This window comes from Wolffia australiana, chromosome 2, assembly GCF_029677425.1.
Source record: "Wolffia australiana isolate 7733 chromosome 2, ASM2967742v1".
Taxonomy (NCBI): domain Eukaryota; kingdom Viridiplantae; phylum Streptophyta; class Magnoliopsida; order Alismatales; family Araceae; genus Wolffia; species Wolffia australiana.
In genome coordinates, this window is record NC_135836.1 from 2,575,587 (window position 1) to 2,647,675 (window position 72,089).

General features: G+C 37.5%; 3 protein-coding genes and 1 long non-coding RNA gene across 8 annotated transcripts; 3 read left to right on the forward strand and 1 right to left on the reverse strand.

Annotated features, from left to right (window-relative positions):
- The first annotated feature begins 1,854 nt into the window (after positions 1–1,854).
- On the forward strand, positions 1,855–3,544 carry LOC144716527 (uncharacterized). The gene is made up of 2 exons (XR_013584916.1): positions 1,855–2,443; positions 2,779–3,544. It is a non-coding gene; the product is annotated as an uncharacterized LOC144716527 (long non-coding RNA).
- Positions 3,545–27,327: 23,783 nt separating this feature from the next.
- LOC144716528 (protein NEN1-like) lies at positions 27,328–31,381 on the reverse strand. 2 transcript variants are annotated; one of them, XM_078591661.1, is made up of 7 exons: positions 30,962–31,381; positions 30,733–30,890; positions 30,610–30,656; positions 29,766–29,829; positions 28,550–28,846; positions 28,230–28,459; positions 27,328–27,696 (listed from the first exon to the last, which is right to left on the reverse strand). In XM_078591661.1, the coding sequence occupies exons 1-7, from the start codon at positions 31,362–31,364 to the stop codon at positions 27,462–27,464; spliced, it is 1,434 nt and encodes a 477-aa protein (XP_078447787.1). In that variant the 5' UTR covers positions 31,365–31,381; the 3' UTR covers positions 27,328–27,461. The 2 variants fall into 2 exon arrangements, with proteins under 2 accessions (XP_078447787.1, XP_078447785.1); XM_078591659.1 differs by having other exon boundaries at positions 28,230–28,846.
- Positions 31,382–52,199: 20,818 nt separating this feature from the next.
- On the forward strand, positions 52,200–55,663 carry LOC144716529 (uncharacterized). Of its 3 annotated transcripts, none has more exons than XR_013584918.1 (5): positions 52,200–52,417; positions 53,341–53,410; positions 54,733–54,814; positions 54,912–55,057; positions 55,132–55,663. XR_013584918.1 is itself a non-coding variant. In XM_078591662.1 (2 exons), the coding sequence occupies exon 2, from the start codon at positions 53,399–53,401 to the stop codon at positions 53,834–53,836; it is 438 nt and encodes a 145-aa protein (XP_078447788.1). In that variant the 5' UTR covers positions 52,214–52,417; positions 53,341–53,398; the 3' UTR covers positions 53,837–54,008. The 3 variants fall into 3 exon arrangements, 1 of the variants encoding a protein (XP_078447788.1); XR_013584917.1 differs by having other exon boundaries at positions 52,209–52,417; positions 55,149–55,663; XM_078591662.1 differs by lacking the exons at positions 54,733–54,814; positions 54,912–55,057; positions 55,132–55,663 and having other exon boundaries at positions 52,214–52,417; positions 53,341–54,008.
- Positions 55,664–59,874: 4,211 nt separating this feature from the next.
- On the forward strand, positions 59,875–62,486 carry LOC144716530 (Plastid-lipid associated protein PAP / fibrillin family protein). 2 transcript variants are annotated; one of them, XM_078591663.1, is made up of 9 exons: positions 59,875–60,110; positions 60,183–60,287; positions 60,356–60,490; positions 60,566–60,661; positions 60,736–60,816; positions 60,917–61,003; positions 61,619–61,674; positions 61,744–61,860; positions 62,295–62,486. In XM_078591663.1, the coding sequence occupies exons 1-8, from the start codon at positions 59,931–59,933 to the stop codon at positions 61,856–61,858; spliced, it is 855 nt and encodes a 284-aa protein (XP_078447789.1). In that variant the 5' UTR covers positions 59,875–59,930; the 3' UTR covers positions 61,859–61,860; positions 62,295–62,486. The 2 variants fall into 2 exon arrangements, with proteins under 2 accessions (XP_078447789.1, XP_078447790.1); XM_078591664.1 differs by having other exon boundaries at positions 62,301–62,486.
- The last annotated feature ends 9,603 nt before the right edge of the window (positions 62,487–72,089 follow it).

Genomic DNA, 72,089 nt, shown 5'->3' on the forward strand with positions numbered 1-72,089 from the left:
TATCTCCGCCAATTCTTTAAGTATTACTCAGTAAATATTGTAGTTGAACATGGATTAAAACAAAAAATAATAGGATAAGCCGTAATAAAAGGTTAGATTTACATATCATCGTCAAATTAAGATATCTGCTGCACTCATACGGCCAAGTTCACACAACAAACATCTGTTACTCAGGTTCATTCCCCTATAGACACAATCACACTGCCGCGTTAAGTAGAATCTAATGGAATGGTTATCATACGCAGCGCCACTTGTCACCTGCCAGGATAGTCGACTGGACTCCATCGTCATAAATAATTTCACGTGGGGTTTGTTAGTATCGCGGATAACCATGGGGAAAGACCAAGATCACCGCTTAACGCGCAAGGAAAGTTAAGTTGAGAGGAAGAAGTCAAATTTAGAAGTCTGCTGCATTTATTGAGACACGTTCCGCGGATTAAAATATTTGTCTGTTGACTGTCGGCAACATAATATGAGATGCGTCCGTTTTCTTCCAATGATTCTATCAACGCTTTGCCCCCATGTTTATCCCCATCTAAAACCCTACTGATTGTAGTTAGAATTTTTACAGAAGAAATCAAAATAAAATCTAGTATAAGTTATCAGGGAGACTTACTGATTGCGATGAATTCTCGTACTGCGCGTGCCAATCGCCAACACACGCTTCCACCACTTCCTTCTCGGATAGTCGAGGCTATCCACACAATTCTAAACAAAATAGGCAAGCGCGCTTTGTACGCAGACATGTAAAAGCAAAGAATTTGCCTAAAGGAAAGTGGTCAACTATTCCATCCCATTTAGATCAGCTTACGTCAGGCTGCATTTCCCATAGCAACCGTATCCCGACGCGGCCTGATAGGTTTTTCTCGATGTAAGTGGACATACATCGGATAAGTCCTTCCTTTAAGCCGAATATCATTGGCCCAGCACGCTGCCGTCGTAGCTAACTTTGTTATACGTGTTAGTACCGAAAGTCGCTCCGAAGGTCCACACCTTTTAGAGAAATGCCTGCCTTTCCGGAAACCTTGAGATTTTGAAGGATCTAATGTACGCAGAAGTTTCAACACATTATGTTTTTAGCTTTACATAAATGTCATTCTAGAAGCTTCGTACCTTGACACCTAATTTAGTTTGACAGTGCGAACAGACTTTAAAAATCACAAGAAACACAAACTAAGTTCATGTCGAACATAAAAAGGTTAAATGGTTTAAGTTCATGTAAAACATCGAGGAGTACAGCGTTGCGCGAACCATTGATTGATTCATAGATGGGGCCGATGCGGTTCAAGTTCTTCATTCCGAGTGGGTCATGTTCAACAGGTCTGACTCTTAGGGTGTTATTCAGCATGGGTAACCATAAAGACTCAACCCCAAACTGTTTCATTCGGTATCTTGTATTATCCGGGTCCTTCAAGATATTTCGCCCTATAGCTGGCTGCTAAGTAAAATACTTATATACATAACAACTACTCCAGAAGAAGTTAAAAAACGGACTTTGGCAGTTTGTCTATCCTTACCCCACAGCATTGTATTGAGTATAGATATGGCCTCCCCATCGCGAGTCACTTACCTCGCCTTAATGCAAATCTTCAAGCGTTTCTTACTTTAAATGATAGGTGGTGTGCCTGCCCAACATCCACCTCCGCCAGCTCTAGTGCCAGCCATCTCGCAAGTTAATTTTTACGTATTTATCAAATTCGCTCTGTAGATCTCTCGCTCAGGTTCATTCCCTTAGAGCAACAACCAAATTACCACACTGAGTTCCTAACCGGGTTTTTAACTTCTTTTTGGTTTACCAGAGTTCCTAAGTAAATTGTTCACATGTTGATCGGCACTTGTCATCAGCCAGGATAGTCGGCGGGTCTCTATCTCAATTAATCCTAGAATTTCAAGTCTGTAAATATTGCAGTCATTAGGTCAGACCCAAAATAATGAGATAAGAGCTATTCAAGGTTGTCAATTATTTCATCCTATTTGTACTCGTTGACTTCGCGTTGCACTTTCCATATGCCCTCGTAGCCCGACGTGTCCTGATAGGTTCTTCTGGATGTAACTGGACAGCCATCCGTTGAGTCGTCGCTTTAAGCCGAAGATGATAAACGCAGAGCGCTGTCGTAGTAGCCCCGCAAACCTGGTTGTTGAACAACCAACTACTAGCTACATTATACTACGATTTTAGGAGACTACATAACATGATCCATCGAACGTTTCCCTTCTCCATTCCCTTTGTCATCATCAATCTTCTTTAACCCATTCTCGCCGGGTTTTTAATTTCATTAATTCGCCGAAATTTTGACCAGCGGGTCTTCATTTTCTAAGGTTATCTTTGTATGTGTTTTCGAATCTAAAGTCTCTCGCAAGGTCCACAGCTTTGGGAGAAGTGTAAGGGCGCTTCCCCCCTGCCCTTCGGGGAGGATTGAGAATGTAAAGGATCCCATAAAGAGTAAGAATCCTAGAATATACGCATTCGTTCCGTTTACTTTCTATATTTGCCTTTGCATAGATTTTATAATGGATGCTTTGTATCTCGTTGCCTAATTTAATTTTCCCGCGTGAACGGTTAAGTACAAATCACAAAATACATCAATTTATGTCCCATCCTCCAACGGAAAGTAGCAAAGGCGAAGGCGTTAAATTCCATAAAATCGCGTAAACATCAAGAATAAATGCCGCTTGGCCGTAACCATGGAGACATTGAAACATGAGGCCCCAAGGGTTCTAGTTCTTTATTCCGTGTGGGTCATGTTCAACAGCGCTGACTTTTAGGTTTACGTACAGGATGGGCAAACATGAAGACTCGACGCCCAACTTTATGTTTATGTTGGTTCTACAGTCCTCTTCCCTAACCTGTACGCTACCTAAAATACGTCTATATATATCAACTACATCAGAGGAAGTTCACACAGCCGAGCTCCACCTTTGTCTTTCCTTAACATCCATCGACCGTGTGTTGAGTTAAGACATGGCCTCCAAATCCCGAGTCACTTACGTTGCCTTAATCCAACTCTTCAATCTTTTCTTATTTTCAATGATAGCTGGCGTGCCTGCGCAACCGCCCCCTCCGCTAGCCCCAGTCCCTGCGCCTCCACCTCCGCTCAACGTCTTTACATGTGTCATAAACATTGCAAACCTGGCTGTTTGCACTCCTTTCATTTTAGTCCGTAAATTGCTCGGCATCTCCCTCGATAGCTCCATATGCTGCAACATCGTCAAGCAGATTCCTAGCAACAATCTCCAGTCCTGCCTCTGCATCGCGGCGAAGGCGAGCGTTCTCGGGCTCACTGTTAGCATTCCCGGCGACATCAAGATTCTGCTCAACCTTTGCGGCATCCCGATTCCGATCGGACTGGGCTGTGCCTAGTTATCGAGAAGTCAATGCATAGAAGATTGGCGTTATGATACCAGATGTTATGCCTGCATAATTTGAGGATATAATAGCTTTTCTTCCTACTTCTGTTCCGACTGTTGTTCTCCTGATCCCATCACTCTTTGTCTGAACTATTATGTGATGGCCATGATTAATAAAATGTGTGACCTTGTTGCATATTCTAGCCCAACGAGTGTGACCATGGGGTTGGTTTTGTGAAATTTAAAGTTGAAGGTAAATATAATCTTGACTTTTCTAAAGACTTATAAGTCGGTTATTATGTTGGTTGGAACATAAGTCCCATATCTGTACCTAGTTTCAAAATAAATAAAACAATTTACGTTCCATTTTCTGTTTTTTTCCTGTGCCGCACATCCGAGTGAGAGTGAGTATTGTTCCCAAGGCCCAACAGATTGGTATCAGCGTTGGTGTTTCATAAGGATTGTGGAAGAGAATTAAAAGAAAAGCTCCAAGGATTCAGGCAACTGATTTACTACAACAGAAACCTAAATTTAAGTTTACCTTTTTTTTTGCTTTGGCGTTGTCTTTCTTTTAAATGGCTGGGAAATCACCCTGGGAAGGGTCTATGATTACTGAGACTCCTCCTAATGGAGAAAAAAAAATTATATAGAGTTCCAAGATGAGGTCCCTATTTGCAAGTCAAGATTTATGGGATATTGTTGAAAATGATTTTATACCAGATGAAACAAAGAAAACTGAATTTAGATACTTGAATAGAAAATATGCAAAGGCTTTGTTTATTATTCAAAAATCTGTTACTGAAAAAGTGTTTACAAAGATATCTGAGGCAACTACAGCACATGATGCTTGGTTTATTTTGAAGAAATATTTTCATGGAGGTAATAAAGTAGCAATGTTAAAATTACAAACATTGAGTAGCGAGCTTGAATATTTGTCTATGAAGGTAAAAGAATTTGTCCAAGACTATTTTACTAGAGTTTTCTTAATTGTGAATCAAATGAGCAGATACGGAGAAGATATTTTAGAGAGAAAAATAATAGAGTAGATCCTAAGAAGTTTGCCTATCTAAATTTGATCATTTTGTTACTGCTATGGAACAATGAAAATTTTTTGATACATATACTCATGAGGATTTAATGAGTTCTTTGATTGCTCATGAAGATAGAATGAACAGGTCAAAGGAAAATCAATTCAAGAAGCAGTTAAGGAAAATATTGATTCGTCTAAAAAACAAGATCAAGCTATGTTGTCATGCTCAAGTCAATTCTACAGAGGAAGAGGTAGAGGAAGATCGACAAGAGGAGACAGACAAGACAATCAACAAGGAGAGTATTTCAATCAAGCATGAGGATTTGGACGAGGATATGAAAGAAGTTTTAGAGACAAAGATTTAAGCCGAGGATAAGGTCAAGGTCGGGGAAGATATCAATGGAATAGAAGAGAGGATAATGCAAATTCAGAAGGAAGAAGAAGATTCCAATGCAACTATAGCAAGAGATCTGGGCATCTTGAAGGGTACTGCCATTCAAAACAAAATTACCAAGTCAATTATGTGGAAGTTGAAGAACATGACACATTTATGTCTAATATTACATCTTATTCTGATTTTAAAGATCTATCGTTTCATGACTCCGCTTGCAGCACTCACGCGGTTTTCAACAAAGATATGTTTGTTGAATTTGATGAGACACCAAGAGGATAAGTTAAAGTGGGTGATGGAAAGAAAGTAAAGATTGAAGGAAAAGGGACACTTTAGGAGGAAAGAAGAGACTGGAAGATGCATATTTTGTATCAAATTTTCATCATGACTTATTGACTTTGGGACAACTGATAGAGAAAGGTATGAAATTTTACTTTGAGCATGATACATGTGTTGTTAAGAACCAGAGGAAGGAGAAGCCAGTCATTTATATTAACAGCATTGTAAGAGGATGTTTCCTACAGAAATAGAAGAGTTTCTCCATCGTGGAGTGATTCCATAAAAGATGAATGATACATGGTTATGGCATAAAAGGTTTGGTCATTTGAATTTCAAGGCATTTATGTTTTTGAGTAAACGAAAGCTTGTATATGGCTTACTGTTTATTTCTGAAGAAAATGATATATGTGAGGGCTGCATCTATTGCAAGCACAAGAATACAAACTTTTCAAATGAACATCCATGGCGAGTGATGGCGCACACCCAGGCTTCCACCCAGGGGAGGCTATACTCGCTCGACAGTGATGAAGTGCCGTCGGTGGTTGTTTGGGTGCCCGGGCGGTGAGTTCTCCCGGTGACCGGACGCCGACCTGAGCCACGACCGGCCGATCGTTGGTCACGGTCGAGTGTTTGACCGACCAACCGACTCACCCAGCTCGCGGTTGCCCGACAGAATTGACCGACTCAGCCCGTTAGGGTCCTACGGTGGATCGATCGATTGGTTTGACCCGATCGGTGCGTCCGATCGCCCCGACCGACCGCGTTGAACTGAGTTGGCCGCTCGAATTGAACGGTCCGATCGCCTTGGTCGACTGAACTGGTTGACCCAGTCAACTATCGTGCCTTCATCTCACCGATACAAGCTGTGCCGCCAGCCCGTTTGTCGACTCGAGCCACGGGTGCCGCTGCCAGCATCTTCCTCTCCCTTGACCCCTTTACCAATGCTCCGGCGCCTTCCATCGACCATCAAGCAGCCGAGTCCACTCTAGCACCTCTCTGCCCCACCCGCTCTGATGCGCCATCGACGAAGACGAGATCCTGCACTACGAGCCACTGTCGACGATGTATGCTGTCCTCTCCCATCGCTCGTTTAATTATTCTCTTGCAGTACTCTTTCATCCCATCTCCACCGCGCTCGGGCTAGGTCGGTGAGAGAGGCTGAATGAGAGATAACTACGTCTCTGAGTGTCTTACCGGTACAGACAAGTATGTCTGTTACGTGCGAGCCCTGCGGATTGATTCCATTCGGTCTTTGACATCCTCGTCACTCCGACCAAGTTTGAGAGGCCACCGTCGGCGTCACCCGGCGACTTCCGTCCAAGTTTGGAGCTAAGGGCCTCCCTCGAGTCGGTGACCGCACGTACGACACGTAGGGCATTCCGCATCACGTAGTTACATACCCGTTAGGGTAACCGTCAGACGACGACACCACCGTAATCCGGTACATTGTCCCTTATCGGCACCGAACAATCATATTCGGTGTCAATCGAACAACGTCTTAGATGCCGTCAGACATCAAAGAGGAAGAGCACCCTTGGAATTAGTTCATGCAAGATGTATCCGGTACTATGAAATCCTCATATTTGGTGGAAGTATTTCTTACTATTTTTATGATTACTCTAAGAATGTACTGGGTTTATTTTTTGAAAGAGAAATTTGAGTTATTTGATAAATTTATTGAATTTATTACAATGGCTGAAAATATGTGTTGACATGCTTTGAAAATTCTACGTACAGATAGAGGAGGAGATTTTCTTTCAAAGCCATTTGAGTACTATTACAGAAAAGTTCAAATTTGTAGACAATTGATTGTGAGGAAGACTCCACAGCAGAATGGAGTTTCTAAGAGGAAGAACAGGATGCTTTTTGAAGGCGCTATGAGAATTATGCATGATAAACAATTTTCCTACTGAAATTTGGGCTGAAGCTGTAGCTGTTGCAGCTTATATTCAAAATTATTGTCCTACGAAAGCCATCAATAATATGACACATTTTGAAGACTAGTATGAGAAGAAACCAGTTGTTGATCATTTAAGAGTATTTGGATCCATTCTTATGCTTTAATTGATCAAACTGAAACTGGGAAGTTGGACAAGAAAACTGAGAAATGTATTTTTGTTGGATATAGTAATGAAAGCAAAGGTTACAGATTATATAATCCTTCAACAAAAAAGGTGATTCTTAGAAGAGATGTTATCTTTGATGAGGAAAACTTTTGGGAGTGGAATGAAAAGCCTAAATATCAAGATGGAGAAAGGAATACAGAAATAGAAAGAATGAAATGAATAGAATGTGGTTCTATCCCTGATTGAGATATAAATTCTGAATCAAGAGTGATTGGAGATAAATCCGCATCACCACAACGCAATATGAGGTCCGCAAAAGAGCCATATGAGACAAGTATTTTTTGCACTTTTGTAACATGACGAACTAGTATGTTTTGAAGAAGCTAAAATCAAGAAAGAGTGGAAAAATGCAATGGAAGATGAAATTAATTTTATAGATAAAAATGACACATGGGAGTTAATGGATTTTACATCTTCAATTAAACCTATTGGAGTAAATTGGGTTTACAAAATCAAGCATGCAGCAGATGGGAGTATACAGTGGTATAAGGCAAGGTTAGTAGCCAAAGATTTTGCACAAAAATATGGAATCAACTATTTTGAAACATTTTCACCTGTTGGAAGTCTTCAGACGAAAAGAATTTTGTTAGCCATTGTAGCTCAAAAAGTTTGATATTAAATCTGCATTCTTAGATGGTATTATGAATGAATCAGTTTATGTTATGCAACCTAAAGGATTTGTGGTTAAATGAGAAGAGGACAAAGCTTACCAGTCGAAGAAAGCTCTACATGGTTTAAAACAAGCACCAAGAGCATGGTATGGAAGGTTACATTCTTTTTTGATAAGTATGGTTTTCAAACAAGTGAAAAATGAACATACCTTATACATTAAGAGGAGCAACAGTGATGTTATGATTGTGAGTATTTATGTTGATGATATGATTTATATGGAATCGTCTGATTCTCTTATTCAAGAATTCAATAACCTAATGATGTCTGAATTTGAGATGACTGATCTTGGTTTAATTCATCATTTTCTTGGTCTTTAAATATTTCAAGATGAAAAGGAAATATTTATCACTCCAGAAAGGTATGAGACAAAAATGTTTAAAAAAAATTAATATGATATCATGCAATCCGTGCACTACTCCTATGAATTCAAATTAAAAGTTAACTTTGAATGGTGGTATGATTTTGGTGGATGAGCAATTTTAAAGAAGCATGGCGGGGAGTTTAATGTATTTGGCAAATACAAGACCAAATATTATGGTATCTGTGAGTTCGGTGTCAAGATTTTTGACTCATCCTTCTAATCATCATTTTGGAGCAGTGAAAAGAATTATGAGATATATAAGTGGAACCAAAGAGTATACATTACTATATGATCGATCATCTAATCTTTAGTTGACAGGATATGTGGATAGTGATTAGGCAGGAGATAGAGATGAAAGAAATTGTACAAGTGGACATGTTTTTCTCATCGGCTCAAGAGCCATTTCATGTAGTTCAAAGAAGCAACAGACAGTGGCATTATCTTCTTCAGAAGCTGAGTATGTAGCTATAGCAAGGGCAAGTCAACAAGGAATATGGTTCAAAATCATTTTGAAATATCTTGGTGTAGATCAATAAAAAGCTTTAATTTTATTATGTGATAACATGTAAACAATTGCTATGGCGAAGAATCCAGTATTTCATGGAAGAACCAAACACATAGTGGTCAAGCATCATTATATTATAGAACAATTCAATGCCACAGCAATTAGTATGAAACACTTTTCATCTCTTAATCAAGTTGCAGATGGATTTACCAAGGCTTTGACTCAAGGAGGATTTAAGAACTTTAGAGATCATCTAGAATTAAAACATTCAACATTAAGGAGGATATGTTATAATGTTGACTTTTCTAAAGACTTCTAAGTCGGTTAATATGTGGGTTGGAACATAAGTCCCTGTATATGTACCTAGTTTGAAAATAAAAATGTTTTTTACGTTCCATCTTTTTTGTTTACCCTGTGTTGCATATCTAAGTGAGAAGTAAGAGTTTTTTCTAAGCCCCAACATCTTTGTCTGAACTATTCTGGGATGGCCTTGATTAATAAAATGTGTGATCTTGTTGCATTCTCTAGCCTAATGAGCCTGACCCCTAGGGGTTGATTTTGTGAAATTTAAAGTTGAAGTTTGATGCAATCCAACACTACCAAGTTATGATATAAAATATCATCAATGGAAGCGTACCGGAATCTGTCTTCTTTGATGCCTTAGTGTGATTCTTCTGGATCACATCAGTTGAGAGGGATTCCTCTACTACAAATAGGGGCTTGAGTATCTATCGTCTAGAACCATTCTCCAATAGTCCTTAATGGGCATATCAGTTTACATAATCACCCATTATGGGTATGTAACTAACCTCTGCAACCATAGCAATATGAATGATGCATTTATCCCACATCTTATAAACCACATCAAACCAGACAAACACTTTCATTCATAACCATGGATATGCAGTACAAAATTTATCAGCCTACTTTAAGATCCAACAAGTTACTGTTGTAATGAGACCAAGATGACTAATTTAAGCTTCGAAAAGCATATTCGGGGGTTCTAAAAATGAGTTCGATAACTGATGATGCCTTGTGTAAGATGTCGTAAATGTATTTTTGCCAAAAAGGTAATACCCAACCCTAAATGATACAGATCCTAGACAATAGGATTCTCCATATATTCAATGATGGTGTCTATTTCTTACGGGGGGATTTTGTCCATTGGTTGTGCGGGAGCATGAGGCCCCGCTCCATCAAGGACAACGCCAAAGCCCGCATCGTCGTCGGCTCGAATCCCGCCAGATCGGCCCGCCAAGGTGAGGGCGAAGGTATCTAGATAGTTTTGATTTTCTGACCGTTATCCTCGCAAATGCCTTTTTCATTTTGTCATTCCCCCTTCGAACCGTCTTCCCAGTTGTTTTTTTTTAAGAAATCTGTATTAGTGATCTTAGGAGGGGGCCCCTTTCCGAATGGGCTCCACCCCTCTTTTGGTCCCTCCTTAGAGCTCATCACCCTCCTTACCTAAGGGAAGGAGAGGGCGCCCTAAAAAGATAGAAGACTTTGAATTTTTTGGAAAGAAGGGATAGCCCGACAACCTCTTAAGAGAGGAAAAAGAAGGAAGAAAAAAATGAGGATAAAGGAGAGGAGGACAGAAAGGGAATGGGGCTGATAGTTGTCTGCCAAGAAGTCGACGCCAGAACCCTAGGCAGCCGTCGCTCCGCCCCCAGAGCCCTATGCCGCATTCGGGCTCACATTCAGAGGCTGCCTCCTTACGCGACGTGGTTGCCGCCCAGCACCCCTCTTTCCCCTTCTTCTCCTTTCTCTCCACACTTCCTCTCCATTCCAAATGCAATCGGGACGGCGTAATGATGGCGATGGAGATTGAATGAGGCTCATCAATGAGAAGGAGGAGATCCGACGTGCCGACGACTGCATGGATATTTCTAGAGGCTGCACACTTGAGCAATTCAACCCATCTCGCTCCAAGACCCAAGAAGTCACTAATGCAATCCGTGCATAGGTAATTCGTTCAATAATTTTAATGATACTAATATGATTTTGTTACAAACAAGCGCCTCTTTTAACTCCCAATATAAGGAAGTAATTAAAATAGAGAAATTGCAGAAAAAACATTCTAAAGAAGAGATAATGGACATAATAGGAAAACAGCTCGGATTAACCAAATAGAAAACAATATTCCCTGCCAGCATGTGTATCTTAGGGTTTACAAGATGGTAAACCCCTTCATACAATATTGTTCATAAACCTGATCGCTGGTGACACAATATGAGAAATATATGTTTGTGTGCAGACAATAACATACATGAAGCACCCAAAGGCACTAGCATATGGGTTAACATCATGTCACTATTGTCCTCATCAACTTTAGGGGTTTCACGAATACATCTTAAAACGTTAGCTACAGGTGTATTCCTAGCTTTCACATTAGTAATGCACAACAACTCAACAAACTTCTCAATAGATCTCATTTGAGTCTGCCACAACCAGAGTTTCACATAATCTTCATATATCTCCATCTCAATGATCTTTTTTGCTGCTCCAACATCCGTCATCTAAAATACCCTACTCAACAATGACTTTGAATGTGAAAAATCATGTAAATCTTTTGAAGTAATGACCATCTCATCCCCATATAGCATCAGAAAAACATGATAAATACCAATCAACATCTTCGGGTACAAAGAACAATAAAAATATCTGGAATAACCATTTTGTATCATGTGTTAGACAACCCTCATGTACGAATACCTTAGACAATTCTTCAGCCATAAGGGGAATCCCAAAATGTGCAAACAAGCATTTCTAAGCCCACCACAATGGAACATTCAGGTTATTTGATGTATATTATTTTCCTCCAAATCACCATGAAGGATATTCATCAGGGAGTCCACCTACTCCAACACCACGACCATAATAATAGGCCTATGTTTCATCACATGTGATAAGATTTTGTTATACTAATCTTATTATTTCTATGTGAAACCCTTTGGAAAAAGTTTTGCTTTTAATCATGATCAGATTGCATAAGAATAGGTTTTTACTTCTTGAACACCCACTTGCATCCACCAACATCAACATTTGGTTCTGGTCCAAGGGTATGCAACTCTCAAACATTGTCTTTTCCACATCCTCTTCTTTACACAACTAACTGTTTCTTGAAAAAGGCCTAAGTTCTTCATCTCCTGCAAACAAAGCAACAACCGCAAAATCATCAAGAGGAGTTGCCAGCCTCAGCTTAGGCCTTTCTCATCTAACAGTAACACTATAAATATTATTCACAACCCAAACAGGTGATTGTGCACCTTCAACTGAGCTGAGTGGATTATGTACATGATCCACATCTTAGCAAGTTCTCTCTTGGCAATTGACGCCAATGTAATTCTAACTGCCTTCCCATCGAAATGCTTCATTATATGATTTTCACTGGAAATTACATTCTTGTAAAACATATTTTTGTTCACTTTGGATCCCAAAGCTGATACCCCTTTACTTTACTACAATTCCCCACGAAGATACACTTTACCGACTTTAAAAAGTTGTTGGCATTCAGAATCAAGTGTAATCATATAAAAAAGACATCTTAATATGCATACTATGGAATAATAAACTTATTTCATGTACATACCTCTATAGCCCTCTTCCCTTCAAAAGCAGAATTTGGCGACCTAGTAACCAAATAGGCTTTCGTCTAAACTGACTCTACTAGAAAATCCTTGGAGACATTTGCATTAAACCTCAAACACAATTTCTGCTCACAATTATGTCGTTGATGCACTCTAACAGCCATTCTGGTGAGAGGTGTCGTTGATGCGCTATCATAAAAACATGATTGAATGGTGTTGTTAGCTTCAGGTTAAAAACTTTGTAAATGAGCTTTCAGAACAATATCAGGTTTTGGCCAGTCTAGCTTAAATCTCAAGTTTTTATGGATCAGTCTACTGTACGACCACCTCAGCCATATTTTTAATTGGACAAGATATCCAGCTTTAAGATATGAAAACAACATGATGACATTGTTTAAAGTTTTGGTAAACCAACTAAATATATTTGATAATACTTAGTATGCTGTTATAATGAAATTTGAAAAACACATTTCTAAACAAGGTCAATATGATGGGATGCAATGAGATAATATATGCCTCCATGCATCAACTGTTGTGTTTTAGAGGCCTTGACATGGATGAATAAATGAAAATGATTCGCAGCGGAAGACTAGAACGAATCGAACGGCATCAACAAAACCATTGAAATAATGTACCTTTACACGAATGGCATCTGTTGGGTTCTAGAGCAAGCAGAGTCGAGCTACTCAAATGTGCAAACTCTAGATGTATCCACACGATCCTCTTCACGTCGGATCTCCTCCTTCTCATTGACGAGCCCCGTTCTTTCTCTATCGTCGTCGTTATGTCATCCCGATCACATCGGGATTGGAGAGGGGGTGTGGGGAGAGTGGAGAAGAAGGGGAAAGGCCCCTGAATAATTCTGGCCTGGGTGAATTTTTTTCAGGGCCTTCCCCTATTTATATTAAGTGCGTATTTTTCATAAAACCCCCAAAACTTAAGTATAACTTCCGATGTCCAAAAGACCATTTCTGTGTGACCCTCTACGCCCATGCATCAGTCTAGTTAATGACTCCAGCGGGCCAATAATCTTTATTGGCCTTCAAAATTAATTAAATATATCATCATATAGATTAATTAACGTTGGATTGATTTAACCCAATCGATAGGTAGAGTCTCCGACATGTGGGGTGCCAAGCTACACTTCGTGTCCCAGAAGATACAAAGGAATGTGTATCGACTCACTCACAGAACCTGTTCATCATCAGTTATCATTTATGTATAATCCCACCTCCACTTGACGCTCCTTGGATGACGTAGGGTATGGTCAAATGTCAAACCTTAATCGGTCATTCGAGTTAGTACTAATGCATTTGGAAATCATTAGAGAACTCTTCTCTGATATTTCACTGCCTTGGCCAAGGACTTCATCGCATCATCTTCCTTGACCTGTCACCTCTTATATCGAGGGTGGACAATCCCATCTTTACCACTCAATCGTCTTCGTGAACTTCTTGATGTACCCGAACTAAAACCATTTAGAATCCCATGTTTAGAGACTCGTCGGCCATAGCCAAAGTACAACCGTCCATCTACAAGACATCTTTGGTGTCTCAGGTCTAAGGATACCTTACACAACCATGACATGAATCAACCTGATGGACAGTTCGGTATAATACCATTCAGGGATTCGTACGGATCAATTCAATGAACTCTTTCCACTAAAGAGCACCCACTATCTATCCTTAGTGTCTCCACACTAATGGCTACAGGAACGGCCATATTCATCATATGAGTGAGGCTAGATAGTGCTATTCTATCTGGATACTTCGATGTCCTTCTTGCGAATCCTTCAAATAGGAATGTTTAGAACACATGCTTAAAGACTATTGATCTCCGTATTACGATCTCATCATAATTCACTAAGTCTGATCATGTATTCATGGACTTCATTATAAGTATCACACGTGCACTATAGGAACGAGATGTGGTATGTGTGATTGGCTTGCCGGCCACATATTGTTCCATCATCATCAGCATGACATCAATGGTTCCAATCTATATTCTAGGTGTCTACTTGTATGCTGCAATACGGAGGATGCTCTTTGAACTCCCTACATGGGAGAGTCATTACAAGGTAAAAACCAAAGCAAGAATAAAACACGGGAAAGCGAGTGGATAGAATGAACACAAGTCACTTCCCCTTCTTGTATTTTAAGGGATTGATAAGTGAACACCCTTTCCTCAATTCCCACAAGTGGGGGGTGATGAACTCTAAATGTGGGATGAAATTATGCATATTCCATGGCCACTTATAAGATAATTTTATATATATTATCCTCATTTTTATATGAATTTTCATCTCATGAATTAAATACAGTAATTGGTTACAACAATAAATTTAATGTAATTTTTTCATAAATTACAAGTCCAAATATTTTTATGCAAACTGATTTTTAAATTATTAATGGTTTAAATTATTTCTCGTAGTTATTCTATATTTTCCAAAAGTACTAATCAATCAAAGAAGTATAAAAACCGGGTTGATCTAAGCCCAGCATCAATAGCGGCAGCACTCAAGCTGGCCACAAACAGGCAAGGCAGAAGCGCTAAAACCCACTTACACCTGGCAAGCACTATTTCACCTAAGGAACGACATCAGGGTCCCCTAGGAGATCCTTACAGAAGCAAGCTAAGGAGCCCGCAAAGGTTAAAGAGCCCATAGCTGGAGATTAATATGCCTCCAAGGGAGGAATTGTTTATTTTATGCAAATGATATCCTTTCAGAATATTTATACTCGCTTTACTTTTCCATATTATCTATATGAGATAATGTTTAAGATAATGTTTTCAACTCCACATCAGGACAGGACATGGAGATAAGAAACATATCACAGCCCAATAGGTCACGATCTGAATAGACTTAGAAGTAAATGATGACTGCGATTCAAGCCAACGTGGCCCAAAGCCCATGCCATAACTAGGTACTTTCATTATCCGGATATAATATTAACTATCTAATCATCTTAAGAGAGAATGGACTGCGAGATCATTTTCATTTTATGAAATGTTTTTTCTTAAATTTCTTATTAGCTCAGGTAACTAATGCGGATCGCGGGATCATGTGAATAACAAATAAGAGCATGACAAGAGGATATGGATGATGATGTGGCTGAGGACGTGGCAATGAGGGATACACCATTAGCAAAGGGGTCTACGGCTGCAGTTTGTTGTGATCCATGGCCTTAGATATGTCTATTCCTTGTAGATGGGAGGGATAAAATCATCATGCTTGAGGGTTATGATTAATTTTAAAACATTACGGGGGGCAAACCCATCTGAAGATTGAGCTTTAAGGGCATTTTTAGCACAATGATTTATGTGTGTTTTGATGAATGTTCAAAGTAATGCATACCTCAATAAGGTTGTGATCAAAGCACAATAGGTCCTCCCACAACTAGTAGACTGATTGTCAATGAATATAAAATAGGAGCCATAGTTACAAAAAGGCTACTTAATTTGACCATACGCTGAACAAGACAAATCATGTATTTAGGACTTGTATTTTCTATGACGTGATGTCACGCGGTTAAATCCCGAGCTAGGAACAATGCTAGAATGTTACATGCTCCGGCTTAAGTGCTTGGATAAGAACACTTAGCAGCCTTGCTTTGTTGCAGTAGAATTCTTCGCAATAGCTTAAGTACGCTTAGAAGGGGTTAGGAAAGAAGGTGGGGATGCAGCCTTGTACAAGAATAGAATCATTGCATTATATATCAAAGAGGTTACATTGTAGTCCTGGACATTACATAGAGGAAGAAGATAGAGGTACTGAGGTAATGAGATGAGGCGGTGCGCGCCTTGGTAGTGTCACTCCTACGCCTTAAGGTCTGCCACTCTGCGCACACCCGCCAGCACCCCTGTTACGTGCGCACCCCCCAGTCGTGTGTCGGGTGCCTGTGGGAATGGTGCCCCACCATCTGCTAGCCCATCCCAGCCTTGACACTCCGTGCACCACCAGAACCCACGCTGACACCTATTGCACACGATCCGCGTGACGCCACCGTGCTCAGCACCTCGAACTGGGCATAGCGCGCCCAGCACTACCTTGAGGACGCCGAGTGCCCGCAGCCATCACGCTGGTGTTTGTGTGCCAATCCCTTAGCCTCCTGGTGGAATGTCCTCCCCCTCCCCCCCCCACAAGGGTGTGTAGCGTGGTTCACCCGCGCAACTCTGCGTGTAGCACCACAATCCTACCGCCCAACCTGTGCATCCAACCGCGTGTGCAGCACTAGGCGCCTATGCACACGCCCTCGGCAGCCCACTCGCCCAGCACGCGGGGGCCTCCCCTGATCTGCTACACTTGAACGATGTCAAACATGCACACCATAAGGGTGATGGGTTTAAATCTCAGTGTTCAGGTCACCATCCATAATGCATGTTTGTAGTGTCGCACTTAACGACTCAGTCTCCAATCATGAGTCAAGTACATGAACCTGTCCCCATAGTTAGCACGCAGGCCTATGTGCAGGAATTTCACGTACTTTGGGGCCTTACCCATGAAGATAAACATATTTTCTAACACTGTTCACGTATTGTGTGAATTTGTCTTCATTTGATTTGTTGAATAACTTATTTAAAATTGTATTTACTTCCTGCAAGTGTTAAGTTTGAATTTACTAATGATTTAATGAAATTAAATTATATGAATATATTATTATCCAATGGTGATATATTTATTAAAATGATTTGGTAAACATACCTAAAAACTTAAGATTATTTTAAAGCTCAAGTCCTTGGCATAACGGCTAGTTTTTGCTCTGAACTCTTGAAAGGTATTTTGAACTTATGGCAAAATTGTAAATATAAAAAATTAAAATTAAAATGACTATTATTTTATATCACTTAATCATAATCAAAAAATTATTTTTTTATGTCATTTCATATTTCTAAGTCCGTATAAACAGTTTTGAGCCCTAATTTCAAACCCCCTTCCCCTTGTCATTTGAAAATCACAGTCCATAAGCTAGAGAGATCTATCAATCCCTGGAGCAATTTTCAAGCACTTTTGACCATTATTTGATGAGATCATTTGTTTTTAACATCAATCCAGCTCCATACAGGTTGGAATCGTACTTTTTCGTTCAAGATGTTTTGAGATTTGAAGAAAAGAAGGCTCACCTCTGAATTTTTCACATTCTCAACGATGTGATAAGTTTACAATCTATATAAAAACTTGTACACTAATTTTGAGCTTTTTAAAGATATAAATTTTTTCTAACATCCATAAAACCAACAGAACTTAGAATTGCATCACTTGGTGGAGTTTTGAAAGAGTTACAGGGATTTAAAGTTGGATGGGGAGGAATTGGGTGGTAAACTGAGGTTGTGGAAAGATTGATCTCTAGAGATTTATGTAATTTTTTTTTGAACACTTTGTGTGGGATAACAGTTGTGTTAAATTGTGTTAAGAAAACATTCCAGGTGGAATCCTAACATTTTGTGCAGGATTAAAAAAAATATTTAAGTTTAAGCACAAAAAGTAGAACGCGAATCAAGTATTTCATCCAAAGAAAAATGTGGAGGAGAAGAGGACATAAGAAAGAACAACCACAAAAAAAGGAGGTATTACTGAAGGGAAGTCATAGTTATATTTATGAATCTTTATCTCTGAACTAATAAAAAATTTACATAAAAGTATTCTGATTGAATTACATAAAATTGGTCCTTGTCTTGAATACTATTTAAGTAGCTGTCATATCAAGTCTTGTCGAGGAGAAGACATTATTCGTAAATATACTGTTATTGCTAGATCTTTGTGATCACTCATGTTAAGGCTTTGGGAGCCATAAGAAGAAGGTTTTAGGGGCCAAGTTGAAGTAGATCAAGCGGTGTCATTTCGTGGAATCCTTTGAGGGTTGAGGACAGCAAAGCTTCATCGACTTTTTCTTTTTCGGCACACATCACCTAGGGATGAATACCCCCGAACAGCATTAAGGATTAGCCTAAGCTGTCTAAAAAAAATAATTGGGTCTCCTGTTTCCTCTACCTCATTTCTTAGGTAGAAAAATCCTATGTTATTTAAAAAGAAAAACATAATATAGATACAAAACCCAATTCACCCCCCCCCCTTAGGTTATTCCTTGGCTACCTAAACTAACACCATACTTCTCCACCCTTAGCAATCATTCTCAATGGCTTATTAGTGGAGGTCGATGACAAGAGGACCACAGACCAATCCAATGGCTCTTGGAGAGACGTTGGATCAAGTCTAGCCCACGGGAGGGTCAAAATACCTTATCTCATCCCTTTAAGATGCAACATGGAGACCATAACACCATCACTCGTTGCACAAATTCAAGATGGTGGGAGACCCTTCCAGCTGCTAACGAGCTGACCAAGGAGTGTGGGACTTCACCAATAGTTTCAATCGCTCAAGGTGGCACCAAATAGACTGGACGAAGGCCAAGATCTATGCTAATCCTGCTCGATTTAGGGTAGACAAGAAAGAATGCACATCGATGTTCGGGGGTGACGATTGGCACTCCTTGTGCTTGCTTGAATCAATGCATATCTGATACCTACTGATGGCGCACGCCATCAAGGATCATCGACAACGTTGTCCACGCTGCTCACCACCATCATCGAGAACCGGGTGAAGATACTCAAAAATGCATTTTGAATTTCCTCATTTTCCTAGTCGTGTCTCGTGTTTTCTTTGTATTTGCCCTGTTTTTGTCGCCCTGCAACGAACCCCTGTGTGTGTTGTTGTCATCCTTGGGAAGGGGTCCTTAGCCAATTTTGGACCCCCCCTCCCTTGTGCTCCTTGTTTTCTTCTTCTTTTCTTTTTACTTTAGTTTTCCCCTTATTTTATAATGAGGGGCCCATTATATAAGGGCCACCTAATGGACTCTATTTCCCCTCCTTGTTGACCCACTTAGGGGGCCCAATTTGACCTCTTCCCCTTTATAAGGGAGCAGGGGGGCGCCCTAGGTTCTGAGACCAGGAAGATCAAAGAAGGATTTGTTTATCAAGGTGTTCTTGGTCTCACCCCCTTTGAGAAAGAGAAAGGGGAAAAGAGGGAGAAAGGAGAGGAGCTTGTAGGCTAAAGAAGGAAGAGCATGATCGCTCTCACGTTAGTGCCGTTGAACTCGCCCATCCACGCCCTTGCAAGGACCCGCCGACTTGCCGGTGCACGCTGAAAGTGTGAAGAATGAACCGCCCTCTTCCCTCCCCGTGTTGTGAAGCCACACCCACTCAGTCGCCGCAGGGGCGACGACTGGTGCAAGTCGCATAGCGGACGGGTTCATTTTGCAACATTCGCAGCAAACAAGGCATAAGGGATGTGTTGACCTTACCCTGTACCACCACGGACTCGCATCTGATCTCAGCACACAGATCTGGCGATCAGTGCCCACCGCCAGTCAACGGTCGTGGAACGCCCCTACGGAACGATTTGTCAGAATTTGTCGTGGGATGACGGTTGGTCTCCCTTGCCGCAGTTAGAGTAGTCTTCAGCTGACCGTCCTGCCCACGGCAATCCAGAGGGCAGACGACGATCATGGGATTCTGCTGGCGCTTGGGACAAGGACTGTCTGCACCACATGTGACACTTCCTCGTTGAATATGGCGACCCTACAACTCCCCTGCTACATCCGAGATTGAGCTCCACCTCGCCGTTTCATCTGGTGTAATTCAGCAACAACCTGACCAGAAAAGGAAGGAGTGCCACACCGCACACCACCTGTTCAACTAACAGCCGCTTAGAGCCCAGCGTACGTCGTGCCTCACAACCTCTGCACAACCCCCGGGGTCGTGTAGGCGCTGCTTGCTTTCGATGCCTGGTCACATCGTGTTACTTGCTTTAGACGTGCCAATCACATTCGGCCAGACACTCGAGCAGCCCACCACCACCCTTTAGCGTCACACTACCCTCCTCTCTCCCTTGACCCCCCTTTTAATAGTTCTTTGGCATCATCACCGCTCGTCGAGCCACCGTTCGCTCTCTGGCGCCTCTCCGCCACACCCGCTTTGATCGCCACCAACTGTCGATGAATTCTGCACCACGAACCGTGCAGACGAGGTACACCATCCTCTCCCGTTGCTTGTTTACTTATCTCTTGCAGTATAATTTTGATTGACTCCACCGCACTGGGGCTAGGTAGATGAGAGAGGTATTTGAGAGAAACTATGATAATTTTGAGCGTCTTATCGATACAGACAATTTTGTCCATTACATGCGAGCCCTACGGATTGATTTTTTTTTGTTGTAGATGTCCTCGTCGCTCTAACGAGGTTCGAGAGGCCACCATCGCCATCACCCGACGACCCCATCCAAGTTTGGAGCTCAGCGTCTCCCTCGAGTCAGAGCCTACATGTACGACATGTAGGACATTCATTCATTGCATCGTAGTCACATCGACCCATAAGGGTTTATCCGTCGGACGATGACACCGTCAACGTTCGATACCACCATCCATTATCGGTACCAAGCCATCATACTTGGGGCCAATCGGACGACGTCCCCGACGACGTCCGACGTCACCTACCTTTGCTAATATAAATAGCCCCTGAATCAGGGCAGATATGATAGTTCCTGAATTAGGGCATATCAGACATGGTATATTACATTCAGTTTGATTAAATCACTTGTTAGGATCATTTTCATAGAAATTCATCATTGCGGATTCATTGCGGCATCTTGTCGAGTACCTAGTTTGTGTTCTAAGATTGTGCCAAGTTTATCTAAATTCCTTCTCTATTTTACCTAGTTAAAAATCCTTAAATTAATTGATTTATTTATAAACCTATATAAACTATACATAACTATAATACAATATAAATATTTATACTTTTAATTCCTTAATCCTAACTATGTTCTCTTAGCCTACCCCTATATATCTAATTAAATACATTCTTATAGTCAGATAATCTCTATTTTGCCATCTATCTCTCTTACTCTTCAATTTTAAGCATATCTATATATACATATATTAACATATGTCCGCCAATAATCTATATCTTAACATATAATCCCTTCTTTCCACTTACATAATTATTACTCCCCTCTTCTTTATCCTTATTTTTCTTACATCTTATTGAAGTAATTTAATATCCATTACAATTATAACCACCTTCTACATTATATACAACTTAATTTTAATTGAATTACTAACCTTCTTATCTTCCATTAAGTATAGTATATTAGTATTTTTATCTATCTTACTAATCTTGCATACCTGTACCTATATTAGTATTGTCCATTATTCTAGAAATATAAATCTAATTGATAATCTTACTTGATTCCTAACTTGAAAATCAATAAAAATATTAATCATAAGAGGTGATATAGTCATCTTATCTTATAACTATCTCAACCCCTCCTTACACTACTCTATATTACTACTTACTAGTATTTATTATTAGTTATAATATTATTTCTCTTTAACTATAACTCATCAATTAAATTCACATCTAAAGGCCAGTTCCTATGGAGACGTCCTCGCTCTGGCATAGATTTGCGTGAATTTTCTAAAATTAACTAATTTATTTGAGGTAGGAACATTAAAAGTACAACGAAACTAAAATTAACATCATTTGTAATCTTTATAAGGAGGCCTGACACATACCCAACCATGTTCTAGCCCTAAAGTCTTAACCTCTAATAGATAACTAGGTTAAGTTGAAGTCTCTTTATAAATAAATGTAAGGATAAACAAATCAAACTTTTTAGGTAGCCATACTACCTGATTTGTCTCTAAAGAAAAAAGATTTAATAGTGTCCTATGAATACATTCATTGGTGTGATAGTGATAAGCCAGAAAAAAGTAAATGTCATCTTTAATTTCTTGGATTAAACAACAAATTTATAATGTTTCCTTACTAACCAGAGATTTAACATTCGAACCACAGAGGTAGCCATAAATCAATTAGAGTGTTTTCTGTGTAATTATGTATTTATATTTTCTTAGATAAAAAATAACTAACTCTAAGAGAAGCAACAGTTTTCTTGTTTTTTTAAGAAAAACCAAAATTATGTTGAGAATAAGTTCAAAGATATATATTTGGAGAAACTTTATTTCAATATCGTAATTTTTCGAAATCAAATAATAACTACATAAAATATTTGCAGTATTTTTTTGAGAGAGGGAAACAGGGTTTCCCAAAGGCAGACTTGATGTGGGGGCACTGAAAAACGTGTGGCAGATCTCTGATTTTGTGGTTCAGTAAAAATGTAATTACTTGAGCTGTAGGATGAATGTTTTAGCACCGGTTGCAGCACTGGAAAACCCTAGCTCTTGGATATCATGTCCTCTGATACCAAGCCAGAAATATTGAGCGTGGAAGGTAGGAACTTCCGAGAATGCATGACCCTCCCATGTCACTCCATTTCGGGCCAAGGATGCATTCTTCTTCAGCTGCCTCCAAACTTGATGATCTGATTCCCTTTTCACTCAACCTGACACTCAAAAAGAGTTGATCCAAGAAACACTGCTGCACTCAAGGCTGCCAAAATATATTTCAGGGCAGAAATTCAGGGATCCTTAAAATGTGGGAGAAAATGGGTACAAATAAGAATCCAAGATTCTTAAAAGTGAGAAACCTTGAATGTCTAGCCAGGATTTTTCAATTTGGCCAGTCAACTTTATGCTCCCTTTATAGGAAAGAAATAGCAAGCACCCACTTGAATTTCACCTTAAAAATAGGCCTCTCCTTTGACTGGGTTTAAGCTCCTTTTGGGATCTGGATTGATCATGCTCCAATGTGGGCTTCATTGTGCTTTAGATCCCTCCCTTTTTATGATTAATATTCCAATATTCCAATTACCTGAATCATGTTGTAAACGAAGCTCCAAGGAAATCATGAGAAAAATAAACCACTTGATTCAAGGGAATCAAGTGGGGTTAGTTCATAAATCATAAAATCCCATTAGTTAGGACAAATTATAAAACTGACTGTTAATTTAATCTTCAACGTGAATAAGTGATACTTGTTGTGCATATTCTTGATATAAATTGTATGATAAATCATTAAAACACATATTTTTCACTACATATTTGATGTCATCAGATTTGAAATCTGTCATGATAGAAAATAATCGTAAAGGTGTACCCTTCTGAATTTCCTCTACTCTGGAGATGAACACTTGACCCGTTATTTTGAATCTCTGATATGATTTTTCAGCAGCCACTACGTAGATGGAGAGTTTTAAACCTTATCAATTGGGTTTTATATCAAACTTTATGATTTATTGTCCAGAAGTGCCCAAACAGAGTTCTGAGTAAAAACCTTAATTCATGACAGGTTTCAAGGAATTCATAAAAATTTGAGCACTAATAAAGATAAACTACAGTTATCGTTGGGCTTTTGTATTAAGGTGATTTGATGTGTCAGTTTCAGATACTGTTGGGTGATTTATAATGATTCTTATATCCTCTTGTATTTTCACTCGTTTATTTTCATGTTCTGCTTTTATGTCAAACATATGAGAAATCCTCAAAGGTCAAATGTTTATTTTTCTAATTTTTACACCATATCTGACATACACATATCAATTACAATAAAATACCTAGGATAGTATTCATTTTATGCTATTTTTTTTAGATATCATATATAGAAGTATTTTCCAAACTAGAGAATTTGAAGAAAATATGAAAGCAAATTTACCATATCCTTTATTGAATATGTGGAACAATATTAAATGTATATTTTATAAATTCTCATAACACATAATCATATCTTGTATCCACAGCAAATTATCATCAATATTAGACACCCACATTTCGAAAAGCTTTTACTAAACATTTTATAAATGGCTATAGTAAATTCTTAAAATGTATTTTATCTAATCTTTTCTACAAATTTTATGGAATTTGATATCAATGTGGATGGCATTATGTATCAGTTATATACATTATTGTACTTAACAGCCAATCTTAATGCCTAAACAATGAACTGGGATTTGGTGTGTGAATGTGTTAAGTATATTTGAGTTAATGTATAAAAGTATAAGCCCAGGACTCCAATCAACCAAATGTTCCTTGTATATAGCGGAATCTGTGGATAAACAAAATATTGTCCATTGGCTTATTCATATGATTTTTCAATCAACATATGTTTTTTTTCAAAAGATGTGTCCTCAGATTCCCCAAAAGTTATTTTTATATTAAAATCATTACCATTCCACCACATATACCTTATTTATGCGCGTCCAAAAGTCACATTAATTTCAGTATACAAAATTACACTTTAGTGTGCTCACAGTTGTTTCTAAGTTCCATCATATTTTCTTTTAATAAAGTCCTTTCTTTTTATTGTGACACTATGTGTCGGGCTTGGAATAAATCCCAAAAATTCATAAACCAAAATATTTAATGAAGATAAATCCAAATATTAATCTATTGTCACTTAAAAGATATATTTCTCTATGATTATAATTCAGAATATTTTGAAACAGATATTCTGAGATAGAAAATCATTTTATTTATTAATATAATTTCATTAAATAACCATTGAAATATGTGACAATATCAAGTAGATAGAAGACGATTTAAAAAATTGTTACCATTGGCCCACTTAGCCTATAAGGAGATCCCATCACAATGATGTAGGATGAGTTGAATAGGTATCTTGCAAGATACTGGAGTACTTGATTGTTTAATTGGAAAGTATTTTCTAAAAATTGGTAAGACTTTATAAGTGTGTAGCATGTTGCGTTGTACAGATTAAATAATAAACCAGTATCTTACATAAAAAATGGACCAAATTCATTTATCGACTTCAATGAATTATATTCAATTTAAAGGATGTATAAATGAAGGATAACCTAAATTATAGAATTATATGGCTGGAAGCTACACACATTCTCCATGTCTGGTTTATTATATAATAAAATAAAATCTAGTCATTATAATTCATGCGAAGTCTAAGGATATGTGGAATGATAATTTATTTTTTATGATATCATCCTGTCCTACTTAATTATATTTAAAGATCTTTTATTGAGATTCATTTTTCAAAGGATATTGGGGAAGAATATTGACATGTATGGATAAAATGGAAATATATAATTGTGAACCACATAATAATGATAAGAAAGGTTGATCCCATAACATTTAGGGTGAAAAACTAAGGAATATATGTTGGGTGTTATTCTAATGAATATTTTAGTCAAGTACTTGATGGTTTTGTACCTCACTATCAATCATGTTTGTTTATTTCACAGTTTCATAAGCTGTCTTTAGACATAAATAAAAAAATAGACATCTTGTGGATGTAGCAATTCTTTTCTAGTATCTACAAGTTATTCACCTTGTTATTCCAAATCTTAAGCTGCAATTTAACAAAAAGTGTATAAAAGGGATTGGATACCAAATGCTAGGGGATTAAATTGAGCAAAGCAGAAAACGTTATTTTGTCTTTCAGTTTTCTTACAGGACTGATTTATTTATGATGTTACTGTGTGAACTTCATCTCAAATCATCAATCATTGAAGAGCCCGAAATTTGTATAAAACCAAGGATTTAAGCCACCATTAACATGAAAATGAGTCTTGATTTGACCAGGAATAGCAAGCAAAAACTTGACAAACCTCTGTCGTGGGCGGCCCCAATGCCTTTACCATAGCTAAACTTACCCTCATCAAAAGGTGGGACGATGGTTGTAGGCCAGCACCAATACTGTAGCCAACCATAACAATTGCTAGCAATGTCACCAATGTTCATGGACGAACGAATATTCTACAATTACCCACATAACTTAAGCACTGGTTGCACAGCATGCATGGTCAATGCCAGGACACAGTACCCCTCATCTCACATCTACTGTCCACTTAGTATAGGTAATTGATTTTGTGGCCAGTGGCCCTCAACTTAGCACCGATGGATTGGAAAAAATGCTCTTCATCCAAAATAACTATTTGTGTTTTTTGATAGATCTATGTAACAGTTTTATATAATGTCCATAGGCAACTAGAAGTAAAAGGCCTATAAAATTTTAAACATAGTTAATAAATGTTGAATGAATATCACTCACCAACATCCATTCTTTCCAATGTCAGGAGTGAATGTAAATATAAAGGTCCATTTTAATATGAATACACCGATGAAGCATAAATACCTGGCACAAATTGTACTGTATTTTATTATCATATTCTGCATGAACATCTTTGAATTTTTTTGTGTGAGATAATTTACATGAGATCTTTTAGAAGTATTTTATCTACCCACGACTGAAATTGTTTCTTATTTACTTTGTATCAAATTGTTGGTATATCGTAAACATGTATAGAAGCTTCTATTTACCCTAAAAGTCTCACTTCAAAGGATTTATTTTTTCGGAAATATGTTTTGCCCTCAAACGGGTCTCCATATGAGACTGTAGCATATTGTGAAAGGTAGAGCACAAGTTGTTGTATATGGCCTCATAATGTAGATCCTTAAAGTGAAATATGAAATTGTTAAATTTCATGATTTCCAAATCCTGTTTCAGTGGTGCTTTGACTTTTCAAGGCCCAGTCGCATTCATACACTGGGGTCAGCATGTGCATATAAAAAAGTGCCTGATCCTAACAAATGATCCTAAGAAATGATTTAATAAATAGATCTCATGGAAAAAAAATGCAGAGAGAATAAAAGACATACCCCAACAAACTAAGGTATTTACCCTTTAGGATTTAATGTGTAAGAAGTTAATTATATATTTGATAATGCATTAATACTGTTCATTCGACCTTAGATTTACTTCAAACATGTACAAATAAATAGAATTTGGGTTATTTCCAAACAATTATTTTCATTTTCATTTTCAACTTTCTAATTAGGAAATTTGACAAATCAAGGGAAGCATCGAATTCTCTAAACAACCATTAACACACGAAGTATGAAAGAGAATCCTACTCTATCAACTAGAAATTAGGAGATTTAAACACTTAGTTCTTTCAAAGATAAATTGCATTAGATATGTTGTATCTATGTCCATTTTATCGGAACAATTTTTTATCCATATTCAAATGAATATGCGCTTTGATAACAAAACAACTTAAAATACAATCTTTTTTAACTGACAGACCAATGTTTGCGAGAAAATGGGGCATAGTGATGTTCTTTAACACAACTTCAATTCTTACAATAAGTACACAATGATACTCATTAACTGAAAATTTACAGTACCGTGGTTTTCCTGCTTTCTAGTTATAGCTGCATTCAACTATTCTAACACTCGTCAATGGGGATGAATTATCAGCCTTTGGGCCATCAGACGAATGCCGGAATTTTGCTGATAATCGTATACCTTTAGGGAAAAATAGGCATCAATGACCATCCCCGGAGAAAAGAGTGACTGCAGCTCCTCAACATCTACTTTGCTGAACACCAATTTCCTTGTGCTTCCAGAGGCCTCTCTCTGGTGTATTTCTGTGGAGTAATTGTCCACATCACCATTTTCTACTGAGGGTATCCTGATCACAACAAAAATAATAATTCACAAGAAGTTAGAAACACTTTTTCCACAGAAGTAGAATTAAAAAAATGTTGATGATCAGAGTTAAACAAGGATGGTTTTAAAGCAAATATTATGCATTAGGTATTTTGTGAGAACACAATCATTGGAATTTAAATCCCTGCAAATGTCTCCTACATAGAATCAATAAGCCATGAAATCCTATTTTGAAATTAACAAATCATAGTCTAGTAAAATCATCAGCGTTGAAACCGCATGATGATGCATCCCAGGATGAAGTGCAAAATTCAAAGAATAAAAAAGAGGTCCATAAAATGAAGGCAAGAAATTTATCCTGGTTCAGAAGTTTCATACATACTACTTCACTATCAAATCCTATTTGAGCAAACGATCCATCATTTAATACTACTGGTGAGCTCGCGTCGTATCTTTGCAAAGAAATGGATTAAACAAAATAGTATACACGAAATTATCAAAAATTATTAATTAAATCATAAAAAATACTAGAAATGTTCAAAGGGTGGACTTAACTGCAACCGAAAGGTGGGAAATCCTGAAGGACCGGCCCTCTTAATTACAGCCCTCCACTCGGAATTGCTGCCAGACTCCAACACTGTTTCTTGCGCAAGATCGTCACACAGATCAAGCAGGCTACATACGTTCAGTGGAGCGTTGACGACGATGCTCAACTTAGGCCTACCAGCATAGTCCTTAAATTTAGTATTGACTCCAAAGAGAACCTTCAAGCCCTTACAGAAGAGCTGCAAAGCAATGTCCTTATGCATAATTATTACTTTTTTCCCATTTTGGCCCGAATTTACAGTGACTGTACGAAGGTCAGAGGACAAAACCATGTCTGGTTCTAGAAATCTGGAGTTTGGATTCGAGTCTTGGGAGGTGCTGGGCTCCTCTCTGATAACTGCGGAATCAGAGTCAAGATTCATTCGTGCGATAAGCGGAGTTAAATCATTCACAAGTGCTGGCAAGGTCGAGCTGTCCTGGATTTCTGGGCTGTTGTATTCTCTTGAAGATGGAGAATCTGATGGTGTGCTTGCAATAACATTCATCATTATGCGAGAAACTGTCTTCTTGCTGCTAACTGTCAATGGGCTCTTGACAGGTAAATTAGATTCCATGAGACTTGACTCCTGCAGTAGGTTATGAAACTATCAATGGGCCAAAATGTTTGTTTTGAAGATTAACAAAACCAATTGATAGTTGAATACAATATAGACACAAATACCCTCATTAGATGGGAGTGTAATAGATGAAGAGGCAGAGCTGAATGTAACTAAGAAAATAAGAGAAAAGAGACTTCCTTGCTTGCCTATCACTCCTTAGATTCAGTACTTACAGAGGAAACCGAAAACTAAAATGACTGCCTTCGTATCGGAAGGGGGCTGGAGGACGAGGCGAGGTAGACGTTCCCTGGGTAGGAGAGACGAAACGGGAATGATAGGAGGGGCCGAACAGATGAGGCAGGGATCGACCAGGGACGAGCCGCCTAATGACGCGGTGAAGGGTAGACGATCGCGGGGACGGGGATCGTCGGAAACTAGAAGAGAACCGAACGGCAGGGGTAGGGATCGGATTGGAGGGGAGCCAGCTGAAGATCTGGTGAGACGATCACCGGGAAATGGGATCGCTGGACGGTCAAGGGGATGGACCGAGACAAGGAGGATCGAGATAATGAGCCAAGAGGTCGATCTTACCATACGTCTTGACTGCCCTCCTCAAGGGAGGGCTACACATATTTATAAGGAAAGGAATCAATGTACCCTAAACATGAAATGACTAAAATGCCCCTAGTGGGCCAAATTCCTAAGATACCCTTTGGGATAGAGGATCGTATCAGAATAGATGAAGAGGCAGAACTGAATGTAACTAAGAAAATAAGATAAAAGAGACTTCCTTGCTTGCCTATCGCTCCTTAGATTCAGTACTTACAGAAGAAACCGAAAACTAAAATGACTGCCTTCTACCCTAGTATTGCATCTTGCCTCATCGGATATTGCATGAGTTATGACACTATTTGACCTTCAGGAAGATAAAAGGAAGAGCACGTACCAGAAATAAGACAGTGGCACAACTTTTAAGCACTTCAAGGTTCATCCGAACATCATCTAAACTCCTGTTTCATGAAAAAAAACTGGAAAATCAGAGATTTTGGAGGTATTACTCAGCAGTCGATATTGAAGATTGGCCAAGTCTAAGAAAATTTTGAGGTAGAGGTTAGATAAGAAACCAAATAATATTAAAAATGATGAACATTAGGTCTTGTAACGCATTAAAAAAATACAATAAGTTATGACACCAGCACTAGAATAAAGAAGAACTTTCGTCTTCAGATAGTTTTTAAAACGGTAACAAGTACGGAAAAACTCTTCAAAATCTATGACAATAATTTATTTAAACTGTTTTTGACAAAAACAAGAAATAGGCATCTTCCACTGATAACTAAATTTGACGAACATCACATATTTAGCCAAAATTTCCGCTTCATAAATGATAAATTGTATTGCAAATAGATCACATCAGCAAAAAAAAAGGAACGGTCAAATGTTTATCATTGTTTCCATCTCCCTCACTCTAGCAATACTTTATTTTTACGGCATTTCATTAGGGTCCATGTAAATAAAGAATTTCAAGAGAAAGATGATCTCAATTTCATTGATTGAAACAACATACGCCAGCCCAGATACAATATTGAACTCTTCGGCCTCATTTTATCCCATTTAATTTCAACAATCCACAACTAACGTTCTTCTTGGACGATGATGCATTGAATTGCAGAACTATTTGAAGCAAGAAAAATTACCAAGACCATACGGCCTCGCAATATTCAGTTCTCAGCCAACACAAAAAACTCGTCTGCAGACAATCTAAAAATGAAACGAAGAAGAATTATTACCTGTGCTTTTGCTTGCCAAGTCCAAAATAATTTGCCAATGTCGCCATCTATAATAAGAAGATTAAATTCTCGGATATTAGAGAGGAAAAATCAAGATTCAGATAGGTTAACCGTTTTTTCAACCTTCATATTACCAGCCCTCTTCCCAAATCGTTGAGTGAGAAGCCGAAGAGAGTCAATCGTGCCAGCAGGCTCCGGCGCAGGATGCCCAATCAAATCAAACGCCTCTCTAATTCGAAGACAATCGAATCTAAGAATGTTATGCCCAGCCCAAATCCTCCCTGCCGATCAAAAACCAACCCATTTAAACTGAAACAATCAACAAGATCATGATGAATATTTGGCATCCTACCATGGAGAATTTCATGGATACGGCCGGCAACTTGACCAAATTCCGGGGCGGAGGCTACAGATTCCTGCGTGATGCCGTTACATCGAAGGGAAGCAGGAGAGATTACCGATACGTCTTGAGGCCGGATAAGAGTGGAGTAGCTGCCGAGCTCCACCAGGCGCTGTGGGCAGACGAGAATGGCTCCAAACTCGAGCAAGGCGTAGCCTTGCCCAGCCCTAGACGGCACGGAGGTCTCGACATCAAAGAACACGATTGGGATGGAAGAATCAGAGATCGATACCAATTCAGGGGACGAATTCTGAGGAGATTTCGGAGAACCCTTTGAAGCAGAGATCGGATTTCTCTGTTCTTCAGAGGTTGAAGAACACTCCTCGATCGATCTAGCTGAGGAAGAATCCGCCATTTGATCGTTGCGGTGAGAGGTGCTTGCTGAAACTTAAATAGATAACTATATATGATGAGCGTTAATAGAAGTTAGTTTATTAAGCTTACTCGGAGAAAAATCATTAAATGAAACTTTATTCCTTGAAAAAATTTTAATCAAACTTTATTAATACAGATGGTATTTATAAGCAGCTATAAAGAGCATTCATGGAAGTTCCTTTAAGAAACATGGATCAATCATTACATTAAACTGTGGTTCTCAGGGAATATTCAATGAAACTTTATCTTTATGTTTGATAATAATAAATAGTTTTAAAGAGCATTCATGGAAGTTAGTTTAAGAGACAGAGATCAACATAAATCATTACATTATAGTGTGGTTCTCAGGACATATTGAATAAAACTTTATCAATGCAGACGATAATTAGAACTAGTTATAAAGAGCATTCATAGAAGTTCCTTTAAGAAACATAGGCCAACCATTACATTAAACTGTGGTTCTCAGGGAATATTCAATTAAAACTTTGTCAGTATATTTGACAATTATAAATAGTTATAAAGAGCATTCATGGAAGTTAGTTTAGGAAACAGAGATCAACACAAATCATTACATTAAATTGTGGTTCTCAGGACATATTCAATAAAACTTTATCAATACAGCCGATACTTAGAACTAGTTATGAAGAGCAGTCATGGAAGTTAGTTTAAGAAACAATGATGGAGACAAACCATTACATCAAACTGTGGTTCTCAGGACATATTCAGTTAAACTTTATCAATACTGATTATATTTATAACTAGTTGTAAAGAGCATTGATGGAACTTTGTTTAAGAATAAGAGATCAACACAAATCATTTTATTAAACTGTGGGTGTCAGGAAATATTCAATGAAACTTGATCACTGCATATGATATTTTTTATAACTAGCTGTGAAGAGCATTAATGGAATTTTGTTTAAGAAACAAAGATGGACACAACTCATTACATTAAACTGTGTTTATCAGGAAATATTCAATGAAACTTTATCAATACAGATGATATTTATATCTAGTTACGAAGAGCATTCATGGAAGTTTGTTTAAGAAACAGAGATGGCACAATCATTTTATTAAACTGTTTTTTCAGGAGAAATAATGAATGAAACTCTACCAATTCAGATGATATTTATAACTAGTTATGAAGAACATCAATTAAAGTTAGTTTTATGAAGCAATGATGGATACACATCATTACAATCTACTGTTCCTGAAACAAATATTCAATAAAACATTTTCCGGGCAGATTGTAATCTTTTGGAGGGAAATCTAATTTCTATGAATTCTATACCTAGTACCAAGTGCATTTCTGGAACTTAGTTTAAGAAACAATGATACAGGCAACTCATTACAAACAACTCTTATCTTGAACAAATATGAAATTAGCCTATTTCATCATGGATAATATGATTTGGAGGAAAACCTAATTTCTATGAATTTTATACCTAGTATCAAGTGCATTTTTAGAAATTTGTTTAAGAAACGATGAAGGACAGTTAGAACTTAGTTTTAAGAAACGATGATGAACATTCAATAAATTTTTTTCCGAAAAGATAGTAATGTTTTGAAGGGAAATCAAATTACTATGAATTTTATATCTTTTATCAAGTGCATGTATGGAACTTAGTTTTACAAACAATGATGGAGACAATTCATAACAATCAACTGTTTTCTGGAACAAATATTCAATCATCTATTTTCAAGACAGATATTATGCTTTGGATGGAAACACAATTTCTATGAATCGTATACCTAGTATCTAGTGCATTTATGGAACTTAGTTTAAGAAACAATGACGGAGAGAACTTGTTACAATCAACTTTTTTTCTGAAACATATATTGTATCGAATATATTCATGACAGATAATTCTTTGGACAGAAACCTCATTTTTATGAAGTTTATACCGAGTATCAAGTGTATTTATGGATCATAGTTTACGAAACAATGATGGAGACAACTCATTACAGTCAAGTGTTTTCTAGAAAAAATATTTAATCAACCATTTTTATTACAGATTATGATGTGTTGGAGGGAAATCTATTTCTAGGAATATCTTTGACCCAGTATCAAGTGCATTTATAGTACTTAGTTTAAGAAACAATGATGGAGACAACTCATTACAATCAACAGTTTTATGGAACAAATATGCAATCAAAGATTTGGCAGATAGATAATAATGATTTGGAGGAAAACTTAATCCCTATGATATTAAACTATTCTCATTGAAATTGTTTTTTTTAGGTTGCACCACATTAAAGGTTATATTACACTTGAGTGGAATAAATATATCAACCTTAACAAGTGAAAAAACCATAAATATTTCTGGGATAAAATCTTAATGGCTTGATCACTTATCCTAGTTGTCATTTCAGGATGATTTCCTGACTTCACCAAGTGGAAAACTACCTAGATGGTGTCATGGTTGATTGATCATATAACAAGTCGAGTTCTCATGTCCACAACTATCAGTAATTGAACAATATTTGGAAATAAGGTTCCTAAAATGCTAAACACCATTAACACGGCTTTAATTAGAACAGAAAAGGAAGTTGAACTACTAATACCATGAGTTTAAGGGAATTGTAACAGGGAAAACTGGAGTTAGGATCCATCTAGTTTAAATCCTCACAATAGAGGAATGAACTCATTATACAGTTGCAACCTAGGAAAGCAACATAGGCATTTACACAATTGTTTCATTGATTGCACCCTAGGAAACCATTATGATCACAACATACAATTGCTACCCTGTGTTTTTCTGGTCAACATTCTATCTTAGTGATACTCAGAATTCCATAAGAAAAAAATACAGGAAATTATGTTTCATGCACTACTTGGGGGCAGCATACAGGTCTTGCACAACCCACAAGCAAGCTATTTAGGTATGTACCAACATGGACCTTAAATTCTTCTACTATCCATACATATTAGTTCCATTCCAAATTTCTTGTAATGTCCTTTGGCCTTAGCAACCTCCCAACCATATTTGACCATATTGTCTTTGACTTTTAAACAGTATATTCAACCACAAATCAGAGTTTGTCAAACCCAAAAACATCTGGATAATATAATTGCACTGTTTGAAGGGTATTACACTCTCTCATGGAAAACAATAAGGGAGGATAAAAAATAAAACTCATTAGGAAAAACCAGTATTAACCCAAACAAAATAGTCCAAAATTTTCCTTTATATACAAAAAACCTGATGGCTTCATCATAACAACATTACTGATGGCAAACGCCATCACGGATCGTCACGCGCAACGCCATCGACGTTGAAGACTCCCGTTATGCTCTTTTTCTCTCTCTCTCTCTCTCTCTCTCTCTCTCTCTCTCTCTCTCTCTCTCTCTCTCTCTCTCATGTTTTTGCATTTTCCCCTTTCGTATCGTCGTGTTTTGTCACATTCGCGATGTGTTTTGTCTGTCCGCCGTTTTGCCGTCAAGGAGGAGGGGCCTTCCTTTGAATCTTTCCCCTTGTCCCTCTCCCTTTCTTTCCCTATTTCCTTAATTTCCCCCTTTGTTTTCTTATGTTTCTTTCTTTGTTTGTAACGGGGGGAGCCTATTTATAAGGGCTCCCCAAATGGACTTCCTTTATGGCCCATTAGGGGCCCATCCCTTCCCCCCCTTATAAGGGAAAGGGTGGGCGCCCTAAACCCTTAGAGCAGGAGAAATCAAGACAAAGTTCGTTCATTTTCTTTTGGTCTCACCCCCCTCCATTGAGAGAGAAGAAAGAGGGTGAGGAGAGGCGGACGACGAGGTGCCCAAGGGAGGAAGAAGTGGGAAGGAGCAAGGCAGAGTCTGAAGAACTCACTCACCCCCCCCCCTCCTCTTCTCAAGCTCCCGGCAGCTCCGTCCACGGTGGAAGGGACACCGACCACCAATTCAGGATTTCTTCCTCTTCCCACAGTCCGTGGGTCAACGCTTGCTCCCCGCCACGTCTCCCCTGAACGAGGTACACCAGACATCGTAACCACCAAAAGGGGAGCCGAAGGATCGGAAACCCCAGTCGAATTCACGTGGGTTCAAGATCCAACGGGAATTCGATCTACTTCGTTGATGCTGCCCGCTGGGATCCTGAATGGTCGGAAGAACAGAAAACAAACAAAAATGGAGCAGTGACACTGCTAACATCCACCCCCAAACGGGAACTCCTATTGAACCGACGATCCCCTAGAGTGATCCACTCGCCCTGGACTATGGCCCTGGACTGTGGCCCTGAAGATAGATAGAGATTAGAGGATAGACAGGGCCACGGGCGGAGCTGCCGCCCTGGGAGACATAATAGAAAGAAAAGCCTCATTGAAATAAGAGCATTACAAGGTTTTTATAGCAGATTGCTTGGATTCAGTTATAGCAACTGACCCTTTCATTGTCGTTTCCTATTTCAATAGTTTCCTAATTCTTGATTTCCCTTTGTCTCCTTAACAGTCTGTTGGGACATGGCCGTGGATCCGTTGAACGTCTGAGTTGCCACTCACTAAAGGACCACTCGGGCCACCTACCGTAGGTTAATCGGACAAGTCCTACAGAGTTGCTCGAGGCTGCAACACCGCAATTGGTCACCCCACCGTCCTCTCTCCTCTGACCTCTACCCAGAGCTCCAGCATCAACATTGCTCATCGAGCTGCAGTGATCTCTCCAGCGCCTGTTCATCAAACCCACTCCATCCGCCGACAGTCGACGACTCCCTGCACCACGAGCCACGCTGACAAGGTACGCCATACTCCCCGTCGCTCGTTTAATTATCGCTTGCAGTATAGTTTCATCTCAACTCCACCACGCTTGGGCTAGGTAGGTGAGCGAGGTCTTGAGAGAAACCTACGAAATATTTGAGTGTCTTACCAGTACGGACGAGTACATCCCTTACGTGCGAGCCCTGCAGATTGATTCCGTTGGGCCGTAGTCGCCTTTGTCACTTCGACGAGGTTCGAGAGGCCACTGTCACTGTCACCGGCGGCCCCGTCCAAGCTAAGAGCTCGGCGCCTCCCTCGAGTCAAAGCCTGCACGTACGACATGTAGGACACTCATCTTGCATGTAGTTACATCGACCCGTTAGGGTTTCATCCGTCGGACGTCGACACTGTCAACATTCGATACCGTCATCCTTAATCAGCACCGAACCATCATATTTGATGTCGACCGGAAGACGTCCTAGACGACGTACGACATCCATTACCATCAATAGTGGATAAGTTTTAAGTTATTAATCTGACTCATTTTAGAAAGATGATCTCACAAACAAAAGAAAATGTGACTTCCTAAAATGGGGGAATAATAAATGTGAATAAAAAGGAATGGCTCGGGTGAATGCTGGCTCTTCCCAATTTTTCCTGTCTCGTCCGAGCTTGTTGATATCAAGTGTTGATACTCAATAATTTCCCCCTCAATCTTGATGTTGAACACAAACTTCCAGAAGTCCCACCTTCCTCTAATGCTCTAAGAACTTGATTCATCTTAAGGGCATGGCAAATGTGTCTACTAGATTCTCGTCATAACTTACATGCTCCAGATTAATCTCTTTCTCATGACATAATTGAGAAAAAATCATATCAATAAGTAAGTTTTATGACAATGTTCTTCAAGCGACTATAGAACACTAGGTTTTTGGATGAACAAATAGCTGATTTGTTGTACATTTTCAGCATTAGAGTAATCATCTGTATGTTCTTCATATGTACAATGAATTAAGTTAGCCACACAACATAACATTCTGATGTGATGGATGTGAATACTCCATTTAACATGACTAACCTACCAGTTTTATTCTTCCAATCTTCTTGATCTCCATCATAATCACTATATGAACAACCCATTAGAACATCTTCCCCTCACTTCTCAAAAAACAAAACTAAAACCAAGTGTTCCCTTTAGATACCACATGATTGAAGACACCAGATAAATGTGGGCCACAAGATTTTTTTCAGACCCATATAGTTATGGATTACAATCACAGTTGTCTCAGTAGAATGAGACATTGGAAGAACTGGTTGTAATGGATTGATTTTTCCATCTTGCATCTGAAAAAAAGGGGAATGTTGAGAAGTATTTGATTAAACAAAACCTGAAGATTAAAGTATTGTAATCACCCAAAAGGATAAAATTTTGGAACTACAAGGTTACACAACTGCAGAGATTCATCTGGGAAAAGTTTAGTCTAAATATAATTAAAAAATTGATTCCCAATAAAGTAGAACGCACATAGGAATCTGCACTATTTCTTTGGCTTTATATATTCAAACTCCTACATTAAAATTCATGCTTGTCGAATTTGTTCCTTCCTTCATGAATTTTCAAATTATGTCATCTTGATACCAATAGAGCTGCCTAAATTTCAGCTTTTCCTCAAAGCCCATAAGCAAGTGATTGAAAAAGGATGGTGGAGACATTAATCAGTAGTCAAAATAACCTAATAATATGATCATAATCAGATAACTTTAAGTACTCTGCTCTTGAGACACGTCATGAGTGACACAGCCCTATAATACTTACCCGCCTTCTTCATAGACATTATGTACCTGATAAGCTCAAAAGGTATGTGTTTATATGTCGTTTTTAGGGGTTTTTGAACTTAATCAATAAAATTTGTTTGTCCCTTAGTGCTTAAGTAAGGGGTCAAATCCTAAGGAGGCGATGGTAAAATTCACTTTTTATCAACATTGGGTGAAAATATGACATCCGTTTTACTTGAGTGAAAATGATGCTCGCAAATTGTATTTAACCTTCTACCATTTTTCAATTCAAATTAACTGAATTAACAGAGATTTAGTTTCTAAAATTTTTTGTTATCAATTAGTGTCAGATTTATGATTAGTTAACAATTCTTGCCAATAATTGCTAAATAATCCCTTTACTAGATTGACTATGTACACATTCGATATTAGGTTTTTAGAATATTAACGCTACTATTAACTAAATTGTGTTAGTCACTTGAGTTTATATCAAAAGTCAACCTTTACAAGCCTCATTGATTTTACCCAAAAACTTAATTCAGTTGAATTATATTTTCTGGTTATCTATTGAACTGGAAATAGTTGATGATTAAATTCTAATTGGTTTACTAAATTTTTTTTGTAGAATGTAATCACTGTTCTCGCAGATAGGCAGCCATAAGAATACTTTTATTGTGTTTTAGCATTTTCATCCCAATTTATCGTGAAATTGGAAAAACACCTTAGATTAGCAAATCGTAACTATGATATGCTAATTACGGAAATTAGGAGCTTATATGAGTAATTGGAGAATCGATTCGGATTAAGTTGGTGTCACATTAGCTAAAGAATATTAATATATTCTAAAAAAAAGTGAAATTCGGAAATCATAAGGATTGAAATCGAAATTTAGAGTGAGACTTTGAACGTAATCAAAACCATAAAATAGCTGAAATTGAATACGAAATCAAGTGTAAAATTAACTCAGATAGAGCCTAGGAGTACCAGGAATGACTATGAACCGATTGGAAAGAATTTCGCGCAACAAACAACTGTTCCCACGAATAGATGCGTCCATTTAGGCAAGAATGCGGCGCCGGATTGTCAAAATTGCAATCAAATTCAGGCTTCAAATCCACTCTGAGCTATTCTTGAGTCAAAGAGGGAGCTAGGCGACTTCTCCTCTTGCGTCTGGATCAAGAATGCTTCTAATTTTTTTTGTTTTCCCCAATTTATCACTGCTGTTATTAACGCGGTTTCTTTGCTTTGTACGCAGGTTGAACGAAGCACCATGATCGGGCCACGTGGCGCCACGTAAGCTTCACATTTCATTCGCATTGCACTATGTACAAGCGATATGCACAGACGAAGCTTGCGTGGACAATGTGGATCTGAAATCCCATTGGTCCACGCGAACTTTGCACGACATACTCGTTGCATTGCACACAGCAAGTTAAGTCGCAGCTCATTGGTCCATGCTAACTACACCTAGTGCGCGACACGCATGATGTTGTGTACGTGTGTGTCACTCACGAAATACATTATCCTGGCTTTTGATTGGCCAGCGCGTCACTTGGTGCGTTTCATGCGCATTTAACACCTGATTAGCGTTTAAATTGGCCCAATAAGGGCCATTTTCATGAAAAAAAAATTATTTCAAAGCAACTAAAATAAATTGTAAAAAAACATTTATTAATGCATAAAAATGCTTTATTAATTTCTAACATAAGTTTTATTGTTAATTTATTTTTTTATAGAAATAGGTCAATTAAAAACATTTAATTTCTTATAAAATTCAATTTTAAGACGTTTAAAATGTATTAATTAACCTAATTATTTGTCAAAAGTTTTGTTTCTCTTGAAAATTAAGAAAAGTATTGTTTTAACAGAAAATCATGATAACATGCACTAAAATTAGTGTTTTTAAGCGTTAAAAGCCCACAAATATGATAAAAAAAGCTTTTTATTAGCTCTTATTTGCATGTTATCAGTGCCCATCAAGCCAATCACATTACCATGTTTTGTTTAAGCTCAATGAAATATCTTTTTTTTTTGTGGGTGATATATATAATGAAATCCATGAGTATGGGTAACAGCTTAATGAATTATCATGAGATCATAGCATATACTCAAATGGACATTAAATTATCCAGATAGAATATCATGTTATTAGCTTGGCCAATCGTGTAGGCATTAATTTCGAAATAGTACGGACAAATATTTCTCTTTAGAGACAGAGTTTATTGAATTCATCCATATAAATCCTTAAATGGCATGATAACTATGCATGAATCATGGATATTCATGTCACAGTTATGATGGGGATCTATTAACTTGAGACACAAAGGATAGCTTGACTATGGCTTATGAATCTCTAATCATGGCATTCAAACAATTCTTCACTTGGATAAAGTTAGAACTACACTGAGGTGGTTGAATGATCGAAACAGGATGATTTGCCCTTGATATAGAAGGATATTGACTTAAGGAAGATAATGTAGTTAAATACCTGGCTAGGGTTTTGAGGATTTTGGGGAAGATGTTTTCCAATGATTCCCATTATGCATCAGTAAAAACAAAATGACATATTAGGATTTGACTACTTACCATATAGTATCTAGTTTGCGAGTCTCATGTAGGCAAAATACTATACATATACAGTAACTTATGACAGTAAAGGTTCCATGAGAAAGCTGATTCAATACTTTGTATCTTCTAGTGCATGAGACATAGCTTAGCACCCCATGAGATGGAAACTTAGCAATCGGGTTAAAAAAAAAATTTGTTAATTTTTAAGGTTTTCTCATTTTTGTTACTAGGTCATTAAAGTTATTCACTAGAATGATACATACGCATAGAGGATCATACACATAATGTTAAAAGGCATTGGTGGATTCTTTTAAAAGAAATTTTTAGTGAAAAAAGTTGAAGTAAATTATAAATAGACGAAGGGAACCCAGGTCATAACATGCACTTTTAGTACCTTAATCCGATCATATTTACATCTTTATTTGCATTAATTAATTAATTATATTTTTATGTCATCAAGATTAATATGATAAAATCTATTTTTAGAATTATGTTCTGAATTTTCTGCATTTTATGTATTTTTGGGGATTTTTATGACAATAGATTATGAAAATATCCTTTTCTGAGACAAAATATGATTTTTCTGGAGTTTTTCAACATTAAATTTAGATTTTTTTAATTTGAAATATATATTTTCTAAATTTAAATATATTTATTTGTATTTTTGGGCTTTAATTTATTTAATATGAATTTTAGAAGATTTTCTAGCCCTTTTATCTCGCGCGGCCACATGTCATCGTTTGATTTGTTGAACAGCGACGAATCACTGCTAGTGGTAATGATTGGGGACACTCTAGGTGCTTGTGTTTTATGGTGCACAAGCTTTGCGAATCAGGGCAAGTCGAGCATGCTGGTCGTGGGCACTGCATATGCGGGGCACCGAGGATGTGCAGCGCAGGCACCACACACCACACACATGCAGGCACTGCAAGTTCTATGTGCAGGCCGTAGGCACTACACGTGTAGGATGTCGGGTGTGTTGTGAGCATGCTGGGCGTGAGCACTAAGTTGTGCACGTGGGGTAGGATACATTCCAATAGGAGACTTAGGCATGACGTGGAGAGCGCCAAGACAGCTGCGGGGCGCAAAGCGCCCCAAGGGGTAGTGTTGCAGGAGGCATGTTCCTATGCTAGGGGCACCGAGCACGATGGCACTAATGCAGATCAATAGATGTGTTTTCATAGGTGCTTGTGGCGCATGGAATGTCGAGGCTGGGATAGAGAATAGGAGTGCGGTGATTGGATGCCGGTGCATGTGGTATGACCAACTGGCAGATGTGCCGAGACACATAGGCACGAGTTGCCCAGCCTGAGCACATGCTTGTAGTAGCAGTGCCCATGGGCACGCGTTTCGGACTACAGGCCTCAAGGCATAGGAGCGCAACTACCCAGCGACGCATGTTGTGCCTCATCTCGTTGCTTCACAATCATGCCTGGTGTTCCCCCATGTAACGTCTATGGCCTATGATGTTATCATGTTCTTTATAATAAAATGTCCCTTTGATGGAAAGGGCCTAGCCCTACCCTCTCCATAACCTCCAAGCAATCTAAAGTTGTCTAAGGAGACTTTCATTCTACAAGCAAAGGATGCTCAATGTTCCTCCCTAGGTATTGAGATTGGCACGTGTTTGATCCCAACATTGTTCTTAGCTCTAGATTTGACCATGTGACGCCTATCTAGAGTAGTTTATCAAGTTTAAGATCCTTGAATCTTCTCTAGGTTAATAAGTTTCTAAAAAACCTAGTGTAGATTAATGGAGCTGGCATTCCTAATTGTGAGTGAAAGGTTGAATATTGAAGAGATGATTTTAGAAAATGATAAGATATGATGAGGGCTTATTCAAACAAGGATTAATGATTGATGGAAGTTTGAGGAATAAGGTGATTTATTGTTTCAAATCTCTTTGGCCTCTTTCCACACTATTGTCCCCCCTAAACATCAACATCCAATGAGCACCAGCAATGGGCCAATTCTTTCATATTTGAATCAAATTACCAAGAGTGAAGTCACTATTGGCTTTTAGAGTTCGGATAAATGACCCAATTTTTTTTTATTTGCCAACGACTAAACCAAAAATGGATTTTATAAACTTAAAACAAAGATGATCATATTATGTCGCCCCTAAAAACTTTAAAAGTTGCTAGGTTCTTTGGGTGAGTCTCTTCAACCATTTTTTATTTCTTACCTCTAGATGTGTTCTCAAAATCTAAAGATAGTTGGATCTCCTGATCATTCCCTCTTTATTTCATAAAAATCTAGTTTCAGTAGAACCAGAACTTTGAACACTAATATAAGATAGGGAGGGCATGGATGAATGAATCACATGGGTATCCAAAATGGATTCTGTCTTCTATTTATACTTCTTACAATGGACTTATAAAAATATAATTCAAGTGACACTCTAGGTCCATGTATCGATCTATTTCATAATTTTAATGGATAAAATTTTTTTAATAACTTCTTCGTCAACCTTATTAATGACCTACATCAACATATAGATTAAATAATCAAGGACCAAGTGACCTGATTGATAGGTTGAGTTCCTATCATTGATAACATGCAAATTAATATACTTAATTACTGAATTATACATTCTATTTATGTGTTTTAATGGTCATATTTGCATGTTATCATGATAAAATACATTGAAATCAGTTAACATGTCGTTTTTCTATTATTTCATATTTTTTTATCATTTTTTACATGGAATTTGACATTGTTTCAGTGAAGAAATATTTTTACATGATTTTATTTTCTTGGTTTAAGGTCAGTAAATCATCTCCTGATTTTTCTGAATTTTTCCCATATTTTTATGAATTTTTCTGAATTTTTCTGACCATTATTTAGGCAAGAAATGATTTTTATTTAATTAAATAATATATTGATTATTTATTTTGCATTTTAAATGCATTTAAAATGAATATCCATGTCATTCGCCCGAATGAAGGGATATATTAATTAAATAAGAAAGGAGAGAAGAGAGGAGAGAGATAGGAAAAGTCAAATAGAGTAGTTAAAAGAGAGAGAGAAAAGCGGAAGAGAGAGGAGAGAGAGTAGAGCGGCTAGAGAGGAGAGAGAAGAAAAGATATTTAATAGGAGGAGAGAGATTTGAAAAGTCAGAAAGTGCGTCCGACGCGGACAACGAGGGTGCACGTGTCCCGAAACACGGAAAGCGAGAAAATCAAGCCCAACCAATAGGAAATTCCGATTTTTTAGAGAAAATAAAAGAGATCCAACGGCCCACATTTGATCTCACTAAAACTGCGATATCTTGAGATCTACAACTCCGATTGGGCTGAAATTTTGAGGGCAGGTTTGTCTTTTCCTCCTCTACAATCTGGACGGTTGGATCTTTAAATAGAGGTCATAAAAAAAGGCGAAATTCACTTTGGGAGGCTCTCCCCAAGAAATTGGCCAGGAAGGACACAGGAGGCATTCTGGAAGTCGTCAGATCTGGATCTCTTTATCAAATTTGTAAGTTTCTGAATTGTATTTGATCATCTTCTAGAACGATTCGAAAACGCCTTGGCATGGGCGAAATGTACATGCCCTAGATTCATGTTTTGAATGCATCAGCACTTCTTTTTGATTTGGATTTGAGATCTGACTTTTGATAATTAATTCTTAATCATTTTAGGACATTTCTGCTTCATTACATTTTTAATTTAGGGTCGAAATTGGGGCTTTCCCCAATTTCTTCACTTTCTCTCTAGGTTAATTTGATTTGTTTCTCTCTAGATTTCGGTTTTTATTGTTTAGGAATTTAATTTAATATATAAAAACCCAAAAATAAAATTTGAACTGAAAATTCATCCATTTTGAACTCCAATTCAAAATCACTTTCTTGATTATTAATTTCCCAATTTTAATTCTGAAAATTATTATAAATTTTATTAAATTGGGAAATTAATAATTTATATTTTTATGAGCTTAAAATAATAATAATATTCTTATCTGGAATTATCTGACCGAAATCAAAATTAAGTTTTACTTAATTTTGATTATTTTAAGAATATTATTTAATATTAATTGAATTAAATATTGCAAAATTCAAAATTACTTTACTTGATTCATAAAAATTGTTTGAGGATTCTGAATTGTTGCTCTCATGGATCGACCCTTGCTTGCTCTATATTCTTATTTAGTAATTAAGGGAATTATAAATTTATTGCATAAGTCTAAAAAGTGCAACGACCACGTAATTTTACGTGATTTTTCGGCTTATCAATCATGTAGTTTGTCAAGCTATACATCATGTTTTAGAAGTTGCAAAGTAGTATGTCAACAGTCTCATGGAAATGTTCTTCCTTGAGTCTATCTCTTCTTACACCAATGGAAGATGATCTCATATTGTCCACACAATCACAATATGTCATTGATATCTAAGGTATAGGCACTAAAAACCTCATAATAAGGGATTTAATTCAGCGTTGGTGATTTTGAGTTTAATAAAATAAATTTTATATTTTATATTTAAAATATAACATATAAGTAAACTGAGCTAGTGATGAGTACGGATAGTCTCTATAAGTAACAGTAAATAGGGATATAATATTCTTTAAATAGTGATTAATGAGATGTGTGTCGGGAGTTTTCCTTGGAGGGACTTCCCGAATTACCATACCGGGGAATTCTACCGTACTCCGTGCAGCTATGGTTATTGATCCTGCGAAGCCTACCCAAAGGTTCAGGCCAGATTGTAGGAAGTGGGTAAGTAGAACGGTGTATATGTCATGAACTATAATAATTTCTATAAAGGGGATAACAGTAAGATGATGAAGACGTAGAGGCATGAAAGGCATGAGACGTGTTTGATAGGTGTAAAGAGCGGATGTTAAGAAGTGATGAAAAAGCAAATATAAGGCAAGGAATCTTACCGTAGATCCTTGTGTTCACCCAAGCTCATAACAGTTTGTGAGTCCAGGTAAGCTTCCCCTTTTCTCTATTTGCTCTTCTCAAACACCAATCATACAAAGAACGTGTTTGATGGATCTCCCAAATCTGACTTCTAGATAGTAGATATCAAGCTCTAAAATTGGATAAATCCTGGCCATACATTTTTCTCTCTCCTCATCAGTTGAGTTTTTGCTTCCTCATTTTCCGTCAGTAGTTGAAAGATCTCTAGAAATTCATCCTTTAATGATTCACACAATATCATCATCTTCCACGAACAGAAAATATTTTAATCTGTTAAATTCAATGCATGTGACATGTCAATGTGTTTTTGAGCTGTTAACCACATCACATGGCTTTCTATATGATCCTACCACCTACCCCCCCTTACATGAAAGATTAAATATAATAAAAAATAATAATAAAAGTAATGAGTATACCTGATGTGGCAATGCATTTTCATGTAACACATCTGCCTTTCTTTAGTTTTAAACAATTGTGCCATGTGTGATGGCGCGAGTTCTGCCTTCTCAAACTCTAAAGAAATTATGTGATTTCTTCTCTAGATCTTTGCATTACATTTATTACAATTTAAGTTCATTTTTTGGTTCGGCCACATCATCGCTTGGAGTAAAATAAAGTAAATCGGTGTTAGCTAAAGATTGGCTATTATGTCATTGTGATTAATGATCCCATAATGGTACCTTTTGCGCAGGGATTGGTTTCACCAATCATTGAAGAAATCAGTGATTGATCATCATTTGATGAATCAAATGGTGACACGTGGCATGAAAGAATGAACACCCTGAAAACCTTCATAAATCCATATAAATCTAAAAAACATAAATAAATTTAATTTCTCTCTTAGAAAAACTATATCTTTCCTAAGTTAATGTTGAAATTTTAGAAAAATCATATTATCACTCCAAAAATGTTTTCTTTCAGCATAAGGTGTCAGAAGAATCTGTAAAAATATCTAAAATTTTGATGATTTAAAAGATGATTCATACGTTAAAAGTAACAATTTTAAGCTTGATAGCACACATATATTATTAATGTAGATTAAATTAACATGTAACTAGCATCAAATTAACATACTAAAACTGTGTTATCAAGTACTATTTACATATCTTCACATTGATCAACCTGATTCTAACGTTAATAGTTACCATTCAGGGATTCATATGGGTCAGTTATGTCAAGTATTTTCAAAAAGTGTACTTGTAATGTATCCTTAATGTTTCCACACAATGAATTTACTCCCAGATATACTTCCCATTCATTTATGTTGGAAATTATAACTTTTTGAGCAAAAAATAGCTCTTTAACCATTATGAGAAAAGACAAAGGGGTAATTCCAATTATATATGTTTCCTACTTTCTCCCCAAGAACCATTTCCATGATTGACCATTATTTATCACCTCTTTAATTAATCTCATGACTTATCGAGCTAAACTAATGTTACATATTTAAATAAGACCTTTAAATTTAACTCCAACCCACTCTAACGATTTAACTTCCATGATTCACTACGGTTGATTCCTTTGACAAGTTGTCTCAAGGGCATAGACGTATCTCCTCTAGACATATCGACGCAAAAATTGGCATTTCAGATCTTCTGATCTTTTCTTGATCAGTTATATCAGATATCTGGGAAGATCTTCAATCAAATCTAGTTACACTAGGAGGGGAGATTGCTCAAGAAGAAATGGAGGAGATAAGGGAATGCTCATGACAAGGCTTGAAAGCATGTCTTTCAATTAGGACTTTAGGTTCTTTTATACTAAACTCAATATTTTTATAAAAATATGTATATAATAATTATATCATCTAATATCCAATCAATTTTCTAGGTGTGACCGATGATCCCAAATAATATGTGATTTTGATATTAATTCTATGTATGTTATATGTTTTTTTCATTGAAATGATCGTAAGTGCGTGTTATTAATGATTGAAATCATTTATTATTTTTTTCAAATAATTTCTGATTTTTATTAATAATATGACATTTTAACATATTTTATGACATTAATTTAATAACAGCATAATTTTATATGTCAGAATATATATTTCTGGATTCATTTAAATATTTTTAGAATAATATTATTATTTTAATGGAATTTTATTGAATTAAATTCATTTTTAGATTAACTTATATGCTGGAAATTATGTTTATGAATTTTTAAAAAGAGTTCTATGAATTTTTTGACTTTTTCAAGTCTTCCTCAAATTTTGGATTATGTTGGCAATCTGATGCACATATCAGAGAAGAGAGAAACTTGGGCGGTTGTAATTGAACACTGTGGTACCTAAAAATTTAGAACAATTTTTGGGCTGAAATTTGGAGGGAACTTTGAAATAGATCCCCATTCTTGTAAAAAATCTAATTTTCAATTTTTTATTATAATTAACATAGTTTATTGCTCATTCCAAATCTCATTTGGGTCAGTTCTTGCATTTCAAGAGTTATTGAAGAAGTGATATTATGATCAAGACTCGTGAAGAGAAAGCACCAATTGGTCAACTGGATATGTTATAAAGAGGTTACTGTGATCTGTTTTTTTTCTAACTTATGTATTCATCCTTTTTTCAAGATTATCATCATCAATAGCATAGAATTTCACTACCATGAATGACATCTCAAACTCAGCTCCTCGTTGGTGTGTATCAACTTCCATCTATGTTCCCATTGGTAATTGTAAAGTCATTATCACTTAGTGCAGCCACGTATCCAAATCATTTCCATCCCAGTTTGTGATGGTCAAAATCATCCCCTTACTCCACTCACAACACCGCAATCAACTACCACTCAGCACTCCTGAAGCGCCAATAAATCTATTTATTTTGATTTCATTAGTATTTTATACCATAAAAGTCTACTGCAATTCCCAAAATGATCTTTAAAATTCTAAATAAATTAGGTTAACTAGGAATTTTCTTACCATTTTATTATCTTTTTAATAATTTTTATTTAAGTAGATGTAATGATAAGATAAATATAAAACCCAAAAAAATAAAGCAAATTTAGAATTCACTTCGTCAATACTTGTTCCTTGTGGATCCAACCCCTACTCACTCTTAAATGACATAATTAACCTTAATTTATGGTATATCAAGGACACTTTTGGCTCATTTTTTAGTCTAATTTTTGACTCCATGAGCCCAGTAACTTTTTATTGCCACACCTAGTTAATTATATCTAACATATATATTAACTTACTTTAGATTAATTTAACCTGATATTAGGATTCTTAAGTCATAGTAAAAGCTTAGCCATGCATCCACATGACATCATCGGTATCTCAGGTTAAAGGACCATTTACACAACAATGACATGAATCAATTTGGGTTCATAGTTATGCATGAAACCATTTAGGGATTCAACAAATCGTCTTAGTGAAATAATTCCCTCGATATCACCCACTATCTCCTTAGTGTGTCCACACAAATGGTTACAACCTCAAACATCTTCATCATGTAACGAGGATTAGATGGAGACATTATATTTGATAATTTCATGTCCTTCTTGAGTATCCCATGAATACGAAAGAACACCATATAACTATCATGAACACTATATTTGGTAAGTTCACTATATTTGTTTAAGATGAGTGAACAGGGTAATATGATTTCATCACAATTCACTTTATATTAGACACATCACTGGACTTTGATATAACATAAATAATAACTACTTTCTTTCATGAATTAAGAACAAAAGGTGGAATTGTGACTATTTAGCCATATAATTCCTTTATGTACTACATGATGTCTTTAACCTATTTGAGAAATAGTTATGGTGTATCACATAAAAATCATTTCTTTTGTTTGCAATAGAGACATTTACTTGGTTTGCTATGATTTTATGATTTCCTAATCTCTCCCTCAGGATAATTTTGGTCAACCACTTTATTTGCATAAAATAAATGTTTAATAACTTTTTAGGCTCTTAATCTGATAAACTATTTTAGTAAACCTCTTTATATTCATTTATAAACAGTATACATAATATTTTTAATCTCTATGATAAATAAAAACTAGATGATGATCAAAATGTAGGGTTCCTATACTTTCTGATCTAAAATTTTGTTATTTAGTGTAACATTTTGAGAATATAATTTTGCCCAATGTCATTGTTAGAAAATTTCAAATGTCCATTCAATCAAATTCTTTCAATTTGTTAAGATATCAGCCCAATTCCCCCAGGATAATGTATATGGTACTTTCCACATTGCATCGTTCTCACTCTCTTCACTATAAATATTTTGATATGTAAATACCATTTTATTAATTAATAATATAAACATATGAATCATTCATATGAATTCTTAATTTTAATATTCTTTATATCATGTTACTTACAATATGAGAATATCATGCCAACAATTGGGTAATTTTCTTAAAGTACCTCCTCACCCCGAGACACATTTTTGTAGAAATATTAAACACATAAAATGTTAATTTTTAATAATAAATTAATTATAAACTTACAACAATTTTATCAAAGAAATAAAATTAGGTTACTTTGAAAATTAATTTAACTTTTTATCTATAGCATAAAACAACCTAACGAATGGGAATTCGGGGAAGTTCTCATTTTATTTTTTTCATGAGAAATCTATATTTATTAAATAACACCAATTTTGAAATTTTAAATAAGTTTAAGAGGATTCACTCTTAAGCTTATATTCTTAGATAATGAAATTTATTTTGAAAATAGAAATATTCTTGATGACAATTTTTAACAGTATAGAATTATTGACACAATTATCCCCCCTTTGCAAGTATACACATATATTCATTCTTGGTACGATCATCTTCGTTGATAGCGGTACTGTAATCGGTATCATTACTGCTTTTAGCATAACGCATTGGACAATTCAACTTTAGTGTGGCTTATAATATATCCTTCTAATGCTCCACGCCCTAAGCCAATTCCTCTAATTGTTTTAGGCTTGGCTAATCAAATCAAAACTCTTGAACAAAAAATATCACTTCTTATTTTGGTTGTAATTAATTTTAACATAATAATTAATTAATTTCCATTTTATTTTAAAAACCAGTGATAAAGTTTCAGATCAAGCACAAAGTCAACCAAAATTTTTATTTAACTTTTCGAATGTTTTGACCTCTATGTACTTTTCTTTTAGTTTTTCCTTGAAACTCACTAAATGATTAATTTGATTAAAGTCAATCTTAAGAACAAACTTGTAACTAGAGAACTTTGAAGACTAACTTTACTATCTTCCCAAAAATTTTAATTTTTGATTTTACAATTGGAACACATCGGACTTCTTTTTTACCCTCCCTTAAAACTTACTGTTTCGAAAGAAACTATAATAAAAAATAATATTTCTGATTGTTATAACTTCTAGAATGTAACTAAAAGTCAAAAAAATATTTCACACCATCCAGTAGTCGACGTGGCAGCTCCTGTGCCGTCAAAAAAATGGCTTGCCGATTTTTTTAGCCTCTTTGGGCCGGTCAACGGATGTCATCTTTAATGCAAGTCATCGCACGTGGTACTATTAATTATGCACATGTCCCAACAGTGACAGCTCTCAAGAAGATAGAGGCGTTGAACCAAGAGAGATAGATATAGAGAGAGACATAGAGAGAGAGATTGAACAAATCATCATTAACCTTTAGCATATTTCTGGAAGAAAGATGGAGAGAGAGATACATAAAATGGGATTTAGAGTTGATAAATATTTATTAACCTTATCATTTTGGATCAAGATATCGAAAAAAAAAATGTGTAGAGATATATAGGTAGGCACTGTCAGATACCATGACTCCAGTATAAAGATATTTGTAGAGAGATGTGGAGAGATACATACATATAGATAGGTAGAGAAGGGATAAATATCATGAAAGAGGTATGATGGATATCTAGAAAGAGAGATCTAGAGAGATGTGCAAGTTGTGGCTATATTTGGTGGATGGAGAGAGACATTAAATAGAGACATTTGGAGAAAAAGAGATCGAGATATATATAGGTATAGACTATAGAGTGTGATAGAGAGAGATTAGAGAGAAGAGAGTGACAGAATTATAGAGAGAGAGATACAGAGAGATAGAGAGATAAAGTTATTGATGAAGAGAAGGAGAGAGTGGCAGAGATATTTAGAAAGAGATACAGAGAGATAGAGAGATAAAGTTATTAATGAAGAGAGGGATAGACGACAAAGATGTAGAGAGAGATCGAGAGATGGAGAGAGTAACAAATGTATAAACAAATAGAGTTATAAAGCGAAGAGAGAGACATAGAGATATAGTTATATAGAGGGAGAGAGAGTGATAGACAGAAACGAAGAGAGAGAGAGTATATAATTGAGCGAGAGAGGGAGAGAGACATAGTCAAAGAGAGACAGAGATATTTAGTTACTGATTGAGAGAGGGAGAGAGAGAAAGAGACAAAGAGATAGAGTTATTGAGCGAGAGAGAGACACACACAGACAGCCAAAGAGAGAGCGATATAGAGTTATACAGCGAGAGAGGGAGAGATAGATACAAGCAAAGAGAGAGACATCGAGATAGAGTTATCGAGGGGAGGAGAGAAAGAGCGAGAGATAGGGTGAGAGATGGAGAGAGAGACATCGATTTAGAGATATAGAGCGAGAGAGACATCGAGATCGAATAATAGAGAGAGGAGAGAGAGAGAAAGATAGAGTTACAGAGTGAGAGAAACAGATAAAGAGAGAGACATAAAGTGATAAAGATAGAGTTTTAGAGCGAGAGAGAGGGAGAAAGAGGGAGAGAGAAACATACAAAGGGAGAGACATAAAGATAGAGTTTTAGAGCGAGAGAGAGGGAGAGAGAGAAACATACAAAGAGAGAGACATAAATATAGAGTTTTAAAGCGAGAGATAGACAAATATATGGACATAGAGTTAGAGTTTTAGAGCGAGAGAGGGAAAGAGAGAGACAAATAGAGAGACGTAGAGATAGAGTTTTAGAGCGAGAGAGGGGGAGGACGAGTGATAGAGATAGAGAGAGAGTGTGATAGGTATATAGAGAGAGAGACAGAAGTTATAGTCGGGGAGGTTGGTTGGAGTTACGGAGAAGGGAGCAGATTTAGAATTTGTCTTTCCCACCCAGACAGGCGATTTCGAATCGAGGTCGTCTTCGATTCTTATTCGACTGTCAGCTATTGTTTATTCTTTCTTATTGTTGATTATCGATCTCGAATGAGATTAGGGTTTCGTAAGTCCTCCAGAAAACTCCGTTTTTTTCGTATCTCCTCTATCGGTTTTGGGATTTTTCGGACGAGTCTTCTTTTCTTTTGAGAAATTTCTACTGTTGAAGATTTAAATATCTTTTCTCTGTATTTTTCAATGAAGTTGGCTGTAACGCCATAATTATTGAGATATTTTATCTTTGTCCTCTATATCCATATCTAATTTCAAATCGGTCTACCCCGCCGAAATTAGGCAACGCTCTTCTAATATTCTTGGAAATTCCTCCAACTTTGTTAATCAATATTTACTTTTCATTAAGATCTGTGAATCCTCCGCCTTAGCATTCATGGATTATCGGCAAATCCTTCCCTTTCAACACGAATTTTTGGTTCCCCTGAATTTAACCTAGAGCTTCTGGTTTAAGCATTGGAGAATGTTCTTTTTTTCGTCGAGATCTGTGTACCCTTATCCTCAATATCCTTGTCAAATCTGCAAGCTATATCCACCCTGCTGAAATCGCTACTACTTTCCTAGTGAACTTGAATATTTGGTTCACCATGATTTCTAAAAATCGTAGAACCTTTTGTTTCAAAAAAATAGCATGTTCTTCAATGTTCGTGGGGAGTTCCCTGACTTTTGTAGATGATAAAGATCTTTAAATCCATACAAATCTATCAACATCCATACAAATCTGCATATTTAACCTACCCCACTACCCCGCTGACATAGCCGCTGTCTTCATCATTTACTTGAATCTTTGGTTCCCCATGATAAACCCTCGAACTTCTGGCTTTAAGAAGTCTGTTCATGTGCTTCCCATATTCTTGGGAGTTTCCCTGACTCTCTTGTTCTAACATTTGCAGTGAAGAGGGTTCATTAGCTGGGAGTTTGTCACCCAAGAAGAAGCCCTAACCCTAGCAGATGCCCATGGAGGTACATGGAAAATCTGCGGTTTCGGTGCCGATGAATGTCATTTTTTTGTCCACTGTTCTGAATCAGGATGGGGGCTTCCCTGGCCACAAGTGTGACTATAGGTGCAATAATGAGCACCTCTTTGGAAACATATACCGTTGTCGCCTAACCGGAATCACCCACATTTGCGACAAAAACTGCAATCAGAGAATTGTATATGATAATCATAGCTCCCTCTGCAGGGTTAGTGGTCAGATCTTTCCTCTCTCTTCAGAAGAACAGCAGGCTTTGAGGGGAATCCGCAGGAAGCACAGAGGAGAGAGCCCGGAGGGCTGCTCTTTCAAGCGCAGGCGAGATGTCCGCCGCCATTCATCCCCTTTTGAGAGATCTATTCAAAATGTCGTTCCAATCTGCAGTCTTGTTGGGGAAAGCATGGACACTAACTAACTCTAACTGCCTTCTTTTATCTTCCTTTTCTCTGCCTTCCTTTTTCTTCCATGAGAAGGACATAAGAACCCTAAAGTTGATTCAGCAGCATGTATGACAGACTCTTGTAACTGCAGCAGACTATGATTGCTCTTTGGACGAACTATCTTTAACTATGGACATACTTCTTGGATTTGGTGTTGTGTTTCATCTTTCTTTTATTAATTTTCCCTGCCCATTTTGTTGGGTTCCTATTTGTGATTTTTTTCTGGGTTACCATTTATTGACCTTTCCACTGACATCTTCCTTTTCCATGGGATGGAAATCGGAATCCCAAAGCTGATTCTGCAGCATTTGTGACAGACTTTTATGCGACTACACCAGACTGTGATCATTCTTTGTTCCTTTGGATGAACTGTCTTTAGTTATGGTCATCTTTATTGGGGTTGATGTTTAGTTTCTTATCTTTTAGTGAGCATTCAATCTGAACTCAATGTCTTTACTAATTTTCGTTGATCTCTTTTTGTTGGGGTGGTGACAGTTATCTTTTAATTAATTTCCTTGTGCTATTTATTATCAGGACAGCTATGTTCTTTTATGCAGGATTTATTTCTGTGGAGATTTTTTTGTTATTTCTATCTGAATGGCTATCTCATCCTCTATCCCTATCGTTATCTTCATCTTGATCCTCATCTCTATAAATTTTTTCTGCTGACATTATCCTTTTCATCCATTGGATCCATTACTGACTCCATTTTTGCAGTTGGTTTTCATTTTTTTTGCAGGATTTGGAGATCCAATCCCAGAAGATAAAATTATCTAATTTTCATTGAATTATATTGATAAATGTGCTCTTCGTCGTTGTTTTTATTTAAATTTATGTTCAATGATATTTACATGGCTTCTCTCTTGGGCAGGAACAGAACTTTGCGCATACATGAAATCTTGATGGAAATTGCAGGATTAAAGTCCAAGCTAGTCCGAAGCAACTCCCAAATTGTCAGTGGAGGAAAGCTGGCAGTTTCTCTGGAAAGCAAAAAGTTCCTTTTTTGGCGTAATGTCAGAAATATTAATGATTAAATGCTTAATATTTCAGCATTATTCCGGTGAGATGTGGGGGGGTGGTGCAGTTCAGGGCGCTGAAAGCTTCTGGTCCCTGTAAATTATTCCTGTGATTTTCAATCTCCTGTGGAAAAGAAGAGGTCTGATCAATCCAAGCTGGTCTGAAACAACTCCCCAATAGTAAGTCCAAAATAAAATTTAATGTTTGGATGTACTATCTGAAATTTTAAGCTTCAAATTTTCTCTTAATCCAGTATCATTCTACTGTTAGTCCATATGTAGAACAGACTGTGGATAGGGTGCTGCATCTTTGGCCTCTGAGCAGAGATTATGCCGCCCAGTTGACCTGATCGTGCCACGTCTTTTGGGGCTGCGTCGTCTAAGGGGCGTATTTCGACCCATAGCTTTCATTGGCTGCTACATTCTTTACAAAAACGTACCGACAATGCTTCAAGGGATGGAATCTTGCAAGTGTAACCCTCCTTATAAAAGAAACCTGTAGAGGAATGTGGAGCATAATTCAAATTGTCTGCGTTGAGTTCGATGGAGAGATCACGTGCTGTAGGCGAGAGCAGCGGGCGACTGTGGCCGGAGGGACGGAGACGATTGGCTGAATTGTCAGTCCTTCACTGTCTTCTTTCTTGTTCCTCTTGCGCATTGCCAGTGCGCAGTGATCTTGGATGTGGAGATCTTCAAGATTTTCTTTCTGTATGAGCTGTAGAATGCGTGATATTCTATTCGACATTGAATCCAGAGGATTATATACAATGACATGTTTTGGCCCTCCCTCTTTCTCTCTTGCTCCGTGTCTCTCTCTTCGCGGCTCTCTCTATCTTGCTCAATCTCTCTTCCCTTATCTCGTGTCTTCTCTGTATCTCTATTTCTATCCCGATACCTTGACCTCTCTTTTTATGTCTCTTGCTATCTCTCCCTCACTCTCTTGTTCTCTATATCTATATTGCTTTCTATTTTGATATCTTCTGATATCTCTCTCCTGCTCTGTCTCTCTATCTCGCCCTCTCTCTCTCTCTCTCTCTTAATTCCCCTGTCATGTGTCAATGCTCGTCAACAGCCCTATATCTCTCTCTTAATCAGATGGCCTCAGGAATAGGGATGGGGGGCCGGGTAGGAAATTGTCTACTATAGTCTTCTCAGGTTTATATTACCAGAGCAACAGTTCACCAAAATCAAGAAAAACATCTATCTGGGGGTCCAATAGTTCTTCAAAGGGATTGCCGAGAGGCGGAATACCCATGTGTGAGTTCCCACGTGTGGCCTGATTTATGGGCTTCTCTTCTCGGGGTGTCTCTGATACCTCTTTGAAAGGAACATATGATCCTTCACCGAGTCCACGAATAAATTTCACCTGGTGATGTCTCAAGTTCATCATTTATGAGGGACTTTGATGAGCATAAGTCATTGTCATCACCTGTGTAAAGTAGTAGAATGATGAAATCGTCATGACAAATCATTATTGTTTCATGAAGGATGATGATGAAATTGGCATTATCTGCTGCCTAAAAGTTAACCACACACCATGGAAAAGGAAGAAGGGATGGGATGTAATGGTATTTAGGCTAGTTGTCCATTCAAGGGCTTGATGAATTGTATAAGTGAACTGAAATGGGCTGCAATGATATGATGTATGATTGATGTCAACCTTACTGCTCTGAATAGGGCTGAACATATAGAACCATGGATGAGTTGGACCCGACAAAACTGGGATCACAGGTACTCCATTTTAGGGCAGACTAGCGGGTCAGGTAGGGTCAAACTGGACTGAGACTAGAAGTAAATTATTCAATATCAAATTTTATATTATTTAGTAGAAGTGCAAAACTCCTCGATAATGGGTAGGAGCATAAACTGAAACATTCTAGAGCTACAAAGATAGTTATTGAATCGATAGCACCACATAAAAATATTCTTCCTAGAGTTGATGTTGATACGAATAACATAAACTCTTTTACAGCCAATGCATCCTGCCTCCAACTCCCGCTTCCCCTCCTAGCCAGAACGGAAGAACCCATTGCAAGCTCTTGCTCTACTGGATGTCTCTTCCTAATTTGTAGGATGGTTCTCCATGAAGACACAGATGTGTGGAGAGAGAAAGCCCCAGAGAGAGAAACAAAAGAGAATGCACATTCAACAACAGGTGTTCTAAAGCCTATTTACGTTGATGGTCAACAAACCATCAACACAGCTTCTCTACTTTGACTTTGACATAAATTGGTCAACATCACCGGCCTGAGACAGGACAAGACAACACCAGGACCAAACAAGATGGAGGTTTAGGGTCTTTGCAAAAAACTACTTTGACTTTGACATAAACTGATCCACATCACTGGCCTGAGACAAAACAAGACTCGATCAGGACCTGACAAGGCGGGAACCAGGTTGTAGTTTAGGTAAGGTTTAGGGTCTTTGTTGAAAACTACTTTGACTTTGACATAGACTGGTCAACATTACCTGCCCCAAGACAAGACTAGACTAGATCAGGACCGGATAAGACAGGGTGGGAACCAGGTCACACTTTCAGTAATTTTTAGGGTCTTTGCTGAAAAACTACTTTGACTTTGACATAAACTGGTCAACAATACCGGCCCGAGACAAGACAAGACCAGACAAGGACCGAATGAGACAGGGCGGGAACCAAGTTCCACTTTTGGTAAGGTTTAGGGTCTTTGATGAAAACTAGGTTAACTTTGGCATAAGCTAGTCAACCTGACTGGCCTGACGAGGCAAGACTGGTTTGGGACTGGATAAGAGGAGGAAGAAGCATAGCCGTACTTATAGTGTAGGGACACGGACGGGATGAATTTTTCGTCCCGGATTGAAAAAATCGTCCCGTCTGCGAGGTTGGATGAAAATTGGGACGGAAATTCGTCCTGAAACAAACGGACAGGACGGTTTTCATGCACTCAGACGAAAAAACCGTCCCGTCCGGAGGTCTAGGACGAAATAACCGTCCTCTCTGCGTCCCTAGATGGATTCCGGACATCGGACGAGATGATCTTTGTACCGTCCCGTCCATCGTCCATGTCCCGCCCCGTCCATCGTCCATAGCCGTACTTTAGGTAAGTGTCACACAGTCAAATCTCGAGCTAGGACTCTTCGCTCGGAATTGATGTGTGCCGGCCTCAGTGCTTGGGCAGAACACTGAGCAGCCTTGATCTCTTGCAGCGGAAGCTCTTGGAATTGCTTAAGATCGCATAGAAGGGGTTAGAGGAGGTGGTGGTGCTAGGCACCGTCAGTGAATAGGGTCATTGCATTGACATCATCAAGAATACATCATTGATTACATGGGGGAAGACGAGGGGTGTTACAAGGAACGAGACGAGGCGCTTTGCGCCGAGGTAATATCGCCACACCGCCTCAGGGCCGCCGCTCCGCGCGCGCGCGCCCGCTCTGTCGCTCATCCGTGTGCCGGGCCGGGCGCCGCGCGCCCGCGGGCGTGGCGATCACACACGCCACCCCTGCCTTGACGATCACACACGCCACCAGCACCCGTGTCCACACTCTGGCGCGCAGTCTGCGCGAAGCCACCGCATTCGGCGCCCTCGAGCTGGGCGCCGCGCGCCCAGCATTACCCGCAGGAGCGCCGCGCGCCCACTGTGCCGTCTCGGTGCTCTCTGTACGCCACATGCCTTAGTCTCCTGGCGGGATGTTTCCCAACCGCGCGCCCCGCACACGTAATGCGCATGCCGCCCGCGCGGTTGCTGCGCGGTACCCCGCGCAACTCCGCGCGCTGCACCCGCGGCATGCCGCCCGGCCTGCGCGTCCCGCACCCGCGCGTAGCACTCGGTGCTGGCAGGTAGCGTTGGCACCCTCGCGTGGCGCTTGCGCGTGCGTGCACCCGCGCCGTTTAGCCCGCGCGCCCAGCACGCGCGGACCGTACCTGATTCGTCTCGCCTTGGGCGTGGACGGGCACGTGCACAGTCTGCCGTGAATCACCACCGACAGTGGCAATGGCCTAATAGATCAGGTATTGGGCATCGCTACCCATTTGACTCAGTACTTAGGACTTCATGAGTCGAACATGCGGACAAACCTTCCCAATAAGCACGCAGGCCTCTGGGCAAGGAATGCCGCCTAGTTAGGGGCCTAACAGTAAGGTTTAGGGTCTTTACTGAAAACTAATTTAACTTTAACATAGACTAGTCAACCTGACTGGCTCGAGACGGGGCAAGACTGGTTTGGGACTGGACAAGACGGGGCAAGACTGGTTTGACATAGACTACCGATTTTTTTTGTGCGTCTTCCTCTCCTGGATGGTCGCACCACCACTGGTGAGGTTCAGATTCTCAACCCACACTTTGCACGGCCTACAGAGCTGATCTCTCTCTCTCTCTCTCTCTCTCGTTTCTTCTCTCTCGCTCTCTCGTTCCTTGTCTCTCTCTCTCTTTCGTTTTGTCTCTCTCTCTCTCGCGTTTCTTCTCTCTCTCTCTCGGGTGTCTTGTCTCTCTATCTCACTCTCTCGGGTTTCTTGTCTCTCTCTTTCTCCTTTCTTGTCTCTGGCTCTTTCTCATTTCTTTTATCTCGTTTCTCGTCTCTCTCTTTCTCTCGTTTCTTCTTCTTCTTCTTCTCTCTCTCTCTATCTCTCTCTCGTTTCTTCTTCTTCTTCTCTCTCTCGTTTCTTGTCTCTCTCTCTATCTCTCTCTCGTTTCTTCTCTCTCTCTATCTCTCTCTCGTTTCTTCTTTCTCCCTCTCTCGTTTCTTCTCTCTCTCTCTCTCTCGTTTCTTTTCTCTCGTTTCTTCTCTCTCTCTCTCTCTCGTTTCTTCTCCCTCTCCGTCTCTCGTTTCTTGTCTCTCTCTCTTCTCTTTCTCATATCTCCGATTAGTGCGAATTCGTGCGATGTGCGGTGCGAATTTCCTCATGAATTCGCACTACACATCGCACGGAGCCTTTCGTGCGATCGAAAATTCGCAAGGAGGTGCGAAAATTCGCACCGCACCGCAGCGCACGACCTTCTGTAACCAAGACCGTGGCCAGCCCAGACCGTTATCTTCTTCGTGCGGCACGAATCAGCTACAGTTTCCCGCCAGCTTGGTCATGGCGGCGATGGAGAGGGCTGCTCAAGCTTCGGCCTTCTCTGCCATGGCGACTGGGCAAGATCGCCTTCTCCACCGATTTCCTCTTCCGCAGAGCTCCGTAAATCTGTTCCGAGGTCCTCGAATCGGGCGGCGGCGCGCGATTTCCTGCTCGGCGCCGGCGAACGCGTCGTCTGTCACGGTTTTGATCCAATTCTTCGTTTTTTTTCCAGAATTTTGCTGTTTTCTAGAGGGTATTGATCTGTGATTGTAGGTGGAGATGGAGCAGAAGAAGCACGCGCTGTTGAGGGCGGTGCAGGACACGGGACGCGGTCTCGCGGCGACTGTCGATCAGCGATCCGCCATTGAAGAAGCATTGGTATGGTTCTACGGCGAATTTAGGGTGTCTAGATTTTTTCCTTGTTCTTGAAAATTCGGAAATTTAAGGTTTGCGTCGAAGAATTCGGCGCTGGATCGGCTGTAGACCTTTCGAAGTTGGATGGTACTTGGCGGCTGGTTTATACGTCTGCCTCTGATGTTCTTATACTGTTTGAAGCTGCTCAGAGGCTCCCGTTCTTAGAGGTTTGTTCTTGATTTTGACGGTTTTTGGGAATTTGATCTTTCCCATTTTGAAGGGAATGCCACGGATTCTTTCAGGTAGGGCAGATCTATCAGAAATTTGAATGCAAAGATCGATCAGATGGAGGGGTTGTTCGTAATGTTGTCCGCTGGAGCATTTCTAATCTTCTGGAAGTGAGTTTATTCTAGAAATTATGAAGAGTGGTCGCCATATTTTTTGACTGGTGTAAGTTGTTTCCGTTTTTTAGGAACAAGAAGGAGCGACATTGGTAGTTTCTGCAAATTTTTCTCTTGTATCCAAGCGTAACATTTATCTGCAGTTTGAAGAAGTAAGCGGCTGATAGAATAAGAATTATCTGGGCTTGCTGAGTTTCAAAGTTTCAGGAATTATTCTTATTTTAACCTGTTGCTGTTTCTTTCCCATTGTAGGCATCAATTGAAAATATACAGATCAGCGAAGAACTTCAAGCGATTGTTGCACCAGCGATTCTGCCTCGGACATTTCTTACTCTCCAGGTAATTCTTTTGTCGACAAACTTCCCGATCCATATTTTTTATTTGAATTTTTTTCTATCAAACTTAAGATCCTAAGTTATGGAGGGTGCGGCGTGACTACTCAGAGATACTGTCAGTCGTTTGATCGTATGGATGTTAATCAAATTTATAGTTGTTGTAGATCATATTTTTTAAGTGGGTGTTCTTCCCAAACTTATTACTAAAGTTTGGCTATCTGATCCGAAATGATCCGAAAGAAGATCAATCTTATCACTTCTATCGATGAAGGCAACTGGATAATAATCAGTGATTGATCAAAACGCTACTCTGGCAGGGGACTTTTTTATCCTTTCTACCTGTCTTTCTGCCCCATGATTTCAGTTTTATTTTTACTTTTTGTCAATCATTCAAATTGATAACTGTCCGATGGTCGATCAATTACAATTGATCAATCTGATCAGGGTTTCGCCGTACCCTACCTCTGGCAAACAATTGAGAGACTAATTACTGGATGAATTCTCAATGAAACATCGAATTGATAAACTCTTGCTCCCAATAAACTGATCTTACTAAACCAGGCTTAGTTTCCATATTCTAACGAGACTAACTGTTTCTATTTCGGCGGGTTGCTCACAGATACTCCAGTTCATCAAGACTTTCAAAGCCCAAGTCCCCTTGAGAAGCTCTGGGAGGTAATCTTGTTAAAAACTGATCCATACACTATCACATTTGGCTCACTTGATATTTTCCCTTTGTTTTAGTCGTTCCCCGGCAGGATTGTATTATCTCTCATACTTGGACCGAGATATGCTCTTGGGGCGGGCGGTTGGGGGTGGCGGCGTGTTCATCTTCACCAGAGCACAGGCCCTTACTTGAAGGTTCTGCTAGACCCAATCTTCCACAATTGTTATTATTGGGCCACGCATATAATAAATAAATTAGCCTGAAGTCTATTTAATCTAGGCAGATAAAGAATGGAGATAAGGAATGAAGTATACAAAAGGCTGTCAAGTGTATGATATTTAGCAACTTTCATGATGATGCAAAAATATGTGTAGAGATTGATGTCCTGTTTAATTCTTTGGTAAATATTAGTGATTTTGTTGCTACTTAGTGTATGATAGTCATTTTGCGATGATGTGTCAGTATTTGAGAAACTCGTCCAATCTAGGATTGGTTCACATCAAGGCCATCTAGTGTATGATAATAAATTATTTGTGATAATATGAATATACGGAGATCAAGATTCTTTGCAGTTTGAAGGATAAGATATTCCTTGTACATTCCAAAAAAAAAGTTTTCCTTGTGTCAGTTACAGGTGAAAGTTCAATCTACTCTAATTCGATGAAGACCTTGGAGACCTGAACTTAAGTGGGGAATGAACTCATCTATGTCTCTTTATTTAGGATACTTAATTGAATACTTGCACAACTTCATAAGTTAATGTTGATTTTATTGTATCCTTCAGACTGTATCAAGGTAATAATAAATTTGTAAAAAGTCATTTTGTTGCCATATTTCATCATATTTCCGTGAAATGGAGGGAGTCTGCTGTTGAAGCATGCACCGAGTGATTTAAAGATTTGTAGATTGTAGATGGATTTGAATTCCATATTCTTAACTATGAAAGTGGATCTTTTAGACGTATGAAATGTATACATTTCATTAATATATGTTAGAAAAAAAATGTGTTTTCAATATTCAATATTGTTCATTTGGTAACATCATATTTGTTTTCTCCCCACTTCCATAATCGATGTTATAAGTGTCCACTATCAAGTTAATAAAAGTCACTACAGATTTTTTTTGGTTCAAAGGCACAAACAGAATGTGGAGAGGCTGGGTTCCAAAAGTATCATATTCATTTTATTACTTTCTTTGCATCCTTCAAGTAAATCAATGCATTTTTACGAAATATACAAAAGAATATTGAGTATAATACAGGAAGTCAGTGTATAACCAAACATATAACATTTTCCAAAATATTCACCAAGAAATAAGCTCCCTTCATCCCATTGATGACATTTATGGCAATGAAAATATTTCCTAATCCCTGCTGATAACTATGTGATTATGTATTATGTGTCAGTAAAAAGAGTAGTATCATGAATGGTGTTATGAATATATAACTTTTCATTATAGAGAAAAGGGAGACCAAAATACTTTGTAAAAATTACATTGGAGTTTTATTAAGCAAAAACCATCCTGCCACATGTCAAACGTATTACTGACATTCTCAATGCTGGGAGTAAAGTTTTATTCAAGACATTATCTTAATTTTCTTAAGATGGAACACCTTGTTTTTCTAAGTTTTGAAAGATCATTTCAGTAATCATTTTTTTTCAAAAAAATATAAATTCTCAAGATAATAATGAGATACTCACATAACATAATCAGGGATTCAGATTAAAACTTTTATGTTACCCCCTTGAACTTTGTGTCAAGTGTTACTTAATTCGTTTTAATCTTATCTTTAATTTCAATATATCATGAAATAAAATATTTTTTAGTTATTCCTAGGTCTAACCCTCACAATAAGTTTTTTTAAAATTGGAATTAAGTTTTTTAGTCTTTATAGATTAAAGTGTAAAATCTATGAAGTCCTAATTTGACTGGAAAAGCCCTGGTAAATGCATTTTGATTTCGCTAGACTCATGATCACTCTTGGAAAAATGTCCTGAACACCTGGAAATATAACAAGTAAATGATAAATTAAAATTTAAATCTTTGGTCAATAGGCCAAAACTTTGACTTTGGATATTAATGTTTTTTAAAAGATGTTTCGTTCATCATTGGTCAAAGATCAAGGTCAAGCCTCATAAGTACAAATAATTATATACTGAGTACATCATTTAAATAATGTTAGAAATTAACAATTTGTGAATAAATATGTACTGATCTGAGAATGAAGAACATGGTGCCTTTTTAACTTATTTGGGGATGATTTTTGTAGATCTTGTTATACATCATGCTGCTACACTTCTCGAGCTTGTTTTCCATCTATAATAAGGTTCCACGAGCTCAAAATACAGCAGTGCCTACGATTACCTTTTCTCTCATGTAATTTTTTATGCAAAAAAAATCTCAACTACTTCACACAAATATCCTTGTCAGTTAAATTTTGATGGTTAAAAATGTATCTACAAATTAGAAGCATCAAGTAAATGGGAGGTCTTGAGAAGAGGATTGGTTTTAATATTTACTAATTATTGGATGCAGAAGGCTGTTAAGATGTTTAACAGATATTGTGTTATAAAAAATAGTATTGGAGGAAAAAGGTAATAGAATCTCATGACGCTAACCTTACTTCCCAAGATGGACCATTTGCCCTCATGCTGAAAGAAAATATCCAGAAATATCCCATAAAAAATTTATCAATGAAGGAAAAGATAAATTATTTAAAATTAAATTTTTTTTGGCATATTTAAACCAAACACAAATATGGTAATAGATAAGCCATTTTAAAGTGTTTGGTGTAGGAGTCAGAGAGAACAGCCGAAAAGAGCAATGGAATTTCAACCTTTGGGATTTCCCATGTAGATCATAATTAATGAACGAGCCTTTAATTTATTGATATCCTTTGGTGTACTTTTTCAATCTAGACTAACATGTAGGAAGTTATGACAAAATAACTAACAGTATAGAATGCGGAGGAAAAACAAGTGAAAAATTAAAATATCTAATTAATATGTTGTTATGAAAACCTGTATCTAGTGTTTGATCTTCGGGTATTGATAGTCTAGCCTGAATAATAAATATTAAAATATTTTATAAAAAAGAAGCATAAGAGGAATCTAATTAATAAAAAATAAAAGTATTATTTTATTACATCAAACTTTATCTATTACAGCTGATTGGGCTCAATTACTTGAAAGAATGATTTTAGTATTTTAGTATTGCTGTGAAGTACGATTATAATATTAAAAAATACTTAGTTCTAATAGAGGCTAAGGTAGTAGGATAAGGATAATGGAGCAATGATATAAATATGTAAAATATTTTAATCTACCTCATATTCTATTCTTTATGTTGAATTGGAGATAAAAAAGAAGAGAATCTGATATATTGAAGATTGCCAAAGTTTTAGTAGTGTATTTTAAACAAGAACTTTTGTTTAAAAGCGTTTCAGTTATTCAAAATTTGACATTGTGTACAACAATATACAAGGATTATTGTTCTAACTTATATAACAATTTTCATTTTTGAGAGGTGTATTAAGTCAAAATATTCCCTGAAACATAAATGAAATGAATAAAACATGGGAGCAAAGGAAAAACAGAATAAGTTTTAACTCAAAACAAAATTAACTAGAATTGACTCCACAAGAAACTCAAAAGCTAGCGAATTGTTTTATAAAAAAGGAACATATCAGTCTCAGGAAGATGAAAAAAAATATTTGGTGAGAGGTCATGAATATATAAATGATAAAGTGACAATATGTCAACTCTTAGGATTAAGGTTGGTCCGAGTTTGCACTATGACAATCTTATGGGGGATAAACAACACAACACAGAGTTATGCATTTTGTACCATCCTCCTGGTCCTCTTCCAATTTCTAGAGGGTTATGCATTGGCGAACATTAACGACAACATCAGAATTCATGACCTTATTAACTGCGAATAGCATGCCCTTCGTACATAGAAAATTGACTGAAACTTTGAAGAATCCGAAAATTACATCTCACACAAATATCACAAATCCAATTTAAAGTCATCATTACTCATGTTGGATTTAAATAATGAAGTTAGAGGATGTACAAAAATAGCAGTTGGACCGTAATGATATTATACCATGCCAATAAATGTATATCTTAAAGATAATTATTTTTTGGATACTCAAGAAGTGCATGAAAATATCTCAGTATAATAAAAATATTTACTCCAGGTCATTTGATGGGGAGGTTTGAACTTATAGGTTTTTTTGTGAAGACATTAAAGAGGACTAATGGGAGCTCTTTAAGAAAACAGTTCATGAATTTGGTTTTTTATGAACCCTTGGATGCTATGGTACTTGAGTGTCAACTGTTGGGTTCTAGAGGCCTTGACATGGATGAACAAAACAAAACGATTCACAGTGGAAGACTTGAACGAATCGAACGACATCGACACAAATATTAAACGAAGTACCTTTCCACGGATCGCATCCGTGATTTCTTGGATGCCAGAGTGAGCCGAGTCAAGTTGCTCACGTGTGCAGCCTCTAGATGTATCCACGTGGTCCTTGGCACGTTGAATCTCCTTATTCTCATTGACGAGCCTTGTTCTTTCTCCGTCGGTGTCGTTACGTCGTCCCGATCACATAGTGGAGAGAGAGGGGGTGTAGGGAGGCGAGAGAAGAAGAGGAAAGGCCCCTGAACAATTCTGGGCTGGGTGAATTTCGTTCAGGGCCTTCCCCTATTTATACTAAGTGGGTATTTTTCATAAAAACCCCTAAAATTTAAGTATATCTTCCGACGTCCAAAAGACCATTTGCGTGTGGCCCTCTAGGCCCATGTATCAGTCTATTTAACGGATCTAGTGGCCCAATAACCTTTATTGGCATTCCAAATTAATTAACTATATCAACATCTAGATTAATTAATGTCGGATCGATTTTACCCAATCAATAGGTCAGGTCTCCAACACATGGGATGCCAAGCTACACCTCGTGCTCTACAAGATACAAAGGAGTGTGTATCGACTCACTCATGGAACTTGTTCATTATCGGTTACCGTGTACTTATAATCCCTCATCCACTTGACGCTCCTTGGATGACTTAAGGTATGGTCAGCTGTCGAACCCTAATCGGTCAGCATTCGGAAATCATCAGCGAACTCTTCTCCAATATTTCATTGCCTTGGCCAAGGACTTCATTGCATCATCTACCTTGAGCTCTCACCTCTTATACCGAGGGTGGACAATCCCATCTTGACCACTCAATCGTCTTCGTGAACTTCTTGATGTAACCGAACTAATACTGTTTAGAATCCCATGATTAGAGACTCGTTGTCCATAGACAAAGTACAACCGTCCATCCACAAGACGTCTTTGGTGTCTCAGGTCTCAAGACCACTTACACAACCGTGACGTGAATCAACCTGATTGACAGTTTCATATAATACCATTCAGGGATTCGTATGGATCAATTAGTGAAATCTTTCCACTAAAGAGCACCCACTATCTATCTTTAGTGTCTCCACACTAATGGCTACGGGACCGGCCAAACTGATCATATGAGTGATGCTAGATGGTGCTATTCTATCTGGATACTTCAATGTCCTTCTCGTGTATCCTTTGAATAGGAATGTTTAGAATACATGCTTAAAGACTAGTGATCTCCGTATTACGATCTCATCATAATTCACTAAGTCTGATCATTCATGGACTTCATTATACGCATCACACATGCACTATAATGAATATGTTTTATTAATGAACATGGAAGGAGATGTGGAATGTGTGATCGGCTTGCCGGCCACATATATTTCCATCATCAACTAGGTTGAGTTGTGTTAGTGTCCTTACCATTGGATCACAAAATACATATTATGGGCAGAGAGTTATGTCTAGACTATGACCTATAAGTCCGTAAGCATGGGACTCCATAAAATCATATCCCCACGAGTGTAGCAACATGCATACAAAAATGTCAACAAAGGATAATCCACACTTGCTATGTAAGGAAATAAAATATGGTAAGTTGATGCAATCAAGTCTTTGGTCAAGTTAATAGTGAAGATTAAGCTTTAGGGAATTCTAGTAAAATAATTTAATATGTATTTTTAAGAAAGTTCAAAGTAATGAATTTCTTGATAAGGGTTGTGATCAAGCAAAACAGGTATTCAGTCAACCAGTTGACTAGTTTTAAGGGAAGATCAAATAGCATCTATAGTTATAATAAAAGGCTACTTAGTTGAGCCTATGGTGAAAAAGTCAAATCACTCTTTTAGGAATTGGATTTTTAGATAATTTTAAAGCTTTAGTAGAATGGTGACACCAGAAATATTACTATAAAATGGTGACACCTTTAGTAGAATGATGTATCAAATATACCAGAAAAGTTTAGATAATTTGAAAGCTTAAATTGTTGGCATAACTAGGATAATTGATTGGTGATTGGAGAAATGACTATACCCTAAGCCATGTTAGGAGTGTCTACGAAATGAATTATTATGTGTACATGGTAACTTATGATTGATAGGTTTGATCGAAATGTTGAATAAAGTATTTGTACCATTTAATATACAATATGTATTGACACCTAACATGTAGCCAATTCAATCTATGAATTGATATTTATTGATCCAATATTAATCTATTAATTTTTAGATATAATTAATTAACTTATGATATAATATATAAATATTTGGCCCACGTATTCACTAAGAATACTTATACATGAGCCTAGAACTTCACAATCACAAGGTTTTTACATAATAAGGGGTTTCATAAAAAAATTTATTCAGTAGAATAAGACATTATGTTCCAAGTGAGAAGGAATGACACCCATGGGATTGATGAATCAAAATAAATAACATCCACACAACATTACTTGGTTAAATAGTGTACCTTCCAACTTTTTAAATAAGATTATATACCTAATTGTCTTAGGAAATCTAGATTGTTTAATAAGTCATGGCCATATGTCCATTATGAGTCAGATAAATATATATTTGGAGTGATTCTATAAATAAAAAATCTATTTTTTGTTTTGTGAAATAATCATATATTTTTGCCTAACTGTGATGTGTCAAGCGAAATTCTGAGCTGTGAATGCCCATTCTTGCACAATTTTATTCATTTTACTTTTGGATATGATAGTTTTAATGTGTAAGGAGTTAGGAGCCTAGTATCACTTTGCTTATCACTGAAATGGTACTAGATTTATTCAAAGTCCATTGCTTGGCATTCAGATTTTGTCTTCATCCATGGTTACATACCAAGATTCACCAGAACCCAAACATATTTCACATCTATAATGAAAGTTGAATATATTTTCTAATTTATTGAATGCCATATTCTCACTTATTGTTGCACCACTAATCACTTTGTCTTTCTTCACTCAAATGACATCCATGAACATATACACCAAATGACCTATAGCCAGTACTCTTTATTAACTTCCTAGTGTGCTGCTCATGCAGTTGCATGGAAACCGAAAACTTGTGTCTCTACCATATCGCTTATCTCCCTCATCAAAATTAGGAGCTCATTTAGGTTAGACATTTTTCAATCCAGGCCCATGTTTTTTTGGTAAAATGATAAATCATATACATACTATTTGTGAGAATTTCTGTGGGAAGGAAAGAAAGAATTATTTTCATAGTTCATCATGTGACTTCTAATAATATGCTAATTAGTGCATTATTACCACATAATTCAACTGTTTAGCTGTATTAAAATGATCAGATTATTATGTTATTATGGCTGAAGACGATGGAATTTCAACTTCCTTGACTTTCAAGTATTTTTACCAAATGTTTTACATTTGATTCATTTAGAAGTTATGCGTAAAAATTAGAATATATTATTATATATTTATTTTGAGTTGTTATGAATTGAAATTGCTTTATCAGAAGTTAATGATGCATCTCCATAATTTATATTCATAGGATATTCCAAATGAATATCAACGTAGTTTAAATCACTATCTCATCCTTTTTTATCTTAGAAGCAATGCTGACATTATGATCATTAAAGTAGAACCACTAAGGATAGATGGAGGGCGCTATTTAGGGACATATTTCACTTAATCAATCCATGTCAATCCTTGAATGATGTTGTACCTAAATCATAATCCAGTTGATTAATGTCACTGTTGTTTAAGTGTTCCATAGACCAATGATGCTAAAGAAATATTGTAGATGGATTGATTTATTTTTCCAATGACTTAAGAGTTCCTTATCATAGAATTTAAACTCTTAGCCTAGATAGAACAATAAGTACACCACAACGATTGAGTGGCCAATGATCATCTTCCCTCCTATAAAAATAAAATAAATGACCCGAAGTAAAAAGTTATTCAACCTTGTCGGGGGCAATGGACGTATTAGAGAGGATGTTCTTCAGTAATCCTTTTTACAAATCAGTACTAAATGGAAAGACAATAAGGTTTTGATGGTGACTTTTACCCTATGCATCTAGGAGCCTCACACATATGAAGCATTACAGATATATAATGACTGATGAAGGTAAATGTTCCATTAAGGTGTTTGTTTACTAGTACATATCTTCAAGAGCACGAGGCGGGAAACTTAATCTATAATGATTTATAGTTATCTCACGAGCTTGAAAGTTAATCTGTCAACCAGATTAAACCATTCCTTGATTAATTAGTCTCCATGGTGATATAGTTGATTAATAAAATAGTCAAAAAACTTTTTTCGTACATTAAAATAATTATGTAGACTGATACATGGGCCTAGAAGGTCACATGTATACGATGTATGGATGGCAGTTGGTGTACTTAAATTATTAGGCTTTCATAAAATGTTTAAGAATACCTTTAAGTGGGGCATCAATTTTAATTACCTATGTCAGCTATATCTAAGCACTCGCTTGTCTTGTAACCTTCTCAAATTACTCTCACAACTTGGGAGACTACATGGTGAGAAGTTTACAAGATCATCTTGGAGAGCTGAATAATATTAGTCTTTGGGAGATCTTCTAAAAACCACTTTGGAGATTAGGCCAGATAATGATAGGCCAAGAAAGACACATTCAGTTTGGAATCCAAACTGTGGTGATGTTCCAACAAAATCTGTGTTGTTATTTTTTTATTAAAAAAAACACCAAATATGGAAAAAATTCGTACACTCAAAAGGACTTAATTGACTAAGAGGATCATGGTTTATTAAAGAGCACATTAAAGGCCAAATTGTTAGTTCATAATTTTGATTTCAAATTACATAGAAGATATTCAAAATTTTCCTTCATTTTATTTGAATCATATATTTATCCCTTGATTCATCAAGAAAGTAATCTTTAGGAGAATGTTAAGACCATTTGAATAATTTATTCCTTACATTGATAATGATTGATGATATAGGCAGAGTACTTGCAACCTCATCATGTAGATATTATAGTGCTACATTGCATAGAAGCCTTAATACCGCAGCTAGAAGCAATTATAGGGTTTTACAGGCCTTGAGATGGATGAACAAGTCAAAATGATCCGCAGCAAAAGACTTATACAAAATCGATCAACATCATTAAAATCATGAAATGAAGCACCTGTGCATGGATCACATCCTTGATTTCTTGGATCTCTAAGAGCTGCTAAAGTGTGCAGCATCTAGACATATCCACAAAATCCTCAACATGTCTAATCTTCTCCTTCACCCTTGCAAACTCTTTCACCCTCTGTCATCTTCATTACGCAATACCGATCGCATTGGGAGTGATGAGGAAATGCACAAAGAAGGAAGAAGAAGAAGGGAAAGGCACCTGAATAATTTAGGCCGGGGAGAATTTCGTTCAGGGCCTTTTCCTATTTATACTAAGTGGGTATTTTTCATAAAAACACCCAAAACTTAAGTATATATTTGGACGTCCAAAAGACCATTTGCATGTGACCCAATCTAGTTACCGACTCCACTCTAGTTAACAACTCTAGTGGTCCAATAATCTTTATTGGTGTTAAAAATTAATTAACTATATCATCATATAAATTATTTAATTTTGGATGGATTTAAACTAATTAATAGGTTGAGTCTCCAATATGTGGGGTGCCAAGTTATACCTTGTGCTCTAACAAACACTAAGACGTGTGTATCAACTTACTCATGGATCTTGTTCATCATTAGTTAGGGTTTACGTATAGTCCCTTATCCACTTGAAGCTCCTAGGATGACTTAGAGTATAGATAACTATCAAAGGCTAATGAGTCATCCAAGTTAGAACTGATGTGTTCAGAAATCATCGGATGACTCTTCTCCGATATTTCACTACCTTGGCCAAGGACTTCATCACATCGTCTTCCTTCAGCTGTCAACTTTTATACTGAGGGTGGATGATCCCATCTTGAAAACTCAATCATCTTCGTGACATTCTTGATGCACTCAAACTACGACTTTTTAGAAACCTAGGATTAAGGACTTGTATGTCATAGTCTGAGTACAACCTTCA

Coding starts and splice junctions, on each gene's coding strand:
- LOC144716529 (XM_078591662.1), top strand. CDS start 53,399: ATGCCCATGGAGGTACATGGAAAATCTGCGGTTTCGGTGCCGATGAAT.
- LOC144716528 (XM_078591659.1), bottom strand. CDS start 31,364: ATGGCGGATTCTTCCTCAGCTAGATCGATCGAGGAGTGTTCTTCAACC. Junction 30,657..30,732: donor AGAGGGCTGGTAATATGAAG/GTTGAAAAAACG, acceptor TTCTTATTATAG/ATGGCGACATTGGCAAATTA. Junction 27,697..28,229: donor TTTCCCACCTTTCGGTTGCA/GTTAAGTCCACC, acceptor TGTTGTGATCAG/GATACCCTCAGTAGAAAATG.
- LOC144716530 (XM_078591663.1), top strand. CDS start 59,931: ATGGCGGCGATGGAGAGGGCTGCTCAAGCTTCGGCCTTCTCTGCCATG. Junction 60,111..60,182: donor CGAACGCGTCGTCTGTCACG/GTTTTGATCCAA, acceptor CTGTGATTGTAG/GTGGAGATGGAGCAGAAGAA. Junction 60,288..60,355: donor CCGCCATTGAAGAAGCATTG/GTATGGTTCTAC, acceptor CGGAAATTTAAG/GTTTGCGTCGAAGAATTCGG.